This window comes from Pezoporus wallicus, unplaced genomic scaffold, assembly GCF_028554395.1.
Source record: "Pezoporus wallicus isolate ANWC-B61680 ecotype Strahan unplaced genomic scaffold, APGP_CSIRO_Pwel_v1 contig_2871, whole genome shotgun sequence".
NCBI lineage: Eukaryota > Metazoa > Chordata > Aves > Psittaciformes > Psittacidae > Pezoporus > Pezoporus wallicus.
In genome coordinates, this window is record NW_026640775.1 from 112971 (window position 1) to 173918 (window position 60948).

Here is a 60948-nt window from a genome sequence, read left to right on the forward strand (position 1 = left end):
ATTTTATCTGCATGGTGCCATTTGATTGATTAAAGTGGCACATCTAAAAATTTGTAGTACTTTTAGTCTCTAGAAATAAAATTTTAATGGCATGTCTGTGATTCATGTGAGTGCAGTGTGTGCTGCCACAGAACCATCACCGAGTGGAAGGGCATTCAGAATATGTATGCGTGATGCAGAGGCACATTCAGAAAGCTGAAATTCCACCTGGCCTTAGTGCTTCCTACTAATTGGCTTTAAGCATTTCCCTGTTGAGTGCCCTGCTTTGGTTTACTCGGTTGTACTTCAAAGACTAATTGAGTAGGAAATTAGGTGGAATTTAGGCTGTTGGAATATGGCCCATCATCCCTGTTTACAGACAAACTAATAAGCTGTCTAGTTTATCATCTTGAGACTTCTGGTCATACACTTTCTGCCTTCTCTGGAATTCTTCAGCCAGCTGGCTATGGACAGGGAGAAACATCCTTCTTGCAGTGGTGTGTCAAAAATGCTTTATGCTTAAATGAAAAGCTCAGTTACTTCATTTTTCCACTCTAACTAGTGGAAGAGCTGAGATCACAGAAATATCTGACCACTTCTTACCCTTTTGGACTTGGTTGCATCCTGCAGCAGCTAATTCCACAGTTTATGCGTCAGCTGAGAATAGAAGAGTGTCTTCAGTGTTCGAACATTCTTTACATGAAGCATCTGAACCTGCTTAAAATATTTGTCTCATTTATTCCTCCTTTCTCTGTTGTACATCTGAGTGTAGGTGGTAGTATCTAGCATGCTTTGTAGCTCCTGTGTTAAATGGGTTTGATCTAGGGCATACAGCACAGATAGCTATTCCAGTTCCTTACAGTTAGTATGCAGTCACATTTTCTGCATTTACATGAGCTTGTCGCTTTGTTTAGGGATGCTGTTGGCCATCTTGGAAAAGTGTGGTGCCATCCCCAAAATCCACTCTGCCAATGTGTTTGTGGGTGAAGGCACAGTAGCTGCTGGATATCAGGACTTCATCATTTGTGTAGAGATGTTCTTTGCAGCCATCGCCCTGCGCCATGCCTTCACGTACAAGGTGTACGTGGACAAGAGACTTGATGCCCAAGGTAAGAAGTATGCCAGTGCATATGGCATGTCTATTTGGTAGTAATACTGGGTGGAGACTGGTCCCTCTGACAGCCAACACAGTGATATGACTCCCAACCCGAATGCTTGGAAAACATCACATCCTCTCCTATGGTGTCTGAACAGATTCATTGTGCAACAGGTCTGCAGGGCAGAAACCTTGTCTGAATTGCACTGTTCCCTTTTCAGTTCCCCAGTATGCCACCCACGACAGCTTGTTGCAGACCTGAGAGCTGCAAGAAGTTGCATCCTTTTCATAGAGTGGGCTTGTCCTTCTTCCTGTCTCCCCAAAGGGGAACTCCATTGCTTCAGATTGTGCAACAGACTGAAGGCAGGAGGGACAGGGCCTGAAACAGCTCTGTTTTGAATCTGGTTCAGGAAGATGAGGCTGTGCTTTGGCAACATGTTTGGCTCAGAGGAGGAGGATGTTCCTGTAATGACTTTGTCTGGGCTGGGCTGCTGGAAGTCTTATTCTGGGGAAAAGGGAGGTGGATGTTATCTCTGGGAAGAGGGGGCTTTCATGCCCAGTGGTACAAGTACATTCAGTATTCTCTAAATAAAGGGATTCCATCCTTCTGGGAAGACTCTGCACTGAGCTGTGGGAAAACAGCAGCCCTTGGCCAGTCTTAATGTAGATGATCCCTTCATCCCAGCCAGCCCCAGAGGTTTTGGAAGGACAGTGGTCACAGCTGCGGGAGATGAGATTTGTGGATGATGAAAGGGTAAAGCACTGGCCAGTAGAGTGGGAGATGTTTGAGTGGTGGGTCTTGTTCAGTTCTTGTTATTTCCTCTCTCTTTCTCTCTTTCTCTGTTTCTCCTCTCCCTTTTCTCTTTCCCTTGCTTTGGCTACTGGTCCCTGATGCAGCTGTTCCATCATATGGACCATACGGTAGGTACAGCATGCCCTATGTGTTTGTCTCCGTTGGTTTTTAACTGGATCCTGTTCTGCCCTGATTCCCAGCCTGCCTACTGCCTGCTCTGTCCCTTGTTTACCCTTCCTTGTAGGTCTGTAACTTGACTGCCTCACACAGCTGCTTTAGGGTTGTCTGGGCAGTGGCATAATGCCTGTTGAGAGCGTTTCTGTCAGGACTATGTGACTGTCTCTCCAGAGAGTTGCATGGGCTGTGAATGAGCTGGTTTGCTCTCTCACCCTGGCCTCCCTTCACTTTCATAATTGCCACAGATGATCAGCATGCTTTGCTCATCTCGGGAGCTCATTCCCAGCATGAGCGGAGCCAAAAGCCCATGCTGGAAATGGAACCTAGAAGCCAAGAGAAATGGCAGCTCTTAGAAGGACACACGGCCTTCCTCTGTGCTCAGCACTTGGGTGGGACAGTCTCCAACTGTTGCTTCCTTCATGGTACCCCTGTGACACCTTCCAGCTGTGGAGTGCCCCTAGTACTGCCTGTTCCCCCCTTTCCCTCCTCCCTCCACTGCTTTCCACTTTCATGGTCAGTTTCCTGTGGGCACCTCAAAACTGCCTATCAGTCTAATTTCCAGTGAGCAGGAATGGTGAATGCCATTTCTCCTTTGTTTTTAGAATTTCCTTAGTTTTTGTCTTCTGAAACTCTTTACATGAGCACCTCCCTACCTGACTGTCTTCACCCAAGCCAGCACAGGTAGTGCGCAGTGGAGGTTGTTGCTGTGGGTATATCCCATTCTCATGGAATGTCCCCCATGTGGTTCTGAGGCAGATTCACTTGGCTAAAAGGGGCTGGATTTAGGAGCACTACTGGTAAAACCTGACAATTTGTGTGGCATTTCCTCAGCAGCTGCTTAAGGAAGTCTGAAAAGTCTGGAAGTCTCCAGGATGTAGGATTGCATGTTCCCTGTTCTCCTCACCTTTATGTTATGGGGTGTGGGGGAAGGCAGCAGTGTTCTTCACTTGTCCCTCCCCATCTTGCCCCAACAGGTCGCTGTGCTCCCATGAAGAGCATCTCCAGCAGCCTCAAGGAGACCATGAACCCCCACGACATTGTCCAAGATGCGATCCACAACTTCTCCCCAGCCTACCAGCAGTACACCCAGCAGTCAACGCTGGAGCATGGTCCCCCCTGGCGCAATGGTAGCCACGTTATCTCACGTTCCCACAGCTGCTCGGGTGCCCGTGACAACGAGAAGACCCTCTTGCTGAGCTCCGACGATGAATTCTAGTAGGGGAAGCTGCTGGCACAGGCTGTCATTTTTCTTCTGTTGATTTGGTGGTTCCTTTTTAATTTATTGAAGCAGAAACAAGTCATATCACTTCCTAGAGAGTGCAGATTGCAGAAATGGGCACTTCCCATTAGCTTTTGTGGGCATGGACACGATGAGTGGTGCGGAGGTGGGGGAATGGCCAAGACTCTGTTCTCGAGCCCATTCCTTACAGCAGCAATTGACTGGAATCCATTGAAGCAAAGCTCCAGGGTTTAGGGCTCTGGCATCCCACGCCTGCCCAGCTTGGTGTGGACTGTGACTGGCCAGAGCCTGGAGTTGTGGCCAAAAACGTTTTTGTGTTTTTTTCCAGCTGGATAACCTGACCTGTATTCCTCTTCCTGAATGGTTGATGTAGGCACAGTTTTCTCCCCCAGCTCCCTGGTACTAACGCCTCTGTGATCCTTGGGAAGTGCGATCAGGATGCAGCGATAAGCATTCCTGAGGACCACACCAGACACTGGTCTCTCTGTAGTCATTGCCTTGAATGCTTAGAAAGGAACATCTGCCCTCACCCACTACTCACCTGGTTGTGCAGTCCTGTACTTGAGTGAGCAGGGGATTAGAAAGACTTTTGTCCTGTTCCTCTGCACCCTGCATCTCCCCTGCTCCCCGTCAAAGCTGATACATGTTGAAGCTCAGCAGGGATGGAATTGCTGTATCACAATGGCAGGGTTTTCTAATCGCCAGGTGTCTAAGCTTTCCATCTCACCTGCATTCTTCTCTGATTCTATGATTCTGGTGGCAAGAAGCCTCCCTGGAGCATCTGTCTTCTACTGACAAGACTGAGGATTGGCTGTGATAGCTGGTGGAAATCTGTAGAGCTCTGGTCCTTTCATCCTTCTTTGGGAAAGGAAGATACGTGAACACTAGAACCCTTTTTCTTCTTGTTTCCTGTCCCCCACTGACCTAGCTGCCCCTCTTAAAGGTGTGGGTTGCACCAGGTAGCTGCCCAAGCAGGTCCTGGTCTTGCAAGTAGCTCTCCCTGCACTGGTCATCACTGACTTCCCCTTTGAGCTGCACAGGTTTTGCCCTTAGGCTGGAAGGGATGTTGTACACTCCTTTGCTTTTTATCTCCATAGCTGTTCCAGGCCAAACTGGAGCAGACTTGAAACCTGACATGATCTCTCTGGTTCAAGTTATCCCTCATAGTTTTCCAAGCAGCAGTTTCTCCTGCACATTTCACAGGCCCTTCAGCAACTGCATTGTTACCAAGGATGGACCCAGAATCCATGAGAGTGGGAAAAGAAGCTTCCCCTTGCTTTTGTTGGGTTTTTGGTTTGGCCCCTAGGTATTTAGTGGAGCCAAATAAAAACAAAATGATCCCTCTGTAGATCTATCCAGGGACCAGGAAATGACTCTTGCTCGCTTAAAATTGTCTACGGTAGGAGCAGGGAAGCACGCTCAAGTACTGTGGATCAAATGCCCCGTACCCTCATGCAGGAAGCAAATGGAGGGGTTGGAGCAAGCTTCTGTGTTCTTGGCTGCAGTTTCTCTGTTCCTCTCCTGCTTGATGCCTACCGTGCTGTCAGCAGACCTGTGCATTCCCAGATTGCCCCCCATTGCTCTGCTGGGAGAACAGGGGGTTTACCAGCTGGAGTTCACCTTTCCTCTTGTATCCTAATCTATGTGCTTGATTCACTTTCTCAGAAGCAATTGTGAGCAAAGAGCACCTCATTTACTCAGCACCCCTGCCAGAAGCCTGCAGTCAGGAGCAGGAGGAGAAAGGCTTGAAGAGAGGGAGGTTTGCTCCCTGCCATGAGGATAGGATAGGGGAAGGCCTAAGGACAATGTCAGGGCAGTGTCTCCTTCTCCACTCGTGTCTGGGAGGGTGGTGAAGCAGGTGGGGGCAGCGATGCTGACTGTTGAAGCAGGACCAGTGGATCCAGCAGCTTCTCTGCTGCTGGAGTTCCCCATGTGCACACCTCCTGTGATGCCATGCAGTTTGTTACTGCGTTTCCTAAACCTGTCACTGGTTAAAAGGGCACACAAATGCTGGCTGCCAAGCTCCACGTGGGCTTGATGTAAAACTCCTTCTCCTCACACCTGGAAAGCAGGACTGAAGATCAAATGGGCTTTCCTAATATCTTCCATGGTTCTGATTAACAGCCCTTTAGGGTGAGTCTCTCTTAGGAAAGCGGGGCGTGGGACACGATCCCTTCCTCCCCTCCCCTTGCATTTGCAGGCCTTGATGATGTCCCAGTGTCACTTCATTGGTGATTGTCCTCAGTCTTTGTTGCATCAGGTGGCCGAGTTCTGAACTCTCTGGGGTTGCCCCTTTGAGTTTGAAGGTGATCCAGGCTTGGGGAAGCTTTTTATTACTATTATTTTTAGAGATTTTGAACTGTATGCTGCATACACATGCTGCAGAGGATCTGGGTATTTTTGAAGCTTCCTGTGTGTAGTGGTTTCAAGTAGAACCCTTTTGCACTAGTTGCCTTTGGAGAGACCTGGTGAAAAACTAGTGCCCAAACAACAGTCAGCTGCCATGTGTTATAGTTTTATATACATAGGTATTTTTTGACACCACACAAAATCATCTCTGAGCTTCCTGCTCTCCCTCACCACAGGCACGTGCCAGAGCAAGGACTGGCTCTGACGCTGCTCTGACTTGGAGGAGCAAGTAGAAGACCCGGAGTTTGAGACCAAGGTGGCCAAGGCATCCATGGTCTTTCAGGTCTGCTTGCAGTAGCCCAGGGCCCCAACAAATCTGTTGGTTCCAGGAATAAGCCCTTGGAGCTGCTTTCCCTCACCTGCTTCCCCTCTCCTTCCTTCCTTCCTTTTTTGTTTACCATGTAACATAGCCATGGGATTTGTTTATTATTTTTCCATATAGAGTAGTTCTTTGTATATAAATGACTGAAAAAAAAAAAGTATGATAAATAAGACAGAGTCACCTAGTTTTGTACCTATTGTGTTTAACTGATGTGAGCTCAGCGACAAGCCGCTCTCTCTATTTTGGTCTTTGTGACATTATACTCTGCAGAAATGAGCAAATATGATGACAAATAAAAATATAGAGATAATATAGATTGTACTTAAGCTGCCTCTGCGTGGTGCTGTCTGGATGGCTTCTCTGAAGCGAGCTTGAGCTTTTGCTTATTGCAGGGGCTGAGGCTCAGTGGGTCTTGTCCTTCTAGTCTTGTTTTAGGGAGGGAACCTTCATGCAATGAAGCAGCCCTTATACCAGCCTGGGGCTGAGATGTCACTGACGGCCCAAGGCAGAAGCAAAACGTATTTGTCGAAACCCTGGAGCACAGATGGATCCTGATCTTGGGATGCTCAGTGTGAAACACCTCTAGGAGAAAGAGGGCTGCTGTCTCTGACATAGGTTCCAGCAAGCAGCAGCTCCGTGTTGTATTTCTGTGAGCAGTGGTGGGCTGGGGCAGTTTGCAGTAGCAGAAGGAATATGAACATAAAACCTGGAACCACTATGTGAGCACTCCAAGATGCTGGCAGGCTGGGACCCAGCATCAGGGAACATGCTCATCACTTCTACTTCTGTTCCAAGGAAAGGCAGGTTTTTCCCCTTGGGAGGATGTCAAGCTTCACCTCTGGGTAAGGCACCTACCACACGTCCTTCCCCTTCTCCTGCCACCCACAGACATGAGCTCTCTGCTTTCCTCCTTGCTGGTGAGGTCACCCTGCAGGGGAGGTTTTGGGGAGGGCTGCTCTGATGTCACCTGTCTCTCCTCCTGCAGCAGGTGCAAGGGCAGCCTGGAAGGAATTTTTCTAGTGAAAAGCATTATCTTTCTTAGGAAACAAGATTCACTGCAGCCAAACTGCTCCTGAAAGCAAAAGCTTTGGGGGATGATTATCAGCTGGCTGCCTGAGCCCTTCCAGAGCCTATAAACTTTGAGAAGAAAAGGCTCGTGTGAGATCTTGTAACAGCCTTCCAATACCTAAAGGGGGCCTATGAGAAACCTGGAGACAGGCTTTTTACAAGCGCATATAGTGACAGGAAAAGGGGGAATGACTTTAGACTGAAAGCGGGGAGATTTAGATTAGATATAAGGTAGAAATTCTTCCCTCCGAGGGTGGTGAGGCCCTGGCACAGGTTGCCCAAAGAAGCCGTGGCCGCCCCATCCCTGGCAGTGTTCAAGGCTAGGCTGGACAGGGCTTGGAGCAACCTGGCCTAGTGGAAGGTGTCCCTGCCCATGGCAGGGGGTTGGAACTGGGTGAGCTTTAAGGTCCCTTCCCCAACACAAACCAGCCTGTGACTCTAATAATCTGTGTTTGCTCTAAAAAGTCATAAGCTGCCCCCCAGCCCCATCTACTTTCAGGTACGTTCTTGAGCACATCCTGCAGCAAAGCTAGAGGGAGCCAGAAAGCCACTCTCACAGAGACAGCTCTGTCCTCAAGTTTCAGAATGACCAAACACACTCTTGCTGTGGAAAAAAAACCCAACGACAAAGAACTTGCTTTATTTGTAAAGTCTACAAAATACAGAGGAGTCAGGTAGGACACGTACTGTAAGTCAGAAAATAAATAAGTATATTTTTTTCTCTATATAAGATAAAATGTGATTTGTATATATAAAATATAAAGTACGGCTCTGTACCAACATCCTGGCTGTGCCGAGAGGTGGAATGGCAAAGAGGACGTGAAAATAACTTATGTTCGTGCAATAAATAAACCCAAGAGGAGTCAGGGTGGGGGTGTGCGAACCACAGTGCCCCCTCCACCAGTGGTGGGCACTTCTCTCTGGGGAGGGGATGGAGGCTGCAACCAAGGATGGCTGGCGTGAGCAGAAGGGCAGAAAGGGGGGGGATCATCTACAGCAGCAGATGCCATTGAGGGTCTGCCTCCCATTACCTCCCCGTGCTGCCTGTATTTAGCAAACACAACTCTTCCGCAGCATTTCAGCCTGTGGAAGAAGCTGGTTGTCCCACATGGGTGTCCAAGCTGGAGGAAAATTAAGGGCAGGAGCCTACCTGCCTGCCAGGCAGCTCCCAGGAGCACAGATGCTCTCTGTGCCTGCTTCCTACCTCCTGTACCTCCACCTCCACAGCTCTGGCTCTCAGGGGTCAGGAGCACCTTTGCATGGGCTTTGTTGGCAGTGGGGCACTGGGGAGCGCTTGGTGGGGCAGTGCAAGCTGGCCTGTGCTGAGCAAAACAGTGTTTATCTCTGCTCCAGCTGCCTCCACTTCCTTCCTGCCAGTGCTGCTGCATTTTGGAGACACCCAGCTGGGCTGAGCAACCCATAGGCCGGAAGAGGCGTGAAGGATGTGCATGATGGAGAAAGATAAACCAGTACCACTGCTTCTCCCACTCACATCCCCCAGCTTTCCCCTGCCTTCCTTCATCACCATCACCTCTGCAGCACCGCAGGCTGCCACAGCACTTTCCCATCCTGCTTACCCTTACCAGCCACCAACCTGCAGCTACTTTCTCTTACACTCTGACACGTCACCTTCCCTCACCACCTCCATCCTTAGACTCTCAACCATGCTGCTACCTCTACCCCTGCTCCAGCCAGGGTCCAAATTCTGGGGCTAATGGTGATATCCTTTCTCCATCCTATTCCTTCTATCCCTTGCTCCCTCCCTGCCTTTCCCATCCTGGTACATGCTCCTGGGAGTGCCTGGCCCATGCTCGGCTCTCCCATGCCTTCCCCAAAGAAATGAGGCGCTTGGGGTTTTCCTGCCAGCTTGGAGCCGTGGGATGCTTCCCCACTGCTGCCTGCACAGGCTCACACTCTTCTGCCTGTGCCCCCAGAGGGGAAAGGGCTGCAGGGCTTTGGGGTTCACTGATGGGGTCCTGTCCTCCACCCTAGCACCCAAACTGCAGCAGCCCCCCCCCCCACGTGGGGGAGCTGGAGGTCAAGGGATGGGAGAAGGAGGATTTCAGGCACAGGTCCTGGCAGGGAGGAGGTTGGGGAAGGGGTGGGAGGCAACTGGTGGGGGAAGGCACCCCGGGAAGACTGTGCCAGGCCGGGGAATGGAGGCCAGCACTAGGAGTAGGCGGCCTGGTTGGCACCAGACTTGACGATGGTGATGACGCTGGCGGTGGCCACCTTGGCAGGGGGGCCATGGGCAGCCACAGTGCGGGCAAAGCCCTGCAGGGCCTCGTACTTGCCGCGGAGGGTGTCGAGCTCCAGACGCATGGCAGCATTCTCCCGGGCCAGCTTGTCCACCTCCCACTCCAGCTCCATCTTCTGCTTCTGCAGCTCTTCCTTCTGGCACACACGCTTCACCCGGCAGCTGGCGGCGTAACCCCGGTTCTTCAGCGTCCGCCGGCGCTGCTTCAGCCTCGCCACCTCCTCCTTGGAGAGGCCCCGCAGGTGGTGGTTGAGCTCCCGCACCGACAGCCCCATCAGCTCCTCATCTGACAGGAGTGGCGTGTTCTCCCCCAGCTCCCGCTTCACCTGCCAGAGAGAGAGGCCATCACCTGAGACCCCCAAAACCAACCCCGTTACCCCTAGACCCCTCATTCCTCTAGCGCTCACCTTTAGGGCCTTGCTGGCAAGTCCATCGGCAGCCATCCTTGCCTCACACTGGCCCTGCAGAGCAATCAGGAGAAAAGCTGGTTACTGCCAGCCCTGTGCCACTCACCTCGGCACAGAGGGCACCAGCCCTGCTGCCCCCTGCCCATGTCCCCACTGCCGGCCACAGAACTCATCCCTATTCCTTTAACAGTACTTAACAACAACAATGATGATAGTAATAATGACTGCAAAACATAACAGTCACGGGGGAAGGCTGGACTTTTCATCCCACCCCGAGGCGGTCAGGATGCTGCTTTGACCGGGGGACCCGAAATGCCCCAGCCGGCTGCCGGGGAAAGGGAGCGCCTGAGGCTTCCTCTCGGGGAGGAAATCCGGGTGAGATCCGCCCAGGGCTGAAAGGAAAGTAAAAGCAGCAGCCCCACGGTGCAAAACAGGGGCTAAGCCACGCAGCCGGGACCCGCGCCGAGGTGCCTCCCCACCTGCCGCGGGCTCCGCGGGCGTGGGCACTGCGGCTCCCAGTCGCCATCCCAGCGCCGGGTGTCCACGGGCTCGAGGGGCGCAAGGCGGGGACCGCGGCCTCCCCGTGATTCAGCAGCCCGGGAGGGGGAAAATCAAGGAAGCGGCGCTTGTCCCCTCGCCGGCGGCCGGTCCCTCCGCTCCCTGAGTTTAGGAGAGTGGGGAGCGGGCCGGGAGCCCGGGCTGCAGCTCGGTAGCCGCTCCCCGCCTCGGGGCGCCCCCTCCGCGCTAGCAGACCCCCGGAGGGGCGATGGGGGCCGGGCCGGGGAGGTGAGGGGCTGGGGGGGGGGCGGCGGGAAAGGTGGAGCCGGGCGGGCTGGAAGCTGATGCAATCCGAGCCGAGGAGCCGCCGTCGGAGCCGGGGGAGCCGCGTTGGCTCTCTGCGGGGCGGTGGCCAGAAGGCGGGAGGGAAGCGCGGATGATCCCGAGCACGGACACCCCTCATCCCAGCCCATCCCTCCCCGTCCCGATGCGGGCGGCGGGGCAGCGGCCTCCAGCCCGTGCCAGACCCCGCGCGGGGGGAGTGGGGTGGGTGAAGCCGGACGCGGAGGGAGCACCCTGGGGGTGTTTCTCCCCTCCGAATCCCGTCCCGTAATTACCGAGGGGCTGCGCTGGTGCCGCGGGGCCGCTGCCGGGTCGTGCCGTCGGGCGACGCCTCCAACCCCGCTCCCCGCGATTACTCACCCGCGGATTCTTTTCATTCATAAAAACACAGTCATGCGGTGACGTCATCGACCCCCAGCGCCGGGAACCGGGCCCTTCTTGCCGAGGCGGAGCGTTAACGCGCCTGAGAGAGGGGGGCGGTGGCCGTGGGGCGCTGACGGGGGAGCGGGTGCTTTACCCGGGGGACGGAGGAAAGAAGGTGCCGGGGTTCCCTCACGCCGGCGGCTTTCGTTTCGCGTTCTCCGGCAGTGTGTCGCTACGTTCAGGCGAGGTCCGGAGGTCCGGGGTTTCCCTCAAGACGCGGCCGGGAAGCCGCCTGAGGCTCCATAAAGATGCAGTTCTTTGGCCGGCTGGTGGACACCATCAATAGCGTCACGCAGATATTCACTAACCCGTACCGGGTGAAGGAAGTGCCGGCTGCCGAGTATGCGGCGCACACCTGCCTCAGGGAGGAAGGAAGGGTGGCTCTGTACAGGAACAATCTCTCTCGCTCCTGGGATTGCCTGCTGGTGAATCCTCAGAGTCCTCAGGTCGCTTTCCGGTAAGTGACGGACCGTTACTAAAGACGTGAAACTAAAGACATGAGCTTAGGAGCATGGTGCCTTGTGGCTGCGGGGTGGTGGCTCCCATCAGGTGGGCTCCTGAGGAGGGGGAGGCCATCAGAAGTTGTCATCGGAACAGCTTGTGGAAGCAGCTCAGGAAGAATAGATGCTCTCTGCTAATGAAGTAGTCTCCCTTCTTTCCTTGGAAGAAGCGTTACACCACATGAGGAGGAATGAGGAAAGTCTGCAGCGCTGCTGTTTGGAGAAGAGCTGTTTGCCATGGAGGTTGTTTCTCTGAACAGGACAAACGCTGTGTTTACCTTTTCTCCAGGCTCTTCCAGCTCGACAATGAAGCAGATGCCCTGGTGCGTTTTGAGCAGTACTCCAGGCTGCTGCGCCCTTTCTACGAGACCTCGCGCCAGCCCCTGTTGCTGGAGGAGCTCCAGCAGCTCAGTGACTGCATCCGCAACCATCCCACCTGGTCTGCGGCGCACATCGCGGTGGAGATCGGCCATCGTGAGACCTTCCGGCACAACCATGTCATGAGGCAAGGGGCAGGAGGGGCCTCTGGTGGGCCTGGTGCTGGGAATGAGCTTGGATGGTGGGCTGGGCCTGATCAGGGTATCCCAGCTTGATGTGCCAAAGCATTGGAAGCTCTTTCATGGAGAAGCTTGATATACCTGTGATTACTGCAGAGATTGAGTTCAAAAGTGTCAGTTTTGCTGTGTCTTGCCTGAGTGACAGATGTGGCAGCAAAGGGGATCCAGGGCTCACTGTGTAAGGTTATTGGAGAGTTTTCAATGGACATTAAAGCCCAGAGCTCTGGTGTTTGAGCTAAAGGATCAAAGTGTTTGGCCAGAAACACTAATTAGATCTTGCAACCCGTGTGGAACTGGTTTTTGGAGGGGAAGGTGGCTGACTGTGAACCACGAGAGAGGAGGTACAGTATAACTGTCTTTCTGGGTGTGGGTTTTGGCCACAAGCCCTTGGTTTCTTTCCATGGGAAAGTTCACTGAGGATAAAGGAGACTAGTGAGGAGTTAGGAGTCTGAGGCAGCACCAGGTTGCTGACTGTAACCTGTCCCCTGCCTTCTTTTGGTCAGGGGGAGCTGCTCCCATGTAGGGGGCAGAGGAAGGAACAGAGGTCCACACAGGGTCTGTGGCAGGGCTTTTTGGTCGCCCTTCGCTGTGCTCCTTCCCTAGCAGGAGGCCTGGCTTTTGTGAACCTTGTGGTTCACACCAGCTGGGCCTGTCGCAGACATGGGAGGTACCTTTGTATCAGCTCCCAGGGCAGCTGCACATCCTCTTCTTTGCAGCCCTTCCTTGGCCTCACATTGACTCCTCTCTTGCAGTTGTGTGAACAGCGTAGACAGTGAGGATGGCTGCACCCCACTGCACTTGGCATGCCGCAAGGGAGACATGGAGTGCCTGCTGGAGCTGCTGGAGTGCCACGCACGGGTGGACATCACTGACATACATGGGGAGACTGTGTTCCACTATGCTGTGCGAGGGAACAGCCCCCACATCATCGAGGTGCGAGTGATTTCAAAGCTGGGAGGGACTAAGTGGGACTAGAATGGGTCCTCTCTATGCTGTGAGGAGGGAGACAGGAAAATAGCTGCATAATGGAGGAGAAACTCAGTTCTCTTTGCTGCAGCATCGAGTTAATGCTTGAGGGTGATTTCAGCTTCTTTTTTTCCCTCCCTTTACTGGTGCTGTTTCCCATAAGCATGCTCCAGCTTCTACCCTGCATTGGAGAGAAACAAGTTCCCTTAGAAGGTGTCCTTCACTGCTCTTTGCATCAGGCCTTGATCCTGCCTTTCTTCAGGTCCTTGCCTTTCCTCCTCCATCTCCTCAAAGCAGGGGGAACATTTGTTTAAGCTCCTGTGGGGAAGCATGTGTTGCTCACAGACTGAAGGACAGTTTGGAGCTGCCTGCGGCTCTCCTGAGCTGCAGAACCTGTTGTCTGAACTGAGTGGCCCTTGCATGAGGGAGAGCAGTCAGAGCCTCGAGGCAGAGACAGTCTGAAGCCAGAGAGTTCGTAATTGCTGAGAAGCTTGGGCAGAGTGACAGGGTTCATAAGATGTGGGTGGCTTTCCATGTCTGTTCTCTGGGTCTGTCAGCTCCCCAGCACCTAGTGGGAGGGTGAGATGGGCTTGCCCCTATGGCAGCACCCGCCATTTGCCCAATACCTGTTGTGACAGCTCTCCCTCTGCCTGCCAGACTGTGCTGGGGTTTCCTAACTCATAATGGGGGAGGGATGACGATCAGGGCTTGCCATGCTGTGGAACAGGGTACTTAAGACCTTTGTATTGACAAGATGGCCTCTTCCTTTATTTCTCTGATGGCAGCAACTTGACTTGTTACCGAAAATACTTCTAGGTCTGATCTGTCTCCTGTTAGTTTTTTTCTTTCTTGCTAAACCAAAGAAAAGAAACTAGGTTCCTGCCACAGGTCTTGCAGGGTTCCACCAGAATGGCGGTGGGATATTTTTGAGAAACAGATACAAAATTCAGGGGAGAATAGGAAAATTCCTTCAAATATATTCCCACATGGCTATTTTAAACAGAATCCTGTTTGTGTCTGAAAGCAGTGGTGGAGTTGCAGGGGAGGTTGAGCTCCTGCTTCCTAAGTGGCTGTCGTAATGGATGGGGCTGCAGCAGGGGAGGAAACTACTGATTTCAGTCAGCACTCTCATGTTGTTGGACTGAACTTGGCTCACGCAGTGGGAGGTGGTGGGAGTCTGCTGGGCTGCATCATTCAAGGTGGTGTGAGCCCTTTGCGCCTCAAGGGTGTCTTAGAAGCACCCAGGCCAGAGGAGAAGGGCGTGGAGAGCTGCAATAAACCCTCTAGGAAGAGAGAACAAGGAGCATTTCTATAGCTGCTCTGTTGGAAGCAGGGGTGGAGAGGACCGACTGTAGCATCACGAGGAACCCAGCATTCCAGAGTCTGTCCTTGAGAGCTCAAGAAGAGAGATGGTATCTTCCATGTCTGTCTGTCTATTTATTAATTGTCTCCTCTCCCCAGCTCTTGGGCAAAACCCCAACTACTGGGTTGGACCACCTGAGCCATGAAGGGCTGACTGCTCTGCATCTCGCTTGTCAGCTGGGCAAAGAGGACATGGTTCGGTCCCTGCTGAAATGCCGTGCCAGCTGCAGTGTCATGGGCACACTGGGCTACCCCATCCACACAGCACTGAAGTTCTCCCACAAAGGGTAAGTAACTGCTTGGGATGCCAGCGCAGGGCTCTTTCTCCAGCCTGGGGACCTATCTGCTTGCTCAGGGTTGTCCAAGAGTGGACCCTTTCAGGAAAGTGCTCAGTAGGAAGAAGTTTGTGAAATACTTTTTCTCAGAATGACTTGTGGGAGGATGATTTACTGATGCTTAAATAGTGTTGCTAATTGCTGTACCTCTATCTTTGAGTGCTCTCCTCCTAATAAGCTTTCATTGCAAAGCCTGGCTATTCCTGTCTCCTGTAGGTCAAAGGTACTCTTTACTCTTAATCTCAGAATCGTAGAATGGTTTGGGTTTGAAAAGACCTTAAGGTCATCGAGTTCCAACCCCCCTGCCATGGGTAGGGAAATAATAAACACATTGGAACTGAATCGGAAAAGACACAATATTTACTCCCTGTTTTGTTTTTCCTGGAGAAATTTGATTCCCTTTCCATGTGCCTTCTGGTACTTAATTTTCAGTGTCCAAGCTGTACAAGTAGGGCTCTCAAGTCAACACTAGCTGCTGCTAGACAATTTTCAGCATTTTGAAAGTGCTTTCCAGCATCAGAGATACATTTACAGGGAAAAAAAACGTGTTTAGGTCCCTTAGTTTGCAGTGGGGCTCCATCTCTTCTACGTGGTTTATTTAGTGTTGTTTCAGAGCAGAGAGCATAAGTCTACGTATCATGTTTTTCAGGCACTAGATACTGATCTGTTCACAAGTAATGTGATTTTTCACTAGTAGGGAAGTACGCAGGTCCTTAATTTCAGCAAATATTCAACTATTTCAGTTTTATCCCCACATTTCCATGGAGAGAGAAGAATTTCCTGTTGGGTCTTGAGAGTTTCCAGAAATGCCGTATTCGTGCATTGGAGAAGCAGATGTTGCCCCACAACTTGGAGTTGGGAAGGGATTCTTCCGCTTGTTCCAAACACTGTGCTGCTTGTGTGCTTCCTGTTGTGCCCTCTCTTTCTTTCTAAAAAGAGCAGACCAAAACTGCAGCTGAGGAACTTGCAGGTGTTGCAGAGAGCCTGCTGCTGCTGAAGGATTTCCTGAAAGGCTCTGGGCGGGAGGTTGGTGCTGATGTGAGTGGAGGTCTTGAGTCAAGGCAGCAGCCATTCATCCATCCATCCCTTCATCTCCTTGTCTTTGCCAGCTGTGCCCAGGCCATCCTGGAGGTGGATGCCAGCCAGGTTTGCTCCAAGGACCCGCGCCATGAAGCCACTCCACTGCACTGGGCAAAGAAAGCAGAGGTAAATGGAGCCTGTGGTGAGGGCCTGTGCTGCCATCCAGCACCTGGTTAATTCCTCCTGCTGCTAACCTGTCCCTTTCTGAGTGCCCAGGCAGAGCCCTCAGAGTGTCAGAGCCCAGCCAGCAGCCTGATGTTTAATTCTCTTTGCCCTGTGCTGATCAGTGCTGTTTGCCGTGGGGGGCAAGACGGTGGAGCCTTACAATGAAATCAGCTGGTGGGCTTGTCCCTACTGTTTCATCCATGGCTGTGAAATTGCCAGCTTCTTGTCCTTTTTGCTGGGAAAATTGAGCACTGTCACTGAAGCCCAGTTGCCCGTGGGGGGAGCTCTCTTCTCATTACCTGCCAGTTTCATGGGAGGAAACAGAGTGATGCCTTAAAAACTGCAGGGGAAGAGTCGAAATAGCTCAGGGAGGTGGCATGTAGGTTATGATGTGTCTTCCGCCATGTGTGATACACCATCCTGGAGCACCTGAATAGTGCTTGTTGCAAGCAAAGGACATTCCTGTGGTTGGACTTGTTTCCCTCCTGCAGTATCACATTCCTCTCAGAAATGTCCTGTGGAGTTTCAGAGCAGACATAAGTCTGCTTGGCTTGTAGAGAAGATGAAAAAGAAAACTTTTTCCCTCCAGTCTGCAAGGATTTTGGCTTGAGTAGGAACTTTTTTCCCTCTGTTGATCTCAGCCAGTCATTACACCCGCGCACAACTTCCAGAACATTTGGAATCTCTAGCCAGATTGTGAAACCACCAACTAGTTCTGTGGTAGAAGGCAGAGAAACCCCATCTCCAGTGCTTGGAACATCTGTCAACCGGCTATATCCAGGCTAAGGCTCCTTCCTCTTCCCCTGCTTTGCTTGTGATGAGACCTGGATCATTTGAGCATCCAGGCAGTTGTCCTCACGATGCCTTTCTCTCTTCTTGACCTGGCACATGCACGCTTGGGCACAGATGACACGGCTGCTGCTTGAGTATGGCTCTGAGGTGAATGTGACCAGCCGGACGGCTGACATGGCTCTGCACATCGCGGTCAAGAGGGGACGCTTTGACTGTGCCATGGTCCTGCTGACGCACGGGGCCAACACCAATGCCAGGGGTCAGGATGGCAACACACCACTGCACCTGGCCATGAAGGTGAGTTTTCTGCAGAGACTGCTGGGAAGATGAGGGAGGATTTTCTTGAAGGATTGCTCCTGTGAAGTTCTGGCTGTTGTCTTTTATGGGGTGATCCCTTGTGGCTGCTTTGGCTAATGAAAAGAGGAGGGAGGGAATGAGAAGTCAAGTAGCTGAGGGGAGCATGGCTCTTGACTGAGCTTTCTCTTGTGCCCTAGCACGACCACCTGGATATGATCAAAGCGATTGTCGTGTTTGGAGGAGATATTGAGATCCCAAATGATTTCGGGGAGACACCAGGGTTGTTGGCAGCCAGGAGCAGCAAAGGTGAGGAGCACATCAGCAGCTTTACAGGGTGAACCCGGCCAGCAACCTGTCTCTCTTGGTGCATGAAACAGTGTCTTGGGGAGAGGTGCAAACATGTCAAGAGTGGGTGATGCTTCTCTAGCATGCTTTCCCAGCTTCTAGTCACTCATAGCATAGGCACTTCCTGAGCTAACGGCATAGGCTTTGTAATAATAGCCCTTGATGAACTTCTTCTATAAGATGCAAGAGGAGAAGCTGGCACGTACTCCCCGTCTTTCATGCCATGATGTCAGGCACTGCAGGCTCAAAACAGGATGACGCAGTGCTGCTGAACTGCCCAGGCATAAGCAGATATGGGCAGTTCTTCAGTGGCAAGTGTGTGGCACACACCCTTGAAGTACCCTTACTGTGCACAAGTCCTGCTACCTTATGCTCCGGGGCAGATACCTGGGATGTGCTTTCCTCTCTCCCCTGGGTCATCCCAGAAGTTCTACGAGGGTCAGGGCTGCTGTGAATTTGGCAGAGCCCTCACCAGTGTGTGCGTGCACTGATTCTCTTTCTGATCTGTGCCTTCCCCTTCGTCACCTAAGGTGCGAACCGGAAAGTGCTCTTAGACCTGCTGCAAACTGTAGGGACCGAACGCTGCCACCCACCCAACCCTGACTCCCCAAGCCTGGCACCAGCTGCCACCTCCTTCTTCCTGGAAGGCCAACCTTCCTCGCGGAGCAGCTTCAACAGCTTAGGTAAAGCCTTCCCTGGCCCTTCTGCGCTTTCCTCCCTTCTTTCTTCACAGCACTGTCTCGGTTCTCCCCTTCAGATGGGCTGCGCTTTGGGGACTGTCTCCTGGGTCTCAGTTTCTCGTCACTGTTCTCATTCAGCTGTTGCAAGATCCTGTCTCTTTTCTCTGTTTTTCCTCTGTGTGTACTCTAAACTCTTGTAATCTAAACTTGTGTTTCATGGACCTGACACAATACAGCTCTGTAAAATGAAAGGGAAGACTCACTCCCCTAACCCTCTGGAAGAGGCGTAGGACTTAGATACCAGCATGTGCTTTATCCACTGGGTCATGTATAGAAGGGGAGCTACTTGCTGGTATGCCTTGAGGACCTGCCAGTGTTGTGCTGGAATCATTGGTCATTCAGATCCTGGAGGCCAGGTGCTGGGAGACGGAAGGGATGAAGCCCAAGGATAAGTGACCCTGGTCACAGGGCTTATGTGTACGAAAAGCCTACCTAAGGACATACGATTGTGTCATGGCTTGTGCTCTTTATTGCCCAAACTGTGTGAATAAGCCCTTAGGTCTATTCTAGATGCCGGGCTTTCCTCCTCTGGGGAGCTCCAGAGCTGAGGCAGAGGCAGTGGGAGGGGTTAAAGAGTGGGCTTTGGGTGAGTTGGCTTGAAGCAAAGCTTGACCCTCATGAAGGGCATGCAGACAAACAACAGCTGCTTGTGGTCCTCTTCCCTGCTCAGGTTGGTGTTGTCCTTTGCAAAGACCCTCCAGTGAGGCTGGAGGATAACCCCCTGCCAGGCTCTGAGGTGCGTCTGTGTCACCACAAGTCTCACTGGCTGGTGACACCAGGACTTTCTTCTCACCATGACTTTGTGAAGGCAGCCCCCCTATTTCAGCTCTCATGCAGTGGCAGAGCAAGGCCCTTTTTCTTCATGGACTCTGCCCCCTGAAGGAACCTCTCACCACATTCACTGTCATCCACAGCCACCTTCCAGCCTGGGCACTGGCAGGAGTATTTTAACTTCTCTTCCCCTGTTCTTTCTTCTTTTGGTTTCACAGGCTGGCTTCTCACCTAGCTTGGATTGGTGCCTTGCACCCAGGATGGCCTGGGTGTACGTCAGCTGAGGGGTAATGACGAGCCACCCTGTCCCCACAGCTCTCCTGCCTAGGTTACCTTGCAGGAGTAGATTTAGGTTTTATTTTACTCTGTAGTGGGCACGCTGCTAGGCTTTGCCTTCTCTCTTGCTTACTGTGCTCATCATCTGCTTCTACAAATCCTCTGTCTTTACCAGCGCATCTCCAGCTGCCTGCTCTAAAGGATGGGGTTTCTTCTCATTGGTGTGGCGTTTGATCTAGGGGGGTACCTAATGGCCATGGGTAAGATGGCTGTGTCTCCTGCAGGGAGCTTTATTCCGTTGGGAAGGGAGTTAGATATTCTCTCTATGATGGTGGTGGAAATCATTTACTGCACTAGTGGGAGGTTTGGGTACTCTGGCTGAGCTTTCTGGGGCAAAGTAGGAAGAATAATTGAAGGTTTTCTAATTGATTAAGTATAATTTGGGTGGCTGCTGTCTCGGAGGCACATAGCAGAGGCCTCAGGTAGCAAAGTGGTCTCTAATTACTGTTTTCTTCCTTCATGTTCATGGCCCTGTAGGGTACAAGGACCTTCTGTATGCTTCCGCAGCGCTTGGGCAGTTGTTGAAGGCGCCAGATGTTGTGGACTCACCCAGTGAGGGCAGAAGAAAGTAAGTGAGGAACAGCTTCTGTCCAGGCCATCATGCAACTTGAAGGTGAAATCTGTGTGTGTGAAGTTTCCCCACAAACACGCGAGTGTGGCGTCCTCAGAGTTGACATTATTTAATGTCCATTGATGCAGTTTTTGCGAGAACCTTGTGATAAATCTCTGTTCCCATAAATGACCACAGCCTGTTCCTGCCTGCAGCCCTGGAGCTGGAGTGGAGCCAGAGCTCAGCAGGTGAAAACCCTGCTCTGTCCCCTCTGCCACTGAGCAACAAACGCTGTTTTGGCTTTGAGATGTCCCCATCTCTACGTGCTGCCATGATGCTCACCCAGCTCCTTTGCCAGGCTGTGTACTGCCTCAACAGTGCCTGCACCTTGCCTTGCATGGAGCACAGGGAGGGTTGGCACTGAAGGAATGTAGAGCTGTCTGCTTTTTATTTATGACACAATACCCAAGGGACCTGGAGGCATTTTCAGCTTATGAGTGTCTCTGGTGCAGAGGTTAGAGATGGCTAAAAGAGCAAGTGGTGTTGCACCAGCTCCGATGAGGCTTATCTGACTGTGCCTAGTCTTACTTGCATCTGAGGAAGCACCTCTGGATTTACTTGTTCACTGATTACACTGTCCACAGCAGCCTTCTAGTTACTGGCATAGTTTCCCATCCCCAGGGCTGCGTTCCCACATGGCATGCTGTGATTTGTAAGCTGTCTCACAGCTTCGAGTCATCTGTGTCTGTCTCTCTCTGCAGTCACGACCGCCTCCTGTGCCTGGATGGAGGGGGCATCCGGGGCCTGGTGCTTATCCAGCTCCTCCTGGCTATCGAAAAGGCTGTGGGTCGTCCTATTCGTGAGATTTTTGACTGGATCGCCGGGACCAGCACTGGGGGGATCTTGGCCTTGGCTATTGTGCATGGTGAGCACAGTGCAAATAATGGGCCCCTTCTCGCTCCTGTGGGCCTGAGATCTCCTCTGTAGGTTGGGAGCTGCCTCTCTGAGTCCCAACTGAGATTTGCTGTTTCTGCCAAAGGAGGGGAGGGATGTTCATTAATGAAGGAAAGCCTTCTTGCTCTCCTCTCTTGCTTCTCACATCAGCTGGCCTTGGGTGGCTTTCTGGGAAGTACGTGCTGCAGAGTGCATTGTCCTGTTCTTCCTGCCCTTTCCATGGGGGTTTTACAGCAATGTGATCAACACTTTCTGTTAGTGGGAAACTATGCTCTGAGCTTGCCCTTCCTTTTTAATCCTTCCCAGTCAAGCTGCTGAGCTCTGAGCAGATGACAGCTTGGGAAGGGAATGGGATTGGGAGCGACTCCTCCCATCTCCCACTGGTGCTGGGAGGTCCCAGCTCTGATGTGCTGTTTGTTCTGCCTGCCCTTCCTCCCTGCTCTTTGCTCCTGCCAACGCTGTTGCCTGTCTCAGGGAAGTCCATGGACTACATGCGCTGCCTGTACTTCCGCATGAAGGACATGGTGTTCCGGGGGTCTCGGCCCTACGAGTCGGAGCCCCTGGATGAGTTCTTGAAGAAGGAATTTGGGGAAAACACCAAAATGACAGATGTCCAAAGACCCAAGTAAGTCCTGCATGGGGCTGCTCTGGTTGATGCTCTCCTGGGTGTGCGCTAAACCATCCTTAGCAGAGATGCTCAGCTTCTCCTTAGAGTAGATCTGAACAAGTGTGATGTGCAGACTGTTGAAGCCATAAGTACATTTTGTTTCCCCCATTTTACTCTTACTCTGCTATGTCTTCTTCTGCAGGGTTATGGTGACAGGCACATTGTGTGACCGCCAGCCAGCTGAACTCCATCTTTTCCGGAATTACCCTGTGCCAGAGACAAAAACCTCCACTGAATACAAGACAAGTGCATCATTCAGACCACTCACTCAGCCGCAAGGTACATGCTGGCACACAGCAGTCCAGTTGGTTGGCAGGGGACAAAGCCGTCTCTCAGAGATGCAAGACTTCCTGTGCTTCCTCCCATTGCTCTGAAAATCAGGGTGTCCAGCAATGGCTCGTCCTTGATCTTGACTTGTAGCTTGGTCCTAGCGGTGGTTTCCTTTTCTTCAGTCTCCTCCTCCCTTGGCTTCTCTTGTACCAGGGGCTGGCCAGAGAGGTTCATGAGGAAGGGGTGTGCTAGAGGAGTCATGCATACAGTCAGCACCTTTCCCTGGGCTCTCGGGAGCAGCATTGAAACTTGTAGTGAGTAAATGTGAGCCATGATACATAGAAAGTGATGAGAACATCTTTTAAAGCACCCCCAAATGATCCTGTGCATCCAGGCAGAGTCCCTGCTGTTGGGAGAAGGAGGTATAACAATGTAGGGCAAGGGTCTTCTGGGGTTGCAAGCCCCCTGCTTTGTGGGGGTGAAGGTGGGGTGTTTCTTGCACCCAGGAAAGTTGCTGCGAGAGGCCATATGCTTTCTCTCCCTCCAGACCAGCTTGTGTGGCGTGCTGCCCGCTGCAGTGGTGCAGCTCCCACTTACTTCCGGCCCATAGGACGCTTTCTGGATGGTGGGCTGCTAGCCAACAACCCAACCCTCGATGCCCTGACAGAGATCCACGAGTACAACAAGACACTCATCAAGAAGGTGAGGGAAATCCTGGCCCTGACTGGTAACTGGGGCTTTATTGGCTCCACAGAGCCTCCTTTGAAGGTTTGGGAACGGATGGATGCCTCTCTGATGGATAAACAAGTTAGCCATGCAGCGCCTTAGAAGGGAGTGTACGGAGGGAGATGTGTGTTGGGAATGCTCTGCATTAATTGTTGGTCCTTGCAAACAAATCTTTTGTTTGCCCACAGGGTAAAAAGCAGGAAGTAAAAAAATTGGGATTGGTGGTCTCCCTGGGGACGGGAAAGCCTCCGCAGGTACCAGTGAGCTCCGTGGATGTTTTCCGTCCCTCCAACCCTTGGGAGCTGGCAAAGACTGTCTTTGGAGCCAGGGAGCTCGGCAAGATGGTGGTGGATTGTGTGAGTACTGGGAGGAGGGATGAGGGAAGACCCCTGGAGCTGCTTGCAGGGAGGGAGCAAAGGTTTCCAGTCTTCAGCTGCTTCCTTTTGGAAGAAAATTGTATTTCCTTGGAACTGTTCTGATCAGTTCAAGGAATAGACATAGTGGGTAACTTAAGAATTGTGTGTGCACATCAGGTCTGAAGCCCTGTCTTCCTCTCTGGGGATTTGACTGCCAAGGGAATTTCTTGCAGCTGAAAGGAGGTGAGGACAGGATGGTGGTCATGACCCTTAGGGACATTTTCAGGTGTGAATTCATGAAACTCAGTATCTTTTAGGGAGCATCTGAGCAATCTGGACCAGAAACAAACCCCACAACTTGGAAAACACCAATTCCTTCTTATTTAGAAAAGCTGTGTTATCCCTACTGGGGAAATTAGTAAATGCTGGAGAAGTGGGAGCAGCACTAACAGAAAGCAGTAGTTCAGAGCAGTGGTTAAGAGTATGTAATTAGGCATATGTCCTTGCATGCTTTAGAAAGATCATTACGTGAAAACACTCCAAATGAATAACAGCCAGAAAGATCAGAACACAGGTTCTGACTGTAATCTTGCTTCTGTTGCTTTCTGTCCTTTTAGCTCCCTAAAGTCAGGAAATATCCAGAGAGATCCCTCTGCTTCCCCTGTCTTTTATTTCAGGGGTCCCAGGGAAGGTGTTTCAGGATAGCCCAGAAAGCCTGTAGTAATCACAGGCTCTGTTGGTACTGGGCTGGGACAGAAATGGATAGAGGTGAAATCCCATGGAGGCTGCAATTCAGATCATCCTGGGGGTATACTTAAGGGAATCCACTTGGTGCTGTGATGGATGGAGGATCTATAGTGTGCAGTTCCTTGTGTCCCAAGGATCAGGAGCACTGTTCTTATATTAAAACGAATAAAAAGCCACCCCTCTCTTGGTGGTGACCGATGCCTTCTGGCATGCACTTGCTTCTGGTTTTCCCTTTCCCTCTGCGGCTTGTGCAGTTTGACTTAGTAAATGCTAGAGATGCCAGGAGCCTCTTGCAGGCAGGGGAAGAGCAGTGTGGCAGTCAGGCTCTAACTGTGGGCCTGGTTCTCCTGCAGTGCACTGACGCAGATGGCCCAGCTGTGGATCGTGCCAGGGCCTGGTGTGAGATGACAGATGTCCCGTATTTCCGGTAGGAGCTTCCTTTCCGCTCTCTGCACCAACCTATTTTTATCCCTTTCACTTCAGACCTGCCTGAGGCATGTGTCATCCCAAATAGTGTCCCCTCAAGAGGCATGCCTGCCCAGACCTGTCTTCCTGCCCCTCTCCTCCTGCCTCAGTGGCATAACAGAGGATGCCATGGCTCACTGTATGCGCTGATGGCCCAAGCATGCCTTGTCTGGGATCAGTGAACGGGGTCTCAGGGGATGCTAGCTAATGGGGTCCTTTGAGACCTGCCCTATCCCACCGTGCCACAGCCTGGTTTAGAGCCATGCCTTAAGTGGTGCAGGTGCTGAGCTGTGCCTCAGCCTTGAGTGTAGGTTTGCGTTGAAGGAGGGGGAAGGCCTCTGCTCTGCAAGCGTGCTGGATGTCCAGTATCTGAAGGGGGCCCGCAAGGATGCTGGAGAGGGACTCTTCATTACGGACTGTAGTGATAGGACATGGGGCAATGGGTTTGAACTTAAACAGGGGAAGTTCAGGTTAGGTATAAGGAAGAAGCTCTTCACTGTGAGGATGGTGAGGCACTGGAACAGGCTGCCCAAAGAAGTGATAAATGCTCCATCCCTGTCAGTGTTCAAGGCCAGGTTGGAGAGGGCCTTGGGTGACATGGACTAGTGTGAGGCATCACTGCCCATGGGCGGGGGGTTGGAACTAGATGATTTTAAGGTCCTTTCCAACCCAAACCATTCTGTGATTCTGCGTTGGGAGCCACTTTGAGAGCCACTTAGCACAAATCTTGTGCTTGGCAGGCTCAGTGCCTTCCTGCGTTCATGTCTGTGCTCAGTTGGTGATGATGTCTTGCTGTATGCAGGCTGAGCCCACAGCTGCAGACAGAGGTGATGTTGGATGAGGTGAACGACTCTGTGCTGGTGGATGCTCTCTGGGACACCCAGCTTTACATCTACCAGCAGCGGGAGCAGTTTGAGCAGCTGGTGCAACATCTCTCCCGATGACTGACCTGGAGGTTCCTATTCTGCATCCCAATGGCAAGGAGCAGCAGGCACTGGCGTGGCACAGATTTTCCCTTGAACTGAGGTGTTGAGGTGGGGGAGGGACTACTACTATCACTACTAATGAGGAATTAATGATATTTAATAGACAACAGTGCACATACACATGTATTCCAGGACACACCTATGTATTCCTAGAGTGAATGCTGACAGTTATCTTTGTATTGTAGCCCCATCTCTGCTGCTGCGCTCGGTTTTGCTGCCCTGCTGTCTGATGGTACCTCCCAGAACCCAGAGCCCCTTACTACCTGTCTTGAGCTGTAGCAGCTGGAGGCTGTCTCCTGTCTGTGCAGCACCTCCACTGACAAAGCACCGTGCACCTTCCTGCAACACAGAATGGGCCATGGCTAGAGAAAGCTTCAGGGATTACTTGGCCCACTGAGGCCAAGGTGGTTTTCAGTGTATAGTATAGGGAAAAGGGATTATTCTTCCCTTAACGCACCCAGTTTTAAGGCGAGCAGAAGTGCTGCAGCTTTACACAGTAGGTACAACACAGAATGTTGTGACTGGCTTCAGGAGAAGGGGAATCTTTTCTGAGGCTGTTGTCTTCTGTAGCATCTTCCCCTTTCCCATCTGAGATGGGCTGGCAACAGGTACTGACTTCCAGGGTGGGAGCAGACCCCCCAGTGACCATTTTGTGCCACCCAGGTTGCCGTGCTACTCCGCTCAAGGGCTGAGATATGAAAGCCTGTCTTTACTGACAGCGAACTCGAGATGAGGGTCTGTAGCCTTGGCGTGGGAGAGAGGCCGTTTATTCTTGATGTGAAACTGAAATGCTCTGAGTTCAGTTCCCACCAAAGAAACTGACCCTGTGATGATTTAGATTTACTTTTTTTTAACTGTTGGAAATCCTATTGTGACTGCTGCACTGCTCGATGGTTCTGCAGTACCTATTTTGTATTTATAAATAAATTATGTATCTGTTTGGAGGTGTTTTGAGGAGTAACCTGAAAAACTGGATTCTTAGTCATTTGCTTCTGAATGAAGGGACCGCTGTTGTGAACAGTGCTTCTGTGCAAAACTAACCCAACTTGAAATAAAGGTTTGCATTTGGTTCCACTGTTATGCAGTCCACGCTTGTCTCTCTCTCAGTCCTGAGCTTGCAGCCCCTGAATTTCATACAGGTAGGAAATTAGGTGTTGGGCTCCATGAGGCACAGGATTCTACCTTTGTGGGGGCTGTAGAGGTGAATTGGCCTGTCCCTGCAGCCAGCCCTGGGAGCAGGTGAGTGGTGTGAGTGTTGGCTGTCCCATGAAGCACAGTGTCACGTGCTGGACTTTTTAGTTGCAGCCAGGGGAGATGCTTTGGGCCAGCTGCTATATAAAAATCCTCTTGGGGCTGGCCAGGCTAAAAAGAGGAACACTGAAATCCCTTTGGGATACAAATGACTGTAGACGGGGCTTTAGTTTTTGTATCCCCAGGTGGTTCCTGGACAAGTTAACTGCTGCATGCCTGCTGGACCTATGCCACGGGTTCGTAAGGGACACCACCATAGGGGTAGGCACTAAGGCATGAATAGGGCTAAAAACGGATTACCTACATTCTGATCTTCAGTTTCACGGATGAGATTGTGGAATCAAGTGGCTTTTAATGTGGAGTAAATGGTTTCATTTTCCTACATAAAAAAGGGGCTTCCCATGGGAAACCAAACCTCCACATCCTGAAAAGGAGATAATATGAACTCCTTTCTGCTTTTTGCCCCTGGCTTGCGCTCCACCCCAATTTGTAAGCCCGCGCTATCTGCAAGGACTTCCCAGAGTGGTGCTGTGTAGCAGCTGCTTGCACATGGGCAGGGAGAGCAGGAGGGTTCAGGCACAAGGTTATGCCTGCCATTAGGGAGTCTCGTTGGGTGTGGGACAGAGATAAAGAGCCAACGGGCTGATGGCTGGGGGAATAGCAGGCAGGGAAGAGGTGGAACCCATTCTGAGCTTTCCTGTCCCTCTGCCTGCTGCCATTTGTTACCTGTGATTGCAAGCCAACAGGGATCTCCTGACTCATGAGGTGTCTTTGTGAGAGACTGAGAATGCTCCTCTAGCACACCGAGCTGAGCAAAGCCACCTTGAACGGTGGCAGTGAGGGAGGCAGCGAGCCATAAGGCGGTTTCTCTGGCAGGTGGCTGGCTCTGCAGGTGTCGAGGCAGGCAGAGCTGGGTACCAGCCCGGCCATCAATAATGCAGGGAAGGGCTCACATGCCCTTGCTGGCTGTCGCAGGATTCCTCTCTCCCCAAGAGTCCGGTTACTTCCAGAGATCAAGTTCCAGCCTCTTGGCTGGTGAATTATTAAACTCCAGCAGAGCTCCATTCCCTTTGTACCGCGGCTGTGTCTTCCTGCTCTTCTTCCTTGCCAGCAACGGCCTCTTTCCATCCAGCCGGCTGTGCAGAAGTGGAGTCCTCCAGGCCAGGATAGTACCTTGTGCTGTTCTTTATTCCTTCTTCCTCTCGGAGAGGGGAAAAGGCTCCAGAGATGGACCTGTCCTACAGATCCACCATCTCCATCTATAAGGTGAGTGCTGGCACCAAAGACTGCTCCTGTCTGCCTAGGGGAGATGCATGGGTGGGAGGAAAAGAGCCGTTTTCTCCCTTGGGTGGACAGCCAAGGGCTCTATCCCTTCCCCAGGGTAGCAGCAGCTCCTGTGGGCTCTGCGCTGTGCTTGAGAGCAAAAGGCTAGCAGAAGGGGAAGGTGGTGTGGGTCTTAAGGCAGATCTGGGAAGGAACTGGGTAAGCAGTGTGGTTCGGACATGGAGCGTTCATGGTATTCTTCAGGATAACACACCTTGGTTGCTGGCAGGAAGGAAATGTTCAGTCAGCTGTTTTCCTCCTTGCTGGAAAGAGCAGTCTGATCTCACAATTCCTTCCCTGTGCCCCTCAGTGCTGTACCAAGGTGGTGAGGACGGGGAGAAAGAAAAGAAAGAATCTCTGCTATAGGCAATAAACACCTTTGATGAATACAGCAGGGAAGAGCATAGAGGGTGGTCTGGTGCAGTCCATCCCTTCTCTTAATTAAGCTGCTGAGTCTGGCAGTGCACCACATCCTGGCCAGGAAAAAGTCATGTACATGCCTGGATAATAAATATTGAGGTGATGGAGTGAGGGGAAAAGGCTGCTCAGATCCCCTTGAATTATCCTCCCATCTGCAGTGGCTGTGGGGCCCTGGGAGAAAGCCACCATCAGGTGACCACTTGGCTGTGCAGCAGGCTGCCTCGCCCTCTGGTATTGCTCCTCTCCTGGCTGGCTGGAGAGGACTGGGGGCACCCGAAGGTCCCTCTGGTGCAGGAGCTGACTTTGAGCAGGGCTGCACATCACCGCGGCTATCCAGGTTGTGGCTGTGGGAGCTGTGTCCCTGCTGCATGCAGCTGAGCCACAGCAGGACATTGACCTGCTGAGGTCTCTGAAGCGTGGCTCATACTGGTGTTCACGTGCTTCTGCCTGGCACAGAGTATCCTGGAGCAGTTCAACCCCGCGCTGGAGAACCTGGTGTACCTGGGAAACAACTACCTGCGTGCCTTCCACGGTGAGTGGGGTCCCGCAGAGCCAGATCAAGCTGCTCCACATCCATCCCGGCTGTCCACTGTGCCATCACCCAGGACAAAGTTGCTGGTCCCCCTACTCTTAAATGTCCTGTGCTGCCCTTAAGTACTCTTCTGCTCCAGGACCCACTGCTATTATTAGGCATAGATTGGGAGAAATGGGATGCCCTTGCCTATAAGTGAGGTACCAGAGGGTGGCTGTCCTGTGCACTGCTTGCTGGGGCTGGTGATGGTGATAAGGCAGGCCAGATCCTTACCGCTCCTCTCCTCTCCTCACAGCATTATCCAAAGCAGCTGAAGTGTATTTTAAGGCTATTGAAAAGATTGGGGAGCAAGCGCTGCAGAGCTCCACCTCACACATGCTGGGTAAGGCTCTCCTGTTTATGATTCTCTGTCCTGTGATGAGCCACAGTTACATGCTTTTGGCCTTCCCCCTTACCTGGTCCCTTTCTAGGTACTGGGGAAAGGAAGACAGCTCCTCTAAATGGTGTCTCCCAGTGCCAGGCCCTGTCTAGGTGGTTAGAGTCACATTTATTGTATGCCCTTGAACAGCCCAAGGCTCCAGCCCTCTCTCCTGTATCCCTCTGAGATCAATGACTGAGCTGCTGGGATGTACCTCCAGCAATGGACCTCTCACGGAAACCAGTCCTTGCTGCCCTAAGAGCTGGAGGAACCAGTTTTCTCCTTGCAGGTGTGAGGGAAAAGCTGGAGAACGTGGATTGACAATAGCTGGTGGGATGTTGTCCTCCTGAGCCTGCAGCAAGAGAAATGGCAGCTTGGAGCTGAAGGGCAAATAATTCCATAGCCTAATGATGGCTGCTGAAAATATGCTCAGGAAATTGCTCTATTGCTAATCATTTTAATAATAAGCTTCTATAGCGACTCCTACAGTCATCTGCATCATCCAGCTAGCTCCTGTGCTTCCTGTCATTAGTCTCTTCCTTTCCCAGTTTCATGATACCAACACCAGTGAATCAGGACCATGCACAGCATCACAGAATCATAGAATAGCTAGGATTGGAGAGGACCTTAAGCTCATCTAGTTCCAAACAGCAGCAACTGCTGTAGCTGCCTTCCTGTAGGACACCCAGAACCATGCACCGCAGCTGGGGTGCCACTGGGGTTAGAAATGGGATCCATAGGTGCTGTGACAGAGCAGAAACCCAGCACCCTGCCAGCACATGGAGCTGTAACAGAGCACTGGTCTGGCAGCCTCATGGGCTCAGGCAATCCCGCTCTGATGGTGCCTAGGGAGTGGTGGTGGAGCTGAGCCCTGGGAAGAAAGGCTACCGGCCTCGTGCAGGGAGCAGAGAATGGTGCTTTGTGATAGCTGTTGGACTTTCACACCCGTGTATCATCAGCCTGAGCGGCACACTGCCAGTCTGCCTCCTTGGGCACACAAGGAAATGGCTGCTGGATTTCCCTACCTTCTCCTGGCTCTTTGCCTGCAGGTGAAATTCTGATGCAGATGTCCAACACGCAGAGAGTCCTGAGCTCTGATTTGGAAGTGGTGGTGAGTGGTTTTCCCGAGGGCTGGTGCAGGTGGGGAATCAAGGGACTTCCTTACCCAACAGCGTTTGCCCAGTTCACCCCATCTCTTGCTGTCTCACATGCCTGCTGGCAGGCGCCTGCCCCCCGTTCTCCCTGGTGCACGTGACGGATGCGTGTTACAGAGCAGCATGCAGAGAGCCCAGCTGTTGTTCAATGTTTGGTGCTGTTGGTGGACTATCACCGCCGCTCCATAAGCATGGAGGTGGATGTGTGTTGGATTGAGCAGTTCCTGGCTCTGAAGATGTGGCATTCCCATCCTCTCTTTCCCTGGGTCACAGTGATGGGAAGGAGTGGAGGGGATGCTAGCCCTTCCAGACACTGCTGTTTGTGCCCGTGCCAAAGCTCGAGGGTGACCTATGGTTAGGAAGGCGCTGGGTGCTGTCCCCAAGGCTGCTTCAGAGTAGCCTTGATGTGCCCATTTCTGGCTTCTATATGGGGTCCAGGGGGCAAGGGAGTCATCAGCTCTGCAGGTTTTACGAGCCACCCTTCACCACAGCACTTGTAACTCCCCATATGGTGAAGGGATGAGATTGATGGCTCCTTCACCTCTTCCAGGCTCAGACCTTTCATGTGGACCTGCTGCAGCACATGGAGAAGAACACCAAAATGGATGTACAGTTCATCAGTGTGAGTGATTACCTCCCTTCTCAATTCTCATTTCCCTCTCCAAGGGCTCTCCAAGGGCTTTTGCTTTAGTACTTGAGGTGTTTCCTTGACTTTCCTCAGCAGGAGTTAGGGGGCTTGTCATAGACCAAACCTCTCCCTAGTTTGGTTGGTAATGGAGTGATGAAGGTTCTTTGTGGAGTGGGACTTGCCAAATGCTTCAATGGGGCTGAGAGACTCAGCATCCCAAAAGCAGAGTTTCCAGCTTCCCCAAACCACAGCCTCTGCATGGTCCGAGTCCTGTGCCATTGTGGCCCAGCTGGACATGCTGGTGGGCCATGTCACAGGGAGAGACAGAGGCTGTGGCTTTGCTCCCAGTGCTGGGGGAGCTGGGTGCCAGTTCTTGCTCCTGAGTTCTTGAGGTTCATCAGCATTCTGGGACTGTTCAAAGCAAAGAGAAAGGTAAAGAAAGGTGTTTTTTATGAGAGGTTCAGGTAAAGCCTGATTTCAGAGGGACTCAGGGGTTCAACCGCCCATCAGAGCACGACCCTTGTTGCATTACAGTGTGCCTGGGTCTCTGTTTTCTCACCCAGCCTGGTTTCTCCCTGACAGGAGAGCCAGAAGCAGTATGAACTGGAGTACCAACGCAGAGCCACTAACCTGGATAAGTGCATGGCAGAGCTGTGGAGAATGGAGAGGGCCCGTGATAAGAATGTCCGTGAGATGAAGGTGAGCAGTGATTACAGGGAGGGGAAGGGGAAAAAGAACTGGGGGATTTTTCCGGAGTCAGGGATGATTTCTCAGCAGCTTTGTCCTTCCTGAAAAGCCAAGGGGTTTGCCCCAGCATCCAAAAGGCCACTGGCGTACCTGGAAAGGAGTAAACTCCTTTTCCACAGGGTGCTGCTGACCTGCAGTGCTCATTCTTGCCAAGCCCTTTCCTCATTTAGCAAGCATTAATGTGGGAGGGCTCCATCCCTGGCACTCTGCTCTAGCTTCTCTGTGCTGCTCCAGCACTGTAGCCGGACTGGGAAACTGGTAAACGCGATCACTCATTTCAGCCCTTCCCCTGCCACGTATGATCCCGCTCTGCTGCATTTATGCTGATCACTTCTTCCCTCTTTCCCCTGTGGCCCAGGAGAATGTGATGCGGCTGCGCTCGGAGATGCAGGCGTTTGTCTCTGAGAGCCAGAGGGAGGCTGAGCTGGAGGAGAAACGCCGCTACCGCTTCCTGGCTGAGAAGCACCAGATGCTCTACAACACCCTCCTCCAGTTCTACAGCAGGGTATGGCCTGGCAAGCTGGTGAGCAGAGCTGGAGGGGAGCAGGCAGCGGGAGGGAGCCAGTGCTGAGCTGCCCCTGCAGTGAAAGCAATGTCTGTGCATGCACTGGGCAGGAAACCCGATTTCACTTCTTGCTGTGGAGTCCAGGCTGACTGTGCTAGGCAGAGAGAGCATGGCTGGGGCTGAGGATAGTGCTGACACAGGGTTAGCTGGGTGTGTGAGTGATGGGAGAGGGAATGGGGATGTAGGTGTTTATAGCAGGGCCTTTGGGACCGTGGAAGGTGCTCCTGAGGGGCTCCCACAAACCTAACTGTGGGAGGAGCTGGTCCCTAATCTAACGCATGTGGCAGCCTTGGCTCCCTCTGCAGCTCTTCTGCCCTGTCCACCACCTCCTCTTCTTCCCCTCCCCAGGCTCGGGCCATGATCCAGACCAAGGCACCGCAGTGGAAGGAGCAGCTGGAGGCCACCCGCAACCCCTCAAACAGCCACTCGCAGGGTCTTCTCGGAGCCTGTCATGGCCAAGGGTATCCATCGGGCCGGCTCACCCCCACCCACCTAGAGATGGTGAGGAGCCCATGGACAGCCTCCACCTTGTTTGGTGAAACCCTGGAACAGGGGAGAGGTGCCCCATCCCTGGAATCATTCAAGGCCAGGCTGGACAAGGCTCTGAGCAACCTGGTCTAGTTGAAGATGTTCCTGCTCAGTGCAGGGGGTTGGACTGGACGAACTTTGAAGGTCCTTTCCAACCCAGACTATCCTATTCTATGATTCTATGATTGATTCTGTGGTGGTGAAGCTGTTACTGCCCCTTTTAGATTGCAGGGCAAGGGCAGTCCTTGGCCAGCCATGATACTTGCTGGCTTGTCCAGCTTCCATGGCCGTTCCTGACCAAGATGAAGGGAAAAGTGTGCATGGGCAGCAACGAGGGAACTTGCTGGGTTTGGCTTCCTGAGAGGGACTGTGTGTCTTTCAGAGCATCTCCCACTGAACTGTGGATGTGTATTCAACCTCCTTTCCTTCCAGCAGCCCCAGCGACCCCTTGGGGACTTTACTTCCTCCATGACTGGGAGTAGATCCAGCATCTTCTCTCCAGAGCCTCCAGAAATGAGACTGTCTCCTCAGCCAGAGCCCCCCAGGCAGCCACTGCGGAGGACACCATCAGCCAGTATGACCCATGTCCAGCAGGGGCTGGACCTCTCAGGGAACAGGGTTGGGGATGGGGAGGGTCTACCACTCTATCAGACTAATGGTCTTCAGCCACGTTCCTTCACATGGTGGGAAGACCATGCTTATGGGAGCTTGGAGGGCAAGGCTGAATGAAGCAGAGGGTGAGCTCGACCAGAGGGTGAGCAGGGCCCATTCAGGACAAGGCCAGGACTCCTGGCTGTGTGAGGTGGGGAACTCACAGATGTGCAATTTCCAGTTTCTCTAGAGCCATGAGGGCTGGTTCTTACTGGAGTTCCCATTTGAGTCAAACACCTTCCCTCACGCTGTACATGAAATACTAGCCTGCCCCACAGCCCAGCCACTTACCTCATGTCTCACCTGCTTATTCTTCCTAAGGAATTCCAGCTTAAAATGTTTTAAGAAACCCCAGAAAAGGACAGTGGGAGAGAAGACTTACCCAAACAGTTGTTCTAGCAGGGTCAGGGAGAGGGCCATCAGCCAGAGCATCAGCTAGGGCATGCGGTGCGTGTGTTTTAGACATTTGGCCAAAGGAAACATAGTGCAAAGCTTGATTTTCAGCTTGAGTTGATTTTCCTCCTGCAAGATGAATGTTTTCCCGTGCTTTTCCCATGCTGTGCCCTGCTCTCTCCCTGTAGAGAAAGGCCATCTACTCCTCCTCTAGAGTAATTGTTCCACTGGGGAAGCACTGGTCCCTTTGAGGCAGTGTGGGTCCTGCAGGAGGATGCCGGGCTCCAGGCAGATCCCTCTGATGCCTCCCCGCAGGTTTGCTCCCAACCGGCCGCACTTCCCGGTCGGGTTCCTTTGGCGAGGCCAGAAGCAGCGGCAGTGAAGGCAGGAGGACGAGCGGCATGGCGAGAGTGCAGGCTATCGTGCCCCACACGACCGGCGTCAACCGGACCTTGCTACGGTTTGACCCCGGGGATGTCATCACGGTGCTGATGCCGGAGGCGCAGAACGGCTGGCTCTATGGCAAGCTGGAGGGCTCGTCCACGTATGTGGCTTTGGTGCTGTAAATCGGGCTGATGCAGGCTTGTTGGGTATGGAGCTGGGAGGTTTAAACCCGAAATCATCTCCCCCCTCCGCTCCTGGTGCGGTCTGTGTGTTGCCTCATACTCTGTATGTGTGGAACTTCACTATGTCCTCAGTCATGGGGACTCCCCAAGCCAAAGAGATGTAGTGGGACAGGGATGAGCTGCCTAAGGAAGCCCCAGGGGCTTTGGGTGGAAGAGCCAGGGGCACAGTGACCACCTCCTGGGGTGCAAGGCTGAGCGACTCCTGTCATGGGATCCAGCCCAGGGCTGTGAACTGCTGGAGTTACCTGAGAGGCCTGGAGTTTCTCAGCTCACACTGCAACTGCTGCACAGGCAGGGCATGGAAACTGCTGCACCCTCTGCTTACTGAATTACTCCCTGCGGCACTGCCAGCCAGCACCCGTGCGCAAGACTGTTCCGCTTGGGGTCCCTGTACTGCACTCTGCAGGGAAGCTCACACTCAGATAGGAGATGAACAAGAGGGGGTTCTGGGTTTGCCCTGAGAAGGGATTTCCACAGCTTCCTTGTGCTCTGGCCTTGACTGCCTCGTGACTGTGCTCAGAGAGAGTCTCTTCCTGCATTGCACCAGCATTGCTCTCAGGAGCACAGATTGTGCACAGCTTCTGAGATAAGCGGGTCCTTTGCCAAGCCTGGTGACTACCCTTCGCCCCATCTAGGGGTGAAGGATGTGCAGAAGCGCTGTCACACAGGGTAGCAGCAACAGTGGCCTGGGTGATGTGTGTAGATCAGCAGTGCTGGGCAGCTGGGTCTGAAGAACCGCAAACCGTGGCTGTCTGGACTTCATTTGTCTCTGTTCCTGTGCCCTAGGTGCGGCTGGTTCCCTGAAGCTTATGTCAAGCCTCTGGAGGATGCGAGAGAGATGGAGGAGCCAGCTACCAGGTAACTGGAGAGCAATTGGCTAGGCAGGAGCTGGAGTGGCTCCTGGTAGGTCACTAACTCCAGTGGGTACCTGTTTTGGATGTGCCTTTGGGAGAGCTGCAGAGCTCCCGTGCTGAAGCATCTGCTGAGCACCTCACTGCACCCTGAGACCTCACAGGCTTACCCTAGATGGTTCCTCTAACACGTGCAGTATCTTCTCAAAGGCACTTGTGGGTGTGCCGGTCCAAGCCATGTGCATTTTCTCCAGAGGCATCCCACAGATACATGTTGTGGCTAGAAGCCACCCTGCTCCCTATTCCTTGCTCTTCAGCTCTCACCCCACTGTCTTCTTCTCTTGCTCAGGTCCTTCCCACTGCGAAGCAGTCACAGTATGGACGATATCCTGGACCGTCCCAGCACTCCTTCCTCTAGCAATTACTGGCCTGCCACTTCCCAGCCCCATTTGCCGAACCCACCTCCCCTCTCAATGGGTGCCAGCAGTCACCAGAGTGGGGTGGTCACCCCCGTCAGTTCTGGCTCCAAGGTGAGTGCAGGAGGAGTGCCTGGTGTGGGGGTGTGTGTATGGAGTGGGCCACATCTGACTTCCATCCTCCAACACACACCTTCTCTGCATTTGCCTGTTGAGAAAGGAAAACACCTTCCAGATGTTGGTGTGTGACCTCCTCCCTTCCTGAGTTAAGGAGTTTTGCTAGCACTGGCCTTTCTCACCCAGTCTGTTCGCAGGCCACCATACCCTGGTGACCCCTGCTAGTCAGCCTTGTGCGTGCAGATGCTCAGTACCTCGCTTTGCCCCCACAAGGGACTGCGTTTGTGCCCTTGCCCTTCTCATTTCTCTCTCTTTTTGCTCAGCAGGGATCCTTCAGTTCCACCCTTTTCTCCATGACCCCCCAGCCTGATTTCTGGTGGCTCCAGGGCAGCACCTCTTTCTGCTAATAGTAGGACCATGGAGTGATCAGGCTGGGCTGGGTGACCAGCTAACAGAGATGCCATCCTTCTTCTCCCTTCAGAAAATGGAGAGGAATTTCATATGTCTCCTCATCTAAATTCAAGCAGGGCCTGGGTTAAAATCACAGCTGGGCTAAGGGAAAAGCTAGGGGCAAAGGCTGAGGGTACACTCATTTTGAAGGGCCTTAGAACAGGTTGTGTCAATCCATGCCTTACGCATGGCGTACTGAGGAGCTTCCAGCTGTGGGGAATTGACTCGTGAGGACACAGTTAAAGTTTTGGACAGTTAAAGATGAGGACCTGGGAGTGGAAAGAACACTGCTGCCCATGGGACATTACTTGCTCAGTTTCATAGAAGGCTGGGAAACCTCATCTCTGGTTGCTGGTTCCAGGCCAGTGTGAGATTACAAGCAAAGGCATGGCCTGAAGGACTGGAAAATGCAATATTTAGTTATTCTTTATTCCCTTCATGTCCTGCTCTCTGGTTTCAGGGAGCCTCAGGCAGCACAGCACAGAGGGGAGCAGGATCTGCAGCCTATCACCCCCTGTGGGTCGTGGGTTTTCACCCATCCCCAGGGCTAGGGTGTAGGGATAGACCTGGGGTTGGGCAATGAAGTGTGTGGAACATTTGGAGCACCATGGCAGAGCAACTGAGCCTCATTAGAAGCTTGGAAAGGCTCAGCCATACTCTAAGCTTATACCCAAGACGTCCTTCAGTTGAGCCAGGAGTAAATGTGTGCGTGTTTGACTGCCCAACTGGAACACAGATAGCCACGTGTGACTTTCTGCAGAAGCTGGCATGCTTTAGCAGGTCAGTTGTCACTGATCCTTCACTATCTAATAGCCAAGAATAAGGGCCACAGGGCCTAGATCCATCTTTCTCCATCAGGTTGGTCCATGTTCAAGCAGTGCGTGGTGTAGGGTAGGCAGTTACAGCTCTTGAGTTCTCTGTGGATACAGGAAGCATGTGATGAACCCTTTGCCAGAGTGTGCGAGTAACACGAGGGGGGGCATCTCTGGCTGTGCTGGCAGGGTGAAATGTAGCTCAGACTGTCACTGTGTGCTGTGCTTTTCAGACACGACACTTCAGGGATCCGAGGCATCTTTCCCAAGGAAGGTGTCCTAAGGGAACAGTGTTGTGTGAAACCTTCCTCAGTGTGTGCGGTGTCTCCTGCCCCACTTGTGTCTCTCCATTCCCTACCCCAAATCACTCACTGCTTCCTTTCTCTTCACTGCAGAAATCAGGAATATTTGACCAGCCCCCTGAACTCTTCCCACGGTGAGTGAGGCGTGAAATTCCACCCTGGAATCATCAGACAGAGGAGGCTTTATTACAGTTTTATAATAACTTAATCTTTTGGATTATCAAATATGGGAGGAGCAGGGAAGTGCCTGGAGGAAAGCAACGCACAATCCACCTTCTAGGACAGGAGGGAGAGGTGGGACGTTCTGGCCTTTGCTGACTGGGAAGGCTCTCTCCTGTCTTTGGTAATATGAGGTAGGACTTGAGCACCCTCAGCATATGGGTCCTCCATGCTCCTTCCCATCCATTCTGGAAGAGCCACAAGAGCAGCTGAGTGTGGAGCCATGTTATTCATGCAGCTCTGCCTGCTTTGAAAAGTCTGAGGCATAAGGAATGTGGCTTTTAGCTATGATGACTCAGGTCTGTGGAGATGAGACTTGCCACAAATCCCTGCTTTCCTTCCCTTTGTGGTTGGGTTGGTGTCTCCCTGTTTCTGGATGGTGCTGTAGCCTCTTTCTGCTCCCTGACCCCTTGCTTGGATGGTCAGGGGCCACAAGTGTGGAGTGCTACTGCAAGGGACAACCTTTGCTAGTGTTCCTCCTACATCCCATGGAAGAGGGAGCCCTGAGGCAAGCCCAAGGGGAACCCCATGGGAACCTGCAGCAGAGTGTGTGTTAAGGAGAAAGAAAACTCCTCAGCAGCAAGCTTTACTATGCTCCTCCTCAGCATGGAGGTGGCTGTACAACAGGACTAAGTACTCTTAGCTTGGTCAGCGGGACCCCTGCATGGTCTTTGCAGGTTTCCTGATGGTTGCCTGTTTTCTTTCCCCTTCCAGAGGTACCAACCCCTTTGCCACAGTGAAGCTGCGTCCCACAGTCACCAACGACCGCTCAGCACCCATCATCCGATGAAGCAGGGCTGCAGACCGCTGACAATGTCAGCAGGGAAGGAGGAGGCATACAAGAAATGGGCTGTGCCCCCAGCTAGGCAGCAACCTAGTGCTACCACTCATGGAGTAACCTCTCTTTTCCCCTCCCTTACCTCTGGGTCATCAAGACTTCACTGGGCTGCCTGGCATGCTTTAGCCAGCAGCAGATCCCTTCTGTCCCCCCTCTCTGTGTGATGTTACTGTACTTGAATGGGAGAAGTGTTGTGTTACTGGTGCTGGTGGCCTGGGAGAGGGGATGCTGCTGTTCTGTGAGGTGGAGGGATGGGTGGGTAAGGTCATCCGCAGCATGGGGCAGTGCCAGCAGGATGACAAAGGTGAAGCTTTGCTGGCCCTGCTGTGGGCAGAGAAGGACTCTCACCGAACAGTCCCTTTGCTACCAGAAGAATGAACCCCAAAGGGAGGAGGTCACAGGAGGTCTCCCAGCGCTGTGAACCAGCTGACAGGGTCTGCACTGTGCAGCGCTCTGCTCTCGACCCCTTTGTAGCAGCATCTGCCCCTTCTTACCCCCAGAGCAGCCACTTCCCTCACTGCACAGCCCTGGGGCAGGCAGGGGCAGGGACAGTGCTGCTGCCCTGCTCCTCTGCCTGTTGTCCTGGGGAAAATATTCGGGTTTTTTAAATAAAACAGAGAACGATGCTTCTGTGGCCATCCCAGGGGTCGGGATCTGTGGGGACCTCACCAGCCCGGAGTGCCCTGTATGCTCTGAGGCCTCACGGGAGAGTCGATGTGGGAGAGGGAAGGAGCGCAAGCAATGGCCAGGACTTTAGCCGATTAGCCTTATTAATAGAAATTAAACCCTGGCTGTGAGTCCTGCAAAGCCCCCACAGCCCCCCCACTGCCAGGAGCCTGAGGGCCTATGGGGGTTTACAGCCTTGGTCTTTGCCTCCCTGAAACCCCACCTGGGATGAGCTCCAACTCTCTCCCTGGAAAAAAAATGGGTTCCCACTTGTGTGGCCAGAGGCTTGTCCCCAGTGCCTGCCAGACCTCCTTATAGGTGGCAGCCACTGAGAGGATTTGGGGTTTTATAAGGATGGATATGTTGGTGGGCTGGATCTGGCACTTCAAGCAGTGGCTGGCAGAGTTTCCTCAGCTGGTCCATCCTTGTCTTCCTTCTCTGCTGTACACGTGCAAAACCACACCAGTGCTTCTCCATCCTTCTGGCTGGCAGCTGAGAAAGAGGTGGAGGACTTTGAAGCAGCCCCTTCACCTATTTTACCCCTTAATGAAGTGTGGGCTACTGCCCCCTCCCTGGCACGCTCTGTCCTGGCTGGGTCCATCACCAGCATCCCCTATCCTCACCCTGCTTCCTCCTGCCTCAGCCCCTCTGATTCTGCCCCCGCCAGCCTGCCCCTCTGTGCTGTGGGATTACGGGGGAATTCGGGCCGCGGCAGGCAGCCACCTCCTCCCCATTGGCTGGGAAAGCCTCTTAAAAGTGAAGGAGTGCTTTCTGCCCGCTCAGCACCCGTCGGTCTCTACCGACCTGAAACCATAAGCGGCTGCTGACCCACATCGATGCTGAGAGTGCCGTGAGGCATTACCTGCACACACAGCAGGCAAGGGGGTCCCACACACTGGGCATCCCCCTGGATCGGCCGCAGGCAGCATCGGAGCCAGAGGAGAGCAGGCTGAGAGGGGGGTATCTCTCCAGTGAGAACATAGTTGCCCCAAAAGGAGTGAGGCACAAGAGACCTCTGGAAAGGCTCTGGATTCCTGCAGGCATCACCCTGTGCCCGGCTGACGGCGTGCCCACCATGGAGCAAAGAGCCAGCAGGGCCATCTAACCGTGTGCCCTAGCGCAGCGCTGGGAAGGGCCAGCCAGAGGCAGAAGGGGAAGTGCTGCTGACCGGACCGCTCAACCCTCGGAGGCTCAGCCCCTGCTCGGGAGGTTGTTGCTTCATTGCACAGGTCAGTGGTGTGGAGGGATGCTTGAATCCTGGCGCTGGGTGCCAATGGGACAGCTCATTTAATTTAAGCCTGCACTCATTTAATTCTCTAACAAAAGCTTTGTGTTGTCTGTGGGCTGGGGAGGCTGGTGGCATGAATCATTGCCCTTGCATTCAATAAACAGACCCTTCACCCCACCTGTACTGTGTGAAGGCCTAGGAGCCATCCTAGCATTTATGCGGACCCTTCTGACTGCTGCCTGCCCGACATAGTGGGGCTTTGCTGGGCATCATCCAGCAGCAGCTACTTTATGTTCTGTGTGTGTCCAGGGACTGGCAGCCGTGGCTGAACTTGCTGTGGTTTTTGCCCTCCCACCCTGGGTTTGTGACTTCTGCTGTCAGCACAAGTCTCCTCCTGGCACCCATCCACAGGTAGCTCCGCAGCTCTGGTCCACCTGCCTGCAATGCACAGGGAAGGACATGTGCCCATGCTGATGAGCTTTTAGGTGCATGTGAACTTACTCGTGGTATTTTTACCTGTGACTAAAGCTCCTTAACTGAGAAGAGAATAGCAAGCTGTAGAGTGTGCAAAAGCAGGTGCAGGGTAAACAGTGCTGGCAGCACTGGGGTAATGGTTGGACCTGATGATCTTAAAGGTCTTTTCCAACCTGGTTCATTCTGTGATTCTATGTGCAGCCGTGAACAGAAGCGCTAACGCACGTTCTGCAGTGTTAGGAACAAAGCAACTCTGAACTGCCCAGCTCAGAGCTGGGATGTGTTACAGTATATTGGCCTTGGAGGCATCTCCAGAGGTGATCTCCTCTGGTGGACCTCATCTTTTTCAGCCAGTATTTATCTGCAGGCAAGTAAAAGCTCTTTCATGCCTTTGATGTACAGTTCTGTAGTACTGAACAAGTGGCTGTTGAAGAGGTGCTCACCCAGCTCCAAACTCTAGGAGTACTGATGGATGTTTGTCTAATGGGTTCTTCAAAAACAGATGTTGTGGACTTATTGGCAGGTGATGCTGGAGAAATCTCTGAAGAGCATGCCACTGGTGGACAAGTATTTTTTTGCTAGGAAGCTGGGGAAAAAAAACTATAACCAAAAGCCAGATGAATTGCAATGGTTTGATTCATTTCATTTGTGGTGCAGGACAAGAGCAAGAAGAGTGAGGGTAGGAGAGGGGCTTGGATGAAAAGGGTCAGGGTATGTTTGGTGGCAGTCACTCCTATTTGAAGTAGCTATGTGCAGGAGATGGTGCAGTGGTGGAGCACCAGCACTGATGGAGAAATCACTGCGCTTTTGCAGCAGGCCACCTTTTGTACAGCCATACCTGACTGTGAGTCAGGTGGAGCTAGGAGAGGAGGGTAATGGCAGAGGCTGAGTAAGACAGTTTAGCCTGGCTGTCCACACAGCCAGTGATCCAGACAACACCAGAAAGGGTGTGAGGGGGGAGGTATGGGTGTCTGGAGAGCATACAATTCATCTGCTCTTCCTTGCCATCATTCTTTGCCTTGAAAATGTCTTTATAGCACCTGTTCCCAGTTCATGCTCCTGTCCCTTGCCACAGTCCCTGAGAACTGAGACTTAGGGGGAGAGACTGGAGTATCCTGCACTGGCCCCTGTGGTTCAGCCTGAGAGCTGTTAGGATATGGCTGCCCCAGTCTGTGCTCAGAGTCAGATCCTACTCCCTCTTCCTCATTGTCCCGGATTCATGGGTTCACCTAGTCATCTTTTTTTCCTTGTTCCCCTAAACAGCAGCTTCAGACCCTCTCAGCAATTCCCAGCCCCATTATCAATTTCAGCTCTGCACCCTGAATCTCCTGCAGGCTGAGAAAGCCAGTTGCTCTCCTTTTCTGTGAGAGACTGGTGTCATGGGGTAGTACCACCTCTTGCCAAGCAGGGGCCCTTTACCTGGGCTCTCCTGCAGCTTCTGCCATCCATGAGTTTGCCTAAAGGATTTGTATTTTTCTAACACACCGAGCAACAGCAGCTATGGGAATCAGGTCAAGTGATGTCCATTGCTGGGAGAGCATGAAGAAGAGAGGGAAGTCCTCAGGAAACGTACACAGACCCAAAATTTCCAGGTCTAGCCCTGTCCGTCTCGTCCATAGGAGTGTCCTTGCTCCCTCAGCAGTCAAAGGATGTGACTGCTGGCATTTCCCATGACCATCAGTGTCAAGGGATGTGGACATTGTCACCATCTCACAGTCCTTCAGCTAAGGGATCTGGGGAGGAGACAGAACCCACTTTGGGATTGTGCTGCCAGCAGGAGGGTAATAGGGCAAAACAGCTGACAAAGCCCAGCTCAAGCATGGAGAAAGCCTCTCTGCTTTCTAATGCTTGTCTGATGCTACTTGGGAGCATCTATAATCAAAGTCCAGTGATAGTTTTACATAGAGGTGTGAAAATAAGCCTGGCTGACCAAGAAACCGGGGCCAATGGTGCTGGAAGGGATATGTCAGAGACCTGGTGCCTAGGGGAGAAATGAGAAAAACATACCCATAGCAGCCAACAGAAACAAAATTCCTGGGCAGCTTAAGAGCCTCAAGAGCTACTCACAAGACATCCCCTCTAATTCCCTCCTTCTCCCCCCTTTAGGCTTTGTTTGGGCCCTTATGTGTAGGTACAGAGCCCTAATCTCTCTGGCATGCAAATAACCACCGGTTTGCAGTGCTTTTCCCCTTCACCCATTTCCCAAATCTGGCCCCTCACAGCAGGGAAGGGAGGGCGAGAGAAGGCAGGGCCTCCCAGAGGAAAGCACAAGGGGGCTTAATGGATCTCCTATGCCTCACTGATGGGGACTTCTGTAGCAGGGAAAGTCCTGGAGGGCTTCCAGGACTGAGATGGGAGAGGCTTGAGGGAAGATCTTGGGAGCCAAAAGGGATCCACGTTGCTGGCTTTCACCATGCACCAGCCTGCAGGCAAGGCTGGATATGGCGCAAGTGGGGTGCTGCAGGTGCAGCAGATGCAGCTCTCCCGTCTCAGCTGGGAGCTGTGACCCTGCTTGGCTGTGTCTGACCAGGAGTTAGTTACAGAGCTGTAGGATGCCCAAGCTCAAGGGGAGAGCTTCCCACCTCTGCTCAGTTGTGGCTTGACCTCAGAGCCTGAAGCAATCCTGCCCTGCCTGGCAGGATAAAGGTACAGAGAGATAATGTGGTACCCCAGGGAGGCTCTCGGAGCTTGGGGATGGCCGACATGGAGAGAAACCTTGTAGCAGATGTTTGCCTGTCCTCCTTTTCTCTTCTTGCAGTGCCTGGAGATTTCCCTCTTTCTTTTTTCCCCTCCTTCTGTTGCCTTGCTTCCTCCCACAATGTCTTTCCTCTCCTAGGCTAGACAATGGGGAGACGTGACCCAGAGGAAGGGCATCTCCCAGCTCCTGTGAAGCCCCCAGATGGTGGCTGGGGCTGGATCGTGCTCCTTGGCTGCTTTGTGATCACCGGCTTCTCCTATGCCTTCCCAAAAGCCGTCAGTGTCTACTTCAAGGAGCTCATGAAAGATTTCCATGTGGGCTACAGTGACACAGCCTGGATCTCCTCCATCATGCTGGCCATGCTCTATGGGACAGGTGATGCTTGGACACGCTCCCTCCTTCCCAGCTTGTGCCTTCCCTGCCCTGCTACAGGCCAAGACCCATGTCCCCATAAGCCTTCCTCATGCTCACTGACCTGGTGACATGCAGAATGCAACTGTCTCACCACTTCTCTTCTAGAAGTGTGCTGTATGGCTGTCATGTCCCCTGTTTCCTCTGCTCCAGGAGACCTGAGATGTGCCCCACCTGTCTCTCACACAGTTAACATGGGGTTTGCTCCCACTGCTCAAGTGCTGCCCCTATCACACCAAGCCCCTCTTGTTCCCAGGCACTGGGGGGCTGAAGGCAAGGCAAAGCAGTCTCCACATCCCTTGGCTGGGCTGAATGGATGTGCATCTAAGCAGCCAAGCAGTGATCTCTGTCATTAATGTTTCATCTTCCTGAGTGCCCTGTTTGGGCTGGCTGCCCCTTCCCTCTTGTCCCATCTCTTCCTGGTCTCCTACTCTGTCCCCTCTGCTTCCTCCCAGGACCGGTATGCAGCATCATGGTGAACCAGTTTGGCTGCCGGCCCGTGATGCTCATTGGCGGGCTGCTGGCTTCCTCTGGGATGATCTTGGCATCTTTCACCACCAATATCATTGAGCTTTATCTGACAGCCGGCGTGCTGACAGGTGAGAGCCCCAGGAGTTGGGAAGGGGACACAGACTTACCTGCAGAAGAGCCAAGAACAGGCTGTATCTCCCTTTAGCATTACATCTAACATTAGGTCTTCCCTCACCTATTTGCATCTGCTCATAGGAGGCATCTAGTCCTGAACACTGCATCTGTGGGAGATGCATCTGCTGGATCTAAAACGATGCTCAGTTACCATGGCAACTTGGGTGGTATATAGTGGTAGAGGAGAGAGGCAAAGTTCCTGTTGAAGGCACAGGTCCTGTTAAACACAGCCATGTTTACCTCTTTCAGATACACCTCAGGTAGACAGCTTAGCCCATCTTCTCCAGGGGCAGCCCACCAACATGGGAGCAGAAAGAGCAGAGGCTTTTGAGAGACACATGAATCCCATCATGGGACTTCGGGACTAAGGCAGCCTGAAGGGAGCTTCAGCCTGTTGCAAACCACGTCTCATGTTCTTGTACTTCCTGTTCCCTCCTGGCTCTCACCCTCCTGCAGGTTTGGGTATGGCGCTGAACTTCCAGCCCTCACTGATCATGCTGGGCACATACTTTGACAAGCGTCGGCCTCTTGCCAATGGACTGGCTGCTGCTGGGAGCCCTGTTTTCCTTTCCTCCCTCTCTCCACTGGGGCAAGTGCTGCTGGAGAAGTTTGGCTGGCGAGGAGGGTTCCTTATCATGGGTGGCCTCCTGCTTAACTGCTGCACTTGTGGGGCAGTCATGAGACCCTTGGATACAGGCATGAAGAGGAAGACGGAGAAAACTCGGGACAAATATGAAGCCAAGGAGATGCTGCCCATGGGAGGTAAAACAGAGGAGGGAATCAGCACCACTGACGGAGCCATGAAAGCCAAGAAAGCCAAGAAGAAGCCCAGGAAAGGAAAGAAGCTTCTGGATTTTAGCATCTTTTCCAACCGAGGGTTTATCATTTACACTATTTCCAAGTTCATCCTGGTCCTGGGTCTCTTCGTGCCCCCCATCTTGCTGGTCAACTATGCCAAGGACACAGGTGTGCCAGACACAGAGGCTGCATTCTTGCTCTCTATCATTGGTTTCATAGACATCTTCGCCCGCCCAGCCTGCGGCATGGTGGCAGGGTTGAAGTGGGTCCGCCCTCACGTGGCATACCTGTTCAGCTTCTCTATGCTCTTCAATGGCTTGACAGACATCTGCAGTGCCAGGGCTAGCAATTACACGGGGCTGGTCATCTTCTGTGTGTTTTTCGGCATCTCCTACGGCATGGTGGGGGCACTGCAGTTCGAGGTGCTCATGGCCATCGTGGGCTCCCAGAAGTTCTCCAGCGCCATCGGGCTGGTCCTGCTTATTGAGGCTTTCGCTGTGCTCATCGGGCCACCCTCTGCAGGTAGGTGTCTTGCCGCAAAACACAGGTGATTCATTTGGCTGCCATTCCATGCTACTGCAGGTATTGGGCATGGTATTTGATGAAAGACCCTATTCCTCAACTTCGGATTTCCTCTGGAAACTGAGATCTGAAGTAAGAGCTCCCAGTCTCACTCCATGCACCACAACTGAATCTAAGCAGGGCACAAGACGGCAGGTATTTCCCTCTGCTTTGCTCACAGACCTGAGTGGTGGCAGGTAGACAAAGCTATCCAGAGATATGCATGACTTCCAGTGTCCTTCAGTCCTGATCAGTGGTACTTCCCTCACTTTCATGCTGGGATCCAGGACTCTGCTTTCACTGTGAATGTTGCATAAAATCATGTTATAGGTAGGGTCAGGCACATGCTGCAGGCAAACCTTTGAGTCTTCATTACGACAAGGCAAAGATCTTTCAAGTTCTCCTTGGTGTCCATGGCCTTTTGATTGGTAACGATCTCAACTTGTGTTGGCCCCGGTCCAAAAGCACAGGCATTTTGGTGTCAATCAAGTCAAAACAGCTCATAGAGCCACCTGAGGCATTTACTGTTACTTCCTTTTAAGAGGATTAAGGCACAGTTTCTCAACCAATCTGGTCTAGGCTACAGTAAGGTCCATGCGCCACAGACAGTCCATAAATGAGCTGCTGAATGGAGAGAGACCCTTCACCCAAGAAACTGGTGTAGGTCACTGTTAAGTGTCACAGGAAGTCAGATCATGCCAAAGGCTTATTTACAAATGAAGTGAGGTCTCTGCATGTGTGATTTGTGAGGAAGGGTCAGGGACAGACCATGGACCACTTTGTTGCTTCCTGCACTCCCTTCCTCCAGCTGCAACACGTGAGCTAAAACCCATCGGTGAAGACCTCTAATGATCTGTTCCCTAGCACGTACCACCAGTTATGAACAAACCCACTCTCAGCAGCTCCACCCAGGCCTCAGGTAAAAACTGATGTTCAACAGAAGATCCTCTTTATGGTAACAGTAATTCATGTCTTGTCTTAAAAGCTGTGGGGCAGTCAGCAGTCCTAGGCTAGGGAGGGTCAAGGAGCACCTGTCATGGAGGCAGATGCAGATAGATCATGGGGATGAGGGGGATTGAACAGCACCTTGCTCCTTGGAGGAAGACACACCAGGGGGTAGTGATGGGGGACATCCCTCAGCTCTCCTGACTCAGCTCAGCTGTGCCTTGACACTGTGCACACGCACAATGGGATGCAGATAGTGCAAAGCCACTGAAGAAGAGTGCTGGGGGTAGCCAAGTCGTGGTGCCCTCCTTCCCCCCAGCAGGACCTGCAGGACCCCCCGGTTCAGGGAGCCTGGGTGTGCTGGCAAACCCGACAGCTCAGGCCTGGGGAGCAGTACTCGGCTGGAAGAAGGGGGTTGAACAAAGTAGCTTTGTTTGTGTAATCCTCCTGAGCTGCTTCCCGCCCCATGGTGCTGAGGGAGTTTGGCGCAGGATAAGCTGCACACATGCATGCAGGCGTGCACGCAGGCTCCTTGCTCACCATCCAGCTTGGATGGGCAGGGCACATACATTCACCTGGAGATGAACTCGCCACATTTACTGACAGTGAGTGGAGAAGATATCTTGAGAACCTCTCTTTGGCAGAGAAATCATCAGGTGTGGGGCAACCAAAGAGACTTCTCTGCCAAAAAAGAGAAATGGGTCCTCAGGCAAATGCAGGTGCTGGTCTGTCCATGCAGGAACATGTAGGCTGAAGCTAACTCTCTCATTTCTTCTCCGACCATCAGGCCGCTTGGTTGACGCTCTCAAGAACTACGAGGTGATCTTCTACCTGGCAGGCTCAGAGGTGGTGCTCTCTGCTCTCTTCCTGGCCATGGCCACCTATTGCTGCCTGAACCGAGGCAAGAAGAAGGAAGGTTCCCCGGAGAAGAACCCTGCCGCGGGTGGTGGGAGCGACACTGAGGAAGCAGAGTCCGATGTGCAGGAGGCTGAGGAGCACAGCAGTGACAACCACCAGCCAGCCCACAGCACCGACAATGCCGTGGTGGCAGCCAGCGAGGAGGCCAACCATGTGGCGGAGGAGCAGGGCAGGGAGGGAGGCGGGTGTCCCGCTGGGGACGGGGAGGTGCTGGCACGAGACAGCTGCGATGCTGACCAGACGGTGGAGAGGGACAGCTTTTAGCCAGGGCAGAGGAACAGGGATGTATAAATCTGGCCTTGTTTGTATGCACCTCAGCTTGGGAGGGTAGGTGGGAGATGAGGAGGAGAAAGTGGAGACAAACACAGATGTAAGAGGGAGAGGTATAAGAATAGCTGGTCCTTATGTACGTATGTCCACATACATACCAGTGATATGTCTACTTGCATCCTGCACCCATGCTGGTGCAACTCAGGCTCAGAGCAGCCCAAACACCAAAAAGAAAACAAAAAATCATCTTCTTTCCTCACTTCCAAACCAGCCCCAAAGAAAGTCTGTTGAAGAGGCTGCCAAGGACTCTCCTTCTCCTTCTGCATTGTCATAATACAGAACACAAACAATTAGAGACTCTTTGCAAACAGATCTGGTACGCTTTGGTTTGGTGTCAGTGTTTCTTCCACCTCACTTCCACAGTCGGGATAGCACCAGGCCAGCTGGAACCAGGTTTAGGAGGTGGCGTAATTCATAGCTATCATATGAGCCACCTCCAGCTGCAGCCAGCATGGGCGCAGACGCTGCATTCCCTGCAGTGCCTCCCTTGGGCACTGCCAAAGCGGTGGGATACCTCCCTCTGGAGCATCTTTTGTGGGTGATAAAGTTGGGGCAGCGATACATGATTCTGCTGTTACAAGTGGGGAAGTGCTGGGTAGAGGCTGCTGCAGTGCAAGAAGAAGACATCTAAAAAGGTTAATGCCATTGGGTGAGCAGCCACGAGACGGAGCCTCACCGACAGGAAAAGCAGTGAGCTATCAGTATCTAGCCTGAAGTGAGTCCTGTTGATTTGTGAAGGAGCAATTTGGCCTCTATGGGAGGTGGGGGTTTCAGGGCAGGTAAATAACTGTGTCCCAGGCAATTCGCCACTCACCAGGAATGGCACCAGGCCCATGCGTGTTTTCCTTTCAGAGAAAAACCCCTTACGTAAAGGAATCAAAGGTGAGGCAGAAAGACAATCCAGAGCCCCCAGTGCCATTGATGAGGGTGTTGGAGCACGTGGTAAGGCAAGCATGACTCCCTCACCCCTGCTGCAGCGGTGGATTTCCAGATTGAGAGGACAACCTTCCCTGGCATGCTTAAACCACTCCTAATCTGCTTTAGGACTGGACCTTTTATAAACAACCCTGGGCAAAGCCCTTTCTTCCGGTTTCCTGAACTGTTTCACCTCAGAGGCCCTGGGGGAACCTGTGACTATAACAAGGGATCTAAAACTAAGCAGAGGGATACACGGAAGGCAGCTCATGGGACCATCAAAATAGGTGTTTCATTCCAGACCAGACTGACTACAAGTTAACAGGCAGTGGGTGAAGCCTGCAGCACCCGCAAAGCCATTTAAACAGGGAGGGGAGAAGGGACATGAAGGAAACGGTTTCATTCTAAACATTACTAAGCAAAGAGCAGTAAGTGACAAGCAAAATAAAGCTGCTGAAGAATGTCAGTTTAAAGAGACATAAGAACTGGACATTGGAACTAGATTATCTGAAAGGTCCCTTCCAACCCAAACCATTCAATGATTCTGTGCAATTGGAAGGGAGAAGGTAAACCCCATGGTTCTGTACCCTGCCTCACCACTATTGTCAGCTCCAACTGCGGGTCAGTTACAGTCATGACTTTGGGCTTCTTCCTATTCAAATCCACTTAGAAACATCCCAAATCAGACTAAGCCTCATGACAAAGCCCAGCTGCAAAGCTCTGGGAGAAAGAGAAGGAGCAGCAAGAGTGATGGAGCACTGCAGGCATTCATTCACTGCTCCACAAGCTTATTCCCCCCTCCCCACAAGGTAATATCACTGTCGCTGCTCTGCTCAACCAAGTCGCTCTGCAGTGCTTTCCCAGCAACCCTAACCCCCTGTCCCCCAGGCCTGGTTTCCCTTGGTCACCAGTACCCCCTCAAAGTGGCAGCTCACATCTTCCCAGTGGTCCAAGGCCCTTGTCAGCCAGGCAGGTCATGGGAACGAAGTCGCCTCTGTTTCCTTGTCACCAGTCAACGTTCCCCACTAAGCCTCCTGCTCTGAAATCTTTTCACAAACCACATAAAAGCCCTCAGGGTACCAGATGTTGCTACAGACAGTGCTGTAAGATCCCCAGACCTCTTCCTCCACCAGTCAGGTTGCAAAAAACATGGCCAAGCTGCCTTCCACTCCTCATTGTCAGCAATTTTCAAGCCAGTTTTCTCTGTCCCTCTGAACTGCTCCGTATTATGGCATAACGAACAGCTCTGAAAGAGGATCAGGGTCTTAAGCATCAGCTCAAGCTTGTGATGCAACAGCTAAGCTGTATGGAGAAGCTGGCCCTGGAGAGGTATGCAAGGATGCCACCCGGCAGAACTGAGGCAACTGGTGATTTTACAAGGCTGGTGCTCCCCTGGGAAGCCACGCTGGTCTTACATGGAGGACTGGCCTTGCTACAGCATTTATAAGCTTTCTCCTCTACAAACACGTGCTGCAGTGACAATCATAGCTTGGCACAGAGGTTATCCACCAGTATGAGCAAAAAACATGAATGGCCAGCACATGACACCCATCTTCTCATCACTATATTTTAAGATTAAAACCAATAGGGGATGTGCAAATAAACCTCTAAAGAAAACCCATAAAGGACAGGAAACGAAATGTCACATTTTTCTTTATTAGAGACAACAGTCAGTACAACAGAATCCATTGAAATCTTCCAGAACAGCTTAACCATGGATGGCTTTCTTCCAGGCACACACAGAGATGACAAAGCTCCAAAGACCAATCAAAGAGAAAAAACACAGAAAACCAAACATCTCGATCATAAATTAATGCCCTCGAATAACTTCTCTCACTACCACTAGAATGTAATGACAGAAGTGAAAACCCTTGCCTCTGAGAAGCACACTGCTCCTGGCAGTTGTGCTGTCTGCCAAAACAGAAAGTGCTAATCTGCATCTGGGATCAGCCCACAGGGACAAAGGGAGAAGAGAAAAGGAAGGAGGAAAGATGCAGCCTCACTTACCTCAATCTTCCTTCCTCTCCTTTCCTTGTGCTGGGAATGGGATGTCAGCCACTGGTGCTGGCTGGCCCAGGGCAGCACAAATGGCTGTGCTGAGAGGAAAGTGGGGAGCAGCATGCTATTCATGCTTTGCACTAAAAAATCTCAAAGCCTCTGCCTACAGGCCATGCCTTCCTCTCTCCACGAGGCTGTCTCTCCTCTCTAGCTGAAGAGCCATACAATAATGAAGGAGACATGGAAAAGAGAACGATGGAAAGGAAATGGGTGCAGCTTTGCTGTCATTCCTAGGAACCTGTCTGCCACAGACAAGCACTCTTACCTCAGCATCTCTGCTGACTAGGGGGGGCTCTTTCCTGAGCCAGGTCCCTCCTTCCCACAGGGAAGGGCAGAGCCACATCCTACAGGATTCTAGCCCTGTGCTGTAGCTATGGAGTGTGCAGACAGTGCCAGCTGTGCAGGAGCTCAGTGACTTTGAAGAGGATGGAAGCCAGGGGAAGAGATTTCCTACATCTGCAGCTCTGCATACCAGACACCTACTCCCATCAGCCCCTGCTTTGAGGGCTTCCCCCAGCTCCTTGGATGGACGGTGATCCGATCACATGTACTACCACCACTTCTAGACATCAGTTTGGACTTCTGTTTCTTAAAAGCAGTGATCATCCTACAGAAATCAGTCCTGCAGCCCACGGGGATGGACAGAAGAGACAGAAGTAGCTCAAAACAGGCCAGAGAATGGGAAGCTTGGAGACAGTGAGCACTGGGATGAAGAAAACAATGCTGGTGCCAACAGCTTCCCCTACCACAAGGGGAGGACAGAAAGGGGCTCTTCATGCCATTTGTAACCATCTCCAGATGTTTAAGTGGCCTCCATAAGACAGAGGGGAGTGGTTGCTGCCCTCTATGCTCGGCAATGTCCTGCCTGCACACGGTCACATGGTGGTGTGGGAGGGGATTTTCCTCCCCACACCTCAGTATTCAAGTTGGGCAGCAGGAATCTCTAGGAGTAAAAGGAATATCCAGGCAAACAAGCAAAGGAAGAGAGGAGAAAGCAGAGGTTGGTACTGATCCAACCAGCTATCCCCACCCAAAGCAGAGGAGGAATTCCAGGCTGGACATACACAGAAATCTCAGAGGATGAATCGTTATGTGAAACAGACATTTATAACAGTCTGCAAAGTCTCTCCTCTGGCCACTCAGGCATCATCAATGAGCTTTTCACCATTTGCCTGTTCCTTCCCGCTACCCTCTCTCTCGCTTTCTCCTCCTTCTTCTTCCTCTGCACCGTCCGTGTATGTGTCCTTCTGCCCGTAGTTGAGAGTAGTGCGGGCAAGGTCCACCTCAATGGGAAAGACATCTGCATCTCGGAGCACGGCATAGCAGTCGTCGTAGTACTTGGACATGGTGGAGACAAAACGCTGGAGCTGGAACACGATGTCCTGCACTGTAGTGGTGACATGTTGGGAACAAGTCAGGTGCATGAAAACCCCCTTCCCAGACCGAGAGAAGGCTGTGATCAAGCCTCCCTCACAGCATTAGATACAGTCTCCTAAGCATTAATCCCTTTTGTCCCCTGAGGGCGGATGCCTCAGGCACAGCCACAAAAAGGTTCTTTAGTAAAGATTTCCAAGCTGAGATGAAGGAGAGGCACAAAGGCCAAAGCCACGTTTGCACGACCCTTTCAGGGGGTGGCCACAGCAGCGATACTCACCATGTTTCTGGTCCAGGAGCTCTATTTTCTCTAGCACATCCTTCCTCATCTTGGCAAAGCGCGTGCGAGCCTCCTGCCGGCAGCGCAGGATAAGGCGGTATTCATAGTTCCCAGTGCTGACCCTGTAGAGGGGTTCACCCAGAGCCTGCCAAAAACACAGCACCATTTTAGAGACTCCCACAACAGTGCTTGTATCATAAAATCATAGAATGGTTTGAGTTGGAAGGGACTTTAAAGATCATCTAGTTCCAACCCCCCTACCATGGGCAGGGACACCTTGTATGCAAAGTTTGTTGGCTGTTGTGGACTTACAGTGCTTTTGGGTTATTATAGCCCTCTCAGGATCACTGCAACTGCAGTCAGGAAGCACAAAACATGAGGAACACTGAGCCAGGTCAACAACTGGCAGTCAGTGGGGCCACTCTGAAGGCCAAATACACACCAGCCACAGTAACGAAAAACATCACTACTGTGCAAAGCAAAAAGGACCAGCACCTTTCAACTCAGCCTGGAAAAGTGGTATGGCTTCTTATGTGAACTATTAAGACAAGCACTGTGAACAAGAGTCTAAGAGCTGAAGGATATATTAATTTATATCAATCAGACATAAAATTCTGACCTCCTCTGCAAGCTTCCCCTGCCCAGTGCAGGGGAGTTGGACTAGATGACCTTTGAAGGTTCCTTCCACCCCAAACTATTCTATGATTCTATATGGATTGCGTAACATATTATACATCTACACAGAGAACCCTGTGGTATCTACAACCATCCAGACACAACACTAGAAAACAGTAGGGAGGGACCGATACATTGTCCTGCAAAATAGTTTTGAGAGACAGGGGTTAGGTCTGTCAGCAGAACAGCATTCTTCTCTTGCATCAGTAAACATAACTACATAAAAATCCATATTACAGACTATGGCTTGATAATGCACGCTGCATGCTCCAAAACCCAAAGATGTTACTCTGCTGGTCAAGACTGGGATTCTTTCCTTCCCATTTACAAGGAAAGATACAATTAAATGTTATCTTAGGAAAGTTTTATTCCTTCCTGGCACTGGGAACTAGGCATTCCAAACAATCAAATCCCTGCTCTGAGATCAATACCTAGGAAAAAACAATATCTTACTTTAAGGCAGGGCATCCAGACATAGAATCATATAGTCACAGAATCATAGAATGGTTAGGGTTGGAACAACCTTAAGATCATATAGTTCCACACCCCCTTCATGCAGGGGATACCTTTAGCTATCTTAAACAGAGCTGTTAAGGATTACAGTCATAAGCCCCTAAACGCCCTATTGTTAAGAGAGATCCTTTAATCAATTTTCTTCAACTACAAATGCACTATTCACATGCATTTTGCTGCGAAGCAGCTCAACCTCCATTTCTCAGAAACAAGTCCAGACTTAATTATAAGCTGTACACTACACACAAATGGAATCTATGAAAATAACACCTTAATCCTCCTTACATACGCTGATATTACTCAAACACTGAGATAAGCAACCACTGAGCAAACAAGCTGCAGAGATGATGTCTGGTCCCTCTGCTATTCCACAGCGCTAGTGATTCATGACAGTGTTCCCCAGATAGCATTTAAAGATCTCCAGTTTCTAAAATGTTAAGAACAAATGTGTGTAATTCTTAGGATGCGTTCACTAGTTTCATGCAAACAGGAACAGGAGCTATTTTACAATTACAGGGCAGTGTGTATAGGGAAGCTGCACAAAGAGAGTATGCAGTTGTCATTGTTACAGTGGTGGTACTCACAATGCAGCTGTACTCCTCATCATCCATCTCTTTGACTTTCAGGCAGTAAGACTTTACAGAATTTAAAACAGAAGGAAATATTAAAAACTAGAAGTGATTTCATCATCACCCATAGCTATACAGTTGTACCAATTCAAGTCTTCCTTCAATGCTACAGCTAGGGGCTCTGGGGACAGCACAGTGGGATCAGAGTATATTAAACATCCCTAGTGGAAAGCAAATCTGTGTGGAGAAAGATGAGAGAAAACGGCGGGGGAGAAAGAAGGTGCTTAATATTTATATTACAGGAGCAAATACTTTAGATAAGTATACCCTAGTAAGAGAAAAATCCTGTGCTCATCTACTGTTTGGGAAAACACAATACCAGAAAAGTATGAGCAGGGAGTAAATAAGGAGGGAAAAAGGAAAAAAACAGATGAATTGTGGGAAGGACTGAAGCGGGAAGAGATGCTGCCATATTCACTTGCCTTAGGGCTGCAGCTCCAAATACTTCTCTCAACTGGTAAAAGAAAATAGAGTCCTACAGTTATAGAACAGATGCACTTAACAACCCCATGCTTTTTGGGTGCAGAAAACATGGGGCGAGTAGAAGAGAAGAGAAAAAATAAAAGGCATGCTCTAAATAAAAGCAATTATGCCTTGACAGTTACTTACTTTAGCTAATGAAGAACAATCTAAAACTATCTGAAAAATGTGGACTGGAGAGCTTTTTGGGGAGTCCAAGAAGTCAGGCTATGATTCCACAAAACTTAATTTCAACCAGCATTTAAAAAGCAAGCAAGCAGCTCACCAAATATTCAAACTTGACATCCAGGTATTTTTTGATAGTCAGCCTTGTGTCAGGAATGGCTTTATTCAGATACGTATTCAAGTCAGTAAGCATCTGCAAAGGAAATATCCTGTTGCTGAATGTATGACCAAAAAGCATGACTACATTTTATCAAGTACAACCTTCGAATCAGCACAGGTCATGAGATTGACTCGAGTTAACTCTTTTTTGAACTAGAGCACATCTGAAAGAAAATGTTTGATCTTGACTCATCATTATCACAGTTAGAGCATCCATTACTGTCACGGGCAAGTAGTTCGAGTCTCAGAAATGCATGCCTCACTTCCAGCCTGAATTCACCTTCTTTCAACTCATCTTGTTTCAACTGGTCCTGGAAACCACCCTCCCTGATTCAAAGGCCCACTACCCTGTGCTGTCCATTCAATATGGCACTGAAAATTGTGCCCAAATCAACATCTAATCCTCTCTTTACTAAAGTAAGTGGACAGATCCCCTGGAGACTCTAATTTACATATACTGATCAAAATCCTTCAGTTGTTCCTGGTCTGTTTATCTAAACTCTTTTACATTTAGTGACATCTTTTAAGTATGGGTACCAATATCAGGGAAAGGGCTCTAAAGTCTATACTGATCAAACTATCCCCTCATCCTCAAAAGAAAATGAGAGGAATATACTCATGTGCAAAAGTCAAAGGGACAAGATTGATATACTCGCTACACTACCTCTTAGGTTCTTTATGAAGAGAGTTCCTTGAAGGAAAGCAACAACAGCTTTTACCACAATGAATGATCTTTAAGATCACACGTTCAAAGACAGGCTTCTGTCTTTCTAGGTTCCCCTCTTCTCCAGACCCTGTACTCCTATGGTTATATTCTTTACCGGCTTAATTGTTTTTAGAAGGTGAATCCCAAACTTCTCAATGTTGCGATGGGCATCAGCAAATTTCACAAAGGCTTCACTGGCAGCTGGTTGCGGCTCCCGTACACCAATGACAGAGAAAACATCTCCAAATGCTGGATGAGGGTAATAAATAGAAACACATGAAAGAAGAAGCTGACCCTGGAGAAGAATCTTGCCTCCTAAAGACCAGAGGTCTTCAAGGCATTATTTCCATGTCCCATGCGTAAGACCGCCAATGCCAAGAGAGCAGCCCTTCCCAGCTCATTTCCACAACACTCAGTTTTCTTTGAGCAAGGGAACCGTACATCTAAGTACTGGCTAAAACTCAAGATTCTTTACCTCTGTGCGTCTGGGATAGTTCAAAGAAAGCTCTGAGAAGACTCTTGGTGTGCTCTGTCAAGCCTGTGATAGAAGCCAGAAAAAAGCATTCGAGTCATTTCACTGCACCATAACGGAGGTATCCCTCTCCCCCCTCTGGTGTCTGATGGAAGAAGCTGTTTACCTTTGTACAACTCTGCAGTCCTTTCCAGCTCATCTAACCTCTTCACTAGTCCATCTAATTGGAAACAAGAATCAGAATACAGAATTAGAACAGTCAAATCCATTGCATGGTTAAGACCGATCAACTGGAAGAAGTTTCATGCCTCTGGTTCAAATTTCCCTCACCTTTTAATGCCTGTCTCCTGGCCCACCATGGGAAGCTTTTAAAACCACTGCAAACTTATTTTACAGTGTGGGGTCACCACCTATTGGCAATCGCTAAGTGGTTCCCCACTTTAAATTAATTTGACCCTAGCTAGCATAAATGGCCCCAGTGACAGGATATATCACTCAGGATGGGCAGAGGCAATCACAACAGTGAGGCAAAGCAGAAGGGAAGAATTATGAAGGAATCATACGGGCCATGCAAGTAACATTAAAGAGCAGGTAAGCACAACAGGGTAAGTGTTTCCTTAAGAAAATGTCCTCCTGGACAATACTTACCATTGCAAAGTATGGCTCGGCTTAAGCCCAGGGCATCCGCTGTCCCTGAGCTCATGTTCTCTACCAGCCGGTGCTTTACCTTCTTCAATACTATAGGCCAAAAGAGAGTTGCAAACCAGGATCAGGGTAATTTCCATGGGCATGAAAAGCTCACTAACATACTTCACTGGTTTCTCAGGCATTGAATAAACTGAACTTAACTCACTATTGAGGTAGCAAGCGAAAAAGAAAAAAAACAACCCACCTACATAGAAACTAGATTTTCAATCCAGCTGTGTATAGCACATCTGCTATCTTGTCTATCTGTTCTCCTCTCACATCCTATATACTCCAATCAATAAAGCTCCAGCACTTCTTTTGGAAGACTATTCCAGTCAATAACTTCACTGTAAATCACCTATCCTGATACTTGGAACTAAACTTTGCTTATGCTACTTGCTGGTTTACTTAACTGAAGTCAGGAGACAAGGCTGAAAGCAAGACAGAATTTATGGATCAAAGTTATCCCTTTGTTTGCTTTTATCTTTTGGATCTCAGTTAAACCCTTTTGTCACCTCCTGATGGAATAAATTTCTGTCCTGGGTGGTTATATCCTGGAAATTACTAGAGACAGTTAACGACCTCTGCAGAATCAGATGACTTAGCTACATTTATTTAGAGGCAAACTTGCAGGGGTGCCAAGTGCCTGCAGCTACCAAGAGTTCAGCTGAAGCCAGTGTCCAGCATCTCTGGAAAATGCCACATTTTCACCACACTTTCCCCAGAAATCCATCTCACTCCTCATGATTTTCCTGAACCCCTGCAATTCATTAGCGCCTTAATCACCATAAAAATAAATGAAAGCAAAAAGAATAGATACATTTCTTTTAGGAAAGCCAGAAAGGTAACCATATAAAGGAGACAACCGTGAAGACTTAGTTCAAAATACAAGCTTTGTTTTAGAAATAAGCCTCTCTCCTCTCCTATAAAGTTTATGGTTGTGCAAAACTCAGTGCAGATAGGTGTGTTTCACCACTGTCTTCCAAGGTGAGAAACTGCAACCAGTACTTTCCAACAGACACATTTCTGCGTACCTCATTTCTGTGAAAATCTCAATAGTCACCATGACTTACAGGTATTAAAAATAAATAAAATTATTACCTAGTTGTTTTACCATCCATGCTAAACACAAAGAAACAAGCCCCCTGCAACAAGTCATGCCTCACCTTTCAAGACTATTCCAAGAAGCAAGGCAAGGATTCTTTTTCTAAACCTGTAATTCTCTTTGACAGCATCCATTTGAAAATGACTGATTTAAGAGGAAGAATGGAACCCAAGTTTTACTCTGGTTTTAGCTCGGACCAGTCTTTCACCCATCCATGTAATTTTAACACTATAAGGAGAAAGAAACCAGTCTTACCAATATCCAAAGACTTGCCCTGCTTTGGGTCGGCCTGAAGTTTGTTGTAGTGTATTGTCACTTCTCCCTGTAGAAAGAGCAAATCCCAAACTGCTGTGCTGGAAGCAAGCAGCAGTGGATTCCTTTACCAATGGACAATAAACTGTAAACTATGACCCAGAAGCTCCCCTGGCCCCCTCCTACCTCTCACCTTTACCATCTGTATCATTTTGGCCACCTCCACCTTGGTTTTTCCCTTGACGGACTTCCCATTCACTCCTGTGATTTCATCACCAGCTGCTACAGTGCCATCTAAGGCTGCAGGAGTGTTATCAAATACCTGGTGGAGAGGAGAAAGAGCACAGATAGTCTGGAATCAAGAGGAAGAGGAAGGTGAATACACGGCTAGTGAACAAAAACCCAGACAATTATATTCCTCCTATTTAACTCAGTTGGATTTTGTGCATGGTGAAGCTGCAGTTTTTCCCCTTTCATAGTGAAGAGGCAGGCTGACAATATAGTTCCCTCAGGAAGTTCTTGCCTCCAAGACATACGTCATCAAGCATATGACTTCTTCACGTTGAGAAAGTTGTGAATTCTAACGTGCTCTCCAAGAAGGATAATTTCAGAAGTCTCTTACATACCCATTAGGTACTAGGGCAAGGAAATCTTATTCACTGGGAAGTGAGATGATGTCTCCCACTTTGAGGAAAACAAATAGTATGGGACTCTCCATGCTTTCCATCTCTGAGATGGAAACTGTTTTACACAGATGGTTTATTCTTCCTCCCTGAGTGCCCACCTGGACAATGTAGAGACAGGGGCAGTACTGTGCTCCTCCCCCAATGCTGATCCCAATCAGGTTCTGAGAGTCCTTCTTCAGGGTCACTGTCCCAGGTACAGTGGGAATCCCCCTGTAATGAGAGAGAGGGAGATGAATAACTGAACATGGTAGGCAGAGCTGCATGCGTATGAAACAGCTCTGGCTGATACAAACTGAAAACTTTACCTCTGCCATAAACTCTAACAGCATGGGCCATAGTGCTGGAGTGAGAGGAAAACTTGCACAGCATAAATGAAATTCAAGACAAGTGCTACACGTTAAATTCATTGTTGATCTCATCAAATCTTTTACTTGCTCAGGGAATGCCAGTGGTGTTCTCCTTACAGACCCAAGAAGTCCTGAGTTTTTGTCCACTTCTTCTTGCCTGCTATTCTCCATTATAGACATTTTTTCCTCAGGCTAAGGTCACTAATTTCCAGCAGGTTTTTCTGCACTGCTTTACAATCAGGAATGCAGAATAGTTACCCCAGAGCAACAGAACACGGTCTCCTTTGCTCAGCAGCACAGCAATGGCCATCCCCAGTCTCCAGGGGAAGCAAGAAATCAGGAATGAACAGCAAAACTGACTCTCCAGCACAGAGCATCAGGAGCAGGTAAATTTATCCACTCCCACAAGGTCTTGGTTGCAAAGCCTATTTCTAGTGTTAACAAAGAATAGGGAAAGATAAGCAAAATACTCACAGCTTATCTTCCTCAATATCATAGTCCAAATCTGCAAACATTGTTTCGGTTAAGCAGAGCCTTTGTCTGAAACTGCTTATTCCAAACTCCCTGTGAAGAAAGAACAGAATAAACCGCGGTAAACCAGTGACCTTAACAGAAAATTGCAGAGAATCAACCATCACCCTTGCCAGCGCCCTTCTTTGTTTGTCTTTTTTTCAATGTCACACCATGGCCTCTGTTCTTGTACCAAAGCTGAAAAACATGTCAAGTGTCACTGATTCTCTGCTCTGAACGAGACAGGAGAAAGTCCTCAAGTTTGAATGACACCTGCTTCAAAACCCACATATGTGCTTTCCGCACAGTGTTTCCAAAGCACAGAACAAAATGTGGTCCCTTCTGGAAGCTGCTTCTCCACACACTCTACCTGCAACACAGTTGCTAAAGATACTTAAGAGCTTTATCCCCTTCATCATTACACATCTCAATTTTGTTCTTGATTCATATCAAGTTATGAAGTCTATTTGATGTTCTACTTTTTGGCGTTCTCCTCTTACCTTGGGAGGCTATGCAAAGCTTTTCCCAAGCTGCTTTCACAAAAAGCTGCATGTGTAAGTGGCTGTGATTAAAACCAATCTGCCATCTCATTCAGATGGGTATGTCTGTGTGCCTTAGCAGCACCATTATGGAGACTTGTTTTCCTCACGGGCTTTTTGGTAGTGTGAGTGGGATGTTGGTGCCAACAAGCAATGATGGATAGGGCTCGGAGCAACCTGGTCTAGGGTGAGGTGTCCCTATCCGTGGCAGGGGGCTGGAACTGGATGAGCTTCAAGGTCCCTTCCAACCCAAACCATTGTATGACTCTATGACTCTATACCCCCCGCCCCAAGCCCCCATTTCATTTCCTGTCTAATTTGGGCACTAATTAGCGACACGCTTTGCTTCTGCTCATCCTTCGGCAGCATCAAAGCCCCGGTGACGCTGCCCCACACCGCTGCAGCGGCCTCCGGATGCAGTTATCACTCATCCAACCCCACCGGCCGCCAACGGGCGAGGAGGGCTTCACCGGCACCACCCCGCCACACCGCACCCCTCCTGC

General features: G+C 51.1%; 6 protein-coding genes across 11 annotated transcripts in view; 4 read left to right on the forward strand and 2 right to left on the reverse strand.

The window, feature by feature from the left end:
- Nucleotides 1-6337, forward strand: part of TMEM184B (transmembrane protein 184B) — a 16979-nt gene extending 10642 nt beyond the window's left edge. Inside the window, exons 7-9 of one of the 2 annotated variants that reach the window (XM_057420460.1) lie at nucleotides 894-1088; nucleotides 1973-1996; nucleotides 3020-6337. In XM_057420460.1, the coding sequence (XP_057276443.1) occupies nucleotides 894-1088; nucleotides 1973-1996; nucleotides 3020-3261 (461 nt within the window). In that variant the 3' untranslated portion in view covers nucleotides 3262-6337. The remainder of the gene's footprint in view (nucleotides 1-893; nucleotides 1089-1972; nucleotides 1997-3019) is intronic. The other variant, XM_057420461.1, reaches the window with a different exon arrangement.
- A 1372-nt stretch (nucleotides 6338-7709) lies between these two features.
- On the reverse strand, nucleotides 7710-10991 carry MAFF (MAF bZIP transcription factor F). 2 transcript variants are annotated; one of them, XM_057420466.1, is made up of 3 exons: nucleotides 10949-10991; nucleotides 9749-9802; nucleotides 7710-9667 (listed from the first exon to the last, which is right to left on the reverse strand). In XM_057420466.1, exons 1-3 carry the CDS (start codon nucleotides 10967-10969, stop codon nucleotides 9254-9256), a joined length of 489 nt encoding a protein of 162 aa, XP_057276449.1. In that variant the 5' UTR covers nucleotides 10970-10991; the 3' UTR covers nucleotides 7710-9253. The 2 variants fall into 2 exon arrangements, with proteins under 2 accessions (XP_057276449.1, XP_057276450.1); XM_057420467.1 differs by having other exon boundaries at nucleotides 10864-10972.
- Nucleotides 10992-11217: 226 nt separating this feature from the next.
- Nucleotides 11218-26029, forward strand: PLA2G6 (phospholipase A2 group VI). Of its 2 annotated transcripts, XM_057420453.1 has the most exons (16): nucleotides 11218-11468; nucleotides 11801-12016; nucleotides 12821-13001; nucleotides 14496-14683; nucleotides 15841-15937; nucleotides 16883-17065; nucleotides 17263-17371; nucleotides 17941-18093; nucleotides 19735-19825; nucleotides 20569-20732; nucleotides 21236-21386; nucleotides 21571-21707; nucleotides 22246-22400; nucleotides 22613-22780; nucleotides 23881-23954; nucleotides 24795-26029. In XM_057420453.1, the coding sequence occupies exons 1-16, from the start codon at nucleotides 11260-11262 to the stop codon at nucleotides 24934-24936; spliced, it is 2418 nt and encodes an 805-aa protein (XP_057276436.1). In that variant the 5' UTR covers nucleotides 11218-11259; the 3' UTR covers nucleotides 24937-26029. The 2 variants fall into 2 exon arrangements, with proteins under 2 accessions (XP_057276436.1, XP_057276434.1); XM_057420451.1 differs by lacking the exons at nucleotides 11218-11468; nucleotides 11801-12016; nucleotides 17941-18093 and having other exon boundaries at nucleotides 12804-13001.
- Nucleotides 26030-27054: 1025 nt separating this feature from the next.
- BAIAP2L2 (BAR/IMD domain containing adaptor protein 2 like 2) lies at nucleotides 27055-38775 on the forward strand. 3 transcript variants are annotated; one of them, XM_057420457.1, is made up of 14 exons: nucleotides 27055-27495; nucleotides 28347-28504; nucleotides 28800-28886; nucleotides 29972-30033; nucleotides 30627-30698; nucleotides 31287-31403; nucleotides 31810-31956; nucleotides 32365-32517; nucleotides 32980-33118; nucleotides 33904-34132; nucleotides 35001-35072; nucleotides 35415-35595; nucleotides 37256-37296; nucleotides 38096-38775. In XM_057420457.1, the coding sequence occupies exons 3-14, from the start codon at nucleotides 28880-28882 to the stop codon at nucleotides 38169-38171; spliced, it is 1296 nt and encodes a 431-aa protein (XP_057276440.1). In that variant the 5' UTR covers nucleotides 27055-27495; nucleotides 28347-28504; nucleotides 28800-28879; the 3' UTR covers nucleotides 38172-38775. The 3 variants fall into 3 exon arrangements, with proteins under 3 accessions (XP_057276440.1, XP_057276438.1, XP_057276439.1); XM_057420455.1 differs by having other exon boundaries at nucleotides 28429-28504; XM_057420456.1 differs by having other exon boundaries at nucleotides 28429-28504; nucleotides 35415-35577.
- Nucleotides 38776-43115: 4340 nt separating this feature from the next.
- Nucleotides 43116-48216, forward strand: SLC16A8 (solute carrier family 16 member 8). Its single transcript, XM_057420454.1, has 4 exons — nucleotides 43116-43660; nucleotides 44152-44295; nucleotides 44798-45661; nucleotides 47433-48216. Exons 1-4 carry the CDS (start codon nucleotides 43432-43434, stop codon nucleotides 47825-47827), a joined length of 1632 nt encoding a protein of 543 aa, XP_057276437.1. The 5' UTR covers nucleotides 43116-43431; the 3' UTR covers nucleotides 47828-48216.
- Nucleotides 48217-50444: 2228 nt separating this feature from the next.
- On the reverse strand, nucleotides 50445-59960 carry PICK1 (protein interacting with PRKCA 1). The gene is made up of 12 exons (XM_057420459.1): nucleotides 59871-59960; nucleotides 59148-59259; nucleotides 58557-58685; nucleotides 58367-58433; nucleotides 56968-57057; nucleotides 56486-56539; nucleotides 56323-56385; nucleotides 55963-56096; nucleotides 55083-55175; nucleotides 54293-54343; nucleotides 52521-52665; nucleotides 50445-52253 (listed from the first exon to the last, which is right to left on the reverse strand). Exons 1-12 carry the CDS (start codon nucleotides 59909-59911, stop codon nucleotides 52006-52008), a joined length of 1227 nt encoding a protein of 408 aa, XP_057276442.1. The 5' UTR covers nucleotides 59912-59960; the 3' UTR covers nucleotides 50445-52005.
- Nucleotides 59961-60948: the final 988 nt, after the last annotated feature.

What these genes read in the sequence shown, in the direction of transcription:
- MAFF (XM_057420466.1), bottom strand. Translation starts at nt 10,969, where the DNA reads ATGAATGAAAAGAATCCGCGG. An exon ending in TGAATGAAAAGAATCCGCGG is followed by an intron (nt 9,803 to 10,948) that starts GTGAGTAATCGC and finishes ATTGCTCTGCAG; the next exon opens with GGCCAGTGTGAGGCAAGGAT. An exon ending in TTGCCAGCAAGGCCCTAAAG is followed by an intron (nt 9,668 to 9,748) that starts GTGAGCGCTAGA and finishes TCTCTCTGGCAG; the next exon opens with GTGAAGCGGGAGCTGGGGGA.
- PLA2G6 (XM_057420453.1), top strand. Translation starts at nt 11,260, where the DNA reads ATGCAGTTCTTTGGCCGGCTGGTGGACACCATCAATAGCGTCACGCAG. An exon ending in ACTGGGCAAAGAAAGCAGAG is followed by an intron (nt 15,938 to 16,882) that starts GTAAATGGAGCC and finishes GCTTGGGCACAG; the next exon opens with ATGACACGGCTGCTGCTTGA. An exon ending in ACAAGACACTCATCAAGAAG is followed by an intron (nt 22,401 to 22,612) that starts GTGAGGGAAATC and finishes GTTTGCCCACAG; the next exon opens with GGTAAAAAGCAGGAAGTAAA.
- BAIAP2L2 (XM_057420455.1), top strand. Translation starts at nt 27,457, where the DNA reads ATGGACCTGTCCTACAGATCCACCATCTCCATCTATAAG. An exon ending in CCACCATCTCCATCTATAAG is followed by an intron (nt 27,496 to 28,428) that starts GTGAGTGCTGGC and finishes TGCCTGGCACAG; the next exon opens with AGTATCCTGGAGCAGTTCAA. An exon ending in CCCCCTGAACTCTTCCCACG is followed by an intron (nt 37,297 to 38,095) that starts GTGAGTGAGGCG and finishes TTCCCCTTCCAG; the next exon opens with AGGTACCAACCCCTTTGCCA.
- SLC16A8 (XM_057420454.1), top strand. Translation starts at nt 43,432, where the DNA reads ATGGGGAGACGTGACCCAGAGGAAGGGCATCTCCCAGCTCCTGTGAAG. An exon ending in GGCCATGCTCTATGGGACAG is followed by an intron (nt 43,661 to 44,151) that starts GTGATGCTTGGA and finishes GCTTCCTCCCAG; the next exon opens with GACCGGTATGCAGCATCATG. An exon ending in GACAGCCGGCGTGCTGACAG is followed by an intron (nt 44,296 to 44,797) that starts GTGAGAGCCCCA and finishes ACCCTCCTGCAG; the next exon opens with GTTTGGGTATGGCGCTGAAC.
- PICK1 (XM_057420459.1), bottom strand. Translation starts at nt 59,911, where the DNA reads ATGTTTGCAGATTTGGACTATGATATTGAGGAAGATAAGCT. An exon ending in GATATTGAGGAAGATAAGCT is followed by an intron (nt 59,260 to 59,870) that starts GTGAGTATTTTG and finishes CTCTCATTACAG; the next exon opens with GGGGATTCCCACTGTACCTG. An exon ending in CCGAGCCATACTTTGCAATG is followed by an intron (nt 56,540 to 56,967) that starts GTAAGTATTGTC and finishes GTTTCCAATTAG; the next exon opens with ATGGACTAGTGAAGAGGTTA.